Source organism: Misgurnus anguillicaudatus, chromosome 18 (genome assembly GCF_027580225.2).
Source record: "Misgurnus anguillicaudatus chromosome 18, ASM2758022v2, whole genome shotgun sequence".
Classification (NCBI taxonomy): Eukaryota; Metazoa; Chordata; class Actinopteri; order Cypriniformes; family Cobitidae; genus Misgurnus; species Misgurnus anguillicaudatus.
This window is the reverse complement of record NC_073354.2, coordinates 27,593,919-27,650,557: the sequence shown is the minus strand read 5'-3', so window position 1 is coordinate 27,650,557 and position 56,639 is coordinate 27,593,919. Positions and strand designations below refer to the sequence as shown.

Genomic DNA, 56,639 nt, shown 5'->3' with positions numbered 1-56,639 from the left:
GACCACCCCAGCCCCCCTCAGCTCGAATACTGGGTAATGTCTAATCAAAGAGTTGGACAAAAAGCTATATTTTTTTCTTTGCACATTCCAGCGTGGATCCACTTAAGTTAGCCGAGCTCATCTAACCCACTTAGAAGATTTCCCGCAGCAAAAAAGCTAAGTGGCACGTGAGTGCATTTCCCCGTTTTATCCTTTCGGACAGAGATGCACGTGTAGGCCTGTGCCAGATGGTGTGTCCTTTATCTGCTTTCATCTGCCAGTAGGCTCTGAGCTTTGTCTGGAAGATGCTTTCTCACAAGATGCTATATCTTACAGCGACAAGGATGGTGGTAGCTTTTATTGGCAAAGGACCGCCCAAGAGACCTTCTGACTGACATATAAATCAACCAATCACAGCTCGGCTTTGTTTCCAGGTGGATCCTCCAAAATACTTGTTTCCAGTTTTGTGTGCCTTTTGCATCAGATGTTCAGCCAATGGTTCGTGACGTGTGAGGTTAAGACTATTGTTTGCATATGTCTGAGGAATCTTTTTGCAAATCATAATGAAAATTTTATTAGGAAGCATCTGCAACATGCGTGCATGGAACCACATTTTTAATAATTGTTAGTGCTCCTGTCCTGTATAGCTCATTGGTAGAGTATAGCGTTAAGAGCACAAAAGGTCATGGGTTTGAACCCAGGCAACAAAAAAACTTTTTAATGCCCTATAAGTTGCTTTGGATAAAAGTGTCTGCAAAATACATAAATGTAAATCATATGTGTCCAGGAAATTCCCATATTTCCAATACTAGAGCATCAATAGCAGCTCGATGGTTATTCGAACCCCAGGTCTGAAGTGTCAGGAGAACGTATTAAGTTTAAGGGAGTTGTAATTGCTAGTTTTGTTGTTTATTACTTTTAGTAAACTATCAAATGTTTGATATGAGCTTTAAACCAAAGTGACTGCCTGAAGTATTTAAGACACACATGTTATCATTATATTCCCTGAGACTCGATCCCATGACCTTTTGCGTAGAGCAACTTACAATGCTCTACTAATTGACAAACACTTATTAGACTGTAGATAAATGACAAATATACTTTTTTGTCCATAAAAATCCTACCCAGCTCAGAACTACTGCATAATATCAGCCCCTTTATCTACCCGGAAACGATCCAGAGGTGCGGTGGACTTCACGAGGCGCTTCACAAACCCATCGACGTATGACATCAACATCCAGCGAGCGCAATTCAAAAGCTGTGCTTTAAAAACGCTCTCGCGGTACTTTAATATCAAACGCCGCTTAATCTTGCGCAGAGCTGCATCAAGTCCAATACACCTTTGGTGGTGATGAGCGGCGCCCACACACAGCCAGTGGCGAGTTTCGGTTGTATGGCAAGCCAGAAAGTCCACATTTACGCAATAAACGAATCGCGTTTGCATGCAAACGCCGTATTTAACGGCGTTTAAAACAGAATTTGCGCCGCTAAATACGCCGTCGGGATTACAAACGCCGTAAAAAACGCGCGAAAATCGCCAACAACGCCGTTATTTACGGCGTTTTATAATCCGATCAATGACGCCGTTTTGTGACGCCGTTTGTCTTGCCATATGACGCCGTAAATAACGGCGTTATCTCCTCCGAAAGACGGCGTTAAAAGCGGCGTTTGCTAGTGGTATAATGAGCCCCTCCCATCAATTTCCACAGCCAGTAGGTTTGAACCGTTCTCACCCAATCAATGATGAACTGAGTCAGGCAAGAGCAATTAATTACTGATCATTCATGATGAAATAAGTGTTTAAAGATTACATGCATGCGCAGCAAATCATAAATGGGCAGTAAATTATAGTTTTTCTCTAACGTTGCTACTAAGATTAAATATATGACTACAGTAGCTTAAGGAAAATACTGCATCTCTGTATCATGTTAAAATAGCAGCGGTAATAACACACTAACCCCATTGTACGTTAGGTGTCCCAATTATTAAGTAAATACCTCGACAATAAGTAAGGGGTTGAAATATTTCACAGCTTTGAGTAAACATGAAATCCCACCTGGTGTAACAGAGGCCAGATCAACTGTATAAGTCGAATTGTCTTGAACTGTCTCAGTTAGCCTGGTGGTTAGAGCGTTCGGTTCAAAAGTCGAAACTGCTGCGGTTCAAATCCGGTATGGGGTGGATTGAAGTTTTTATAATTTTGTTTTGTTTATCAACATCGCTTATTTTTAATGAGACTTTCAATAAGAAAGGAATGCATAGAATAAGTGTAATATATTTCGTATAAGTGATATTTCAAAAATATGTTATTTATCCTCACAAAATTTAAGGCTACTGTCCACCGACATATGCTGTTTGAAGACAATGGAATGAAATACTTTTGTTGGTATTGCTTATTTCTTATGGATCTCAATCTCCATACATAACGCCGTAAGCCGTGTGAAAGAGAGAAAGAAAGATGAAGAGCAAGCTGTGTTTACATGTGTTTGTAAGAGGCTACAAACTTTGTGTAGGAGCCTAATATAAATTCCATGTTGAACCAGTAGGGGGCAATCTCTTTTAATCAATAAAGGAGTGCACCAGGGATAAAGGGACAGGTGTTTTTGTGTACCGGGGGAAGCTTCGTTTTTTGACCGTGAAACAGGACTTGATCTTTACCACAAATATGTGAGATTTATTGTGTGAGCATATACTTTCACTGTTTTGGATTTTTGTTTAGCTACAATTGTATATTATGTCCAGGATTGGCGTGGACTATAAACTGTGAATGAATGAACAATGGAAATATGGTGACTGTAGCCTATGCTTGTTCCAATAAAATACACACAATTTCAGCATATAAAGAACATTTGCCTTTATTGACACGAGTCAGTTAATCACTCCCCGGAGACGATTCGCCTCTGACTTTAGTGGTAAGTCATTACACTTTATATTATAATATAATGAGAATATTTATAATATTTATCTGCGGCAATAAAGAATCCATTTGAAATATATCAACATTTATTTATTCATTTGCTGGATTGTATCAGCACTAAGCGAAAACTAGGCCTAACACTGAATTGCAATAAGTAAATGAACTAGTGGGCTATATATCAGTGGTTAATTCGGTCTCTTTTTCTATTAAATTATTTTATTAATTCACTGTATTTATTTCTATATTTGTTTTGGAAATGCTTTATTTTATCAAATTAATCTGCATGTTTTTATTGATTGTAAAGTTTGCCATTAAAATGGAACGGGCGGACTCGCAGTATTTCTTTCATGTCAGTTAAACTTGATGGAAATATGCGGTCCAGCAAAAAAACTAAATATTTTTAGTTCATGTAGGCTAACATTTTAATTATTAAGTGTATTTGTTAAATCCATGCATAATCTGACAATCAGCATTTGTGATGGGACGCATCTTGAACAGGTTACTTTAATCATTTCCGTAAGTACAAATTATTGCTACAACGTGATATTTCACACACCGTATGTGCTGCTTATTTTATAACAACAATATATGGCCCTTTTCTATTCTAACACGAAAGGTTCTATTATACAACCAAGATTTTAAAAAATGATTGTTCGAGTCTGTGAAGAACTGACATTTATAAAAACCTGGGCCGGGTTTCCCAAAAGCATCGTAGGCTAAGTAGATCGTAAAAAAGATCATACGAATCATCTTTAAATTACGGGCCGTTTCCCAAAAGCTTCGTAGCTTAAGTACACTTAAAAATCATCGTAGATCTACGAGTGGTCAGGAGTAATCGTTAATTCATTGTGCATCGTAAGACAACAGTGTTACAAGGTCACCTGCAGGACAACCAGCAAATTACACTCCTTCAATGACGATAATGTAATGTTTTAAATGTAGGCTATATTTATTTATTGTCGGTTTCTATGCTTATTTGTTTAAATTACTTTAATATAATTATATTTAAAATTCAAATGGAAAATAAAATTTAAATGACTAAACATAAATTAACAAAGAAGGAAAACGTATTTGGTACAATTTTGGTAAAAGTTTGAACTAGCAAATTGATAATTGTTCCAACCAATTTCTGCTATAATTCATCTGGCTACAGTAAAGGGTATGAAGGGTATGGCATCTGATTAAAGAAACCAAATAAATATTTACGGTACAATGCAATAATCCATATAATAATAAATAAACATAATAAACAACAACACATAATAATAATCTAAACTGTAATATAAACTGCAGAAGGCATTTCGCAGTGGGACGAGTTATAAATAAATATGGAAAAGAATATTTCATTATGAACCATTTTAAAACATTTAAAAAACCATTGAACAATAATGGAAAATATTATAAAAATATTCGTGCACATCAGCTGAAGATCATTAGCCTAAACAAGCTTTGCGCTCCAAATTTGAGTCATTCTATTGGTGACATTTCAGCACTTGCCAAACGGATAGCGACTCCTATAGCACTTAAAACCCAGCTGCGAGCGATCGTTATACGTGCATCTTTGGGAAACACAGGTAAATTAACAACAAATGTTCGTTAGCTCGTAGAAAGCGCTCTTAAGTGCTAAGTTCAATCGTTATCGGGGAAACCCAGTCCTGAGCTGAAGTTTAATCGATCAGCGCTGCGGATTTTTATACACAGTTGAGATTTTCCAAAGAATAGCCATTTGTGTAATAGTTATAAATATAATTGCATAGAGCATTTTGTATTATTTAGCAATTGGATGGAAATGTGAAAATGCAGATATTACTCGTGTATTACTCTGAGAGCATTAGAATATAACAAAATATGTTTGCAGTTACATATTAACAATGTCATAGTCATGTATATTGATTTACACACTTGTGAGTTATTGACAACAGCACAAATATTCTCTGTCTAAAACATTTTCTTTTAAAATCACGTTTTTTTTCTGAAAAATAATTCGCCACTGCTCTCCCCTAAATAAAATCCAAACTTCATTGAACTATTTAAAAAAACACAGTAGACTGCTAACAATATGGATAATTTTTGGAGTCCACCTGTTTAAATACTGTTAAAATACATGGGTTATTATTGTACAATAAAGTTATACTTTTGGTCCACATATCTTTGGTCTTTCCGGGCAGCTTACTCGCTTACTTTACTTGTAAAGTACGTGTAGCCGAGAGCGACGGGTTTTACAGCAAAATTTAGGCTATTAGAGAGATCATTAAAAAATAATTTGTGTAGTCTTATTTATTACCGTAGATTTACGTTTATGTTATTTACTAGCAAGAGTTTGTTTAAAGTTAAATACATTTTAAATATTTACAAAATAAAACTATGCAATAACAGCCTGATGCAAAGCATTCTGGGAACCAGAAATCATCATCAACCTTTTTCTGTTTTTGCTTCAGATTTTGTTTTCCAGAATGTTTAGCTTGATGCTGTTTTTTTAGTTTTACTCTGTAAAGACAAAGACTTGTAAATGTTAATTTTAATGTTCATTTAACTTTGAACAAAATGTTGCCAGTAAAAAACATAAATTTAAATCTACGGTAAATTACCGTCAACCCAGGTGCAATTTCTACGGAATTTTTTACAGTGTACGACTCTGCATTTTCATATTTCCAACTAATTGCTAAATAATACAAAATGCTATATGAAAATTTATATATTTTAAATCCGCGTTTATATTGAAAACTACACGGTAAAACATTATTCAGTGGCTTTGTAAATATAACTAAAGTAAATGATTAAAGTAACTTAATAGAATCTTTTAATGCCAGATGATTTTTTTACACGGACAAACCAAAATAAATGACAAAAAATTAAACAGATTTTTTTGTGTAAAATGTACAAATATTATTTAGGTGTATACATCAAATAAAACAAAGATTTAACTATAAAAATTATTTGTAATATTCTTAATATTTCTTGTATTTTAATCAATATATTTGAGAATGTCACACTTAGCCTATTTAAGTTTTAAAAACTGTAATAATTGCTTATTTCAAATTAATATTTTAAGTATTTAACATATTTATAAAAAATTAAAAAAGCTACAAACACACACACGCACACACACACACACACACACACATTAGTTTTAAAAACTATAATTCTTACTTATTTAAAATCAATATTATTTGTATTTAAAATCAACTTAAAAAAAACTTTAACTATGATTTTTTTTAAATATTTTTGTTTAAACATGTTAACATTTTATTATTTGAGTAAATGAAGGCAGCAAAGTAGATCATATGTTAATTTAAAAATCACATCAGGGGCAACGCCTCTTGCTGGACAACAAACACCGCAGGAAAGTAATTTACACTTACAATATGTAGTCTACTTTGTTAATGAAACATTGGCTGTTGCCTTGCGTATACAACATAAGGTGCATTTATCTTAATACTTTCGGAGCCATACTGTAATATTAACTGTACAGTAACAGGCAGCTTTTTGCACATACTGCTAGAATAATCGTTTTATTTTACGTATTTATTCAGGTCACCAAATTGTTAATACAGCTGTGCTACTTAAAATGTGTGTCAAATAATCCATCGTTTTATTACTGCACAATCAATGCAGCTCAAGGATTTTGGACAAATATGTTATTTAATGTTAAACGGTGAGAGTGGCGCTCTGTGGCGCTACAGGGATTTGCAACCTCCAGAATCACAACAGACAACCGCCGTTGCGCTTTTCGTCTGGTGTGCCATTCAGACGCGTTTCACTCCTGCTTTGCGCTCGCCTCTCTCGCGCCGCCTTTGCGACAAGCTTTGATCTCAACCGTCTCTTCATGACTCTCCATTGACTGTATTTAAAACATGTTAATATAAATAACGTTACCTTTTCAATGTGTGCAGGTGCATGTGTTTTACTTGTCAAATTTGACAAATAAATGTTCAATTAAATAACCTGTCGCTTTGTTTATCATTGATAATTGATGGTTCAGTATGAAATTAATACGCTTCACATTAAGTAAATACAATTTTTTTTTTGTTAAATAATACTCACAAAAATGTTTTTTTTTTAGGATTTTTGATTACATCTACTCAAATTTTTTGTGATAGAAAATACTAGTGCTGGGCAACGATTAATCGCGATTAATCGCATACAAAATAAAAGTGATTTTTGCATAATATATTTGCGTGTACTGTGTCTAATTATTGTGTATATTTAACCACACACACATGCATATATTCATTTCAGAATTGTTTAACTTATATATCATTTATTTTTATTTTTTTTAATATAGAATATATAAAAATATAAATCTTTGCCCAGCACTAGAAAATACATTTAATTATTGAAATATACTAAATGTACAGATTTCAAATTTACTCCACATTTTTAAGTGTATTAATGAAAAGTTTTTAAAAGTTTATGACACAAATGGCTATTGGTTAAAAATTCTTAAAACTGTGATCACTTTTAGTAATAATCTGCAGTGCTGATCGAAAACCTTAGCTCAGGTCTATTTTATGCAGACCAGTTCTTCAAAGACTCAATCATTACTTTTTTAAACCTTGGTTGTAATAGAACCTTCCATGTTGGAGTAGAAAAAGGCCATACAGTGTTGTTATAAAATAAGAAGCACATGTGTGTGAAATGTTGTAGCATTAATTTGTACTCACGGAAATTATTAAAGTATAGTCTGTTCATTAAGGAGCGTCCCAACAATTTGTCATGACAAAATTATAAGACTTTTTCTGCGTATCACAAAAGTGCTGAGTGAGATAAAATGCATCGTTTTAACGAATGTGTAACCCACACAAGGTTAGTGAAATTCTCTTTATCGCCTGCGGCTGGCGCAGGGAAATCACTCTGCCTGCAGGTTGCAACCTACTAGTAAACAAACACACTTTTCTCCGGTGAAGACGTTGCTTGAAGGTATCAAGAACTGTTTGAAAGCTGTGAGAGAGAAAGTTAAGCTGCAGGATATTGAGTTTTTCAAGTTTTCGCAGAAGTGAATGGACCAAGAGCCTGGTGTGACCAGCCGTGGCATCTTTGGACCTATCATCATCCTTTGCCTTCATTTTAAAAACAGATAAGACCACGTCAACCTACCCGGGTAGTGAAGAGAACAAGAAACACTGTGAACTTCCATGGACTCATTCTTCATTTCAGTTATTTATTTTGAGTTTATTGTGCACTGTGCACTCAGGAAGCCGACTTAGGTAGGCAGGGAATGTAAATAATTAATTTATTTTTTATAATACACTTTATAATACATTTTCAAATGTACCTGTTTTGTGTTGTCTGTTTTCTGCTAAGCTTTTATATTTCAGGCTCCGTCCCAGCTAACAGGGAACGTTCCCACAACATTCGCTAACGTTTTTTAAAAGTTTTTTAAAGGTTAGGGCAAAACGTTTTTAACACAACGTTTATGCAACGTTCTTATAACGTTATTAAAGGTTGAATAACGTTCTTATGATGTTAATGAACAAACGTTCTTAGAACAACGTTCTCAGAACGTTCTCTTGAGGTTATTTCTAAACGATGAAGGTTGTCATAATGTTACGGGAAAACGTTCTTAGAACAACGTTCTCAGAGACGTTCTCTTGAGGTTATTTCTAAACGATGAAGGTTGTCATAATGTTACGGAAAAACGTTCTTAGAACAACGTTCTCAGAACGTTCTCTTGAGGTTATTTCTAAACGATGAAGGTTGTCATAATGTTACGGAAAAACGTTCTTAGAACAACGTTCTCAGAACGTTCTCTTGAGGTTATTTCTAAACGATGAAGGTTGTCATAATGTTACGGAAAAACATTCTTAGAACAACGTTCTCAGAACGTTCTCTTGAGGTTATTTCTAAACGATGAAGGTTGTCATAATGTTACGGAAAAACGTTCTTAGAACAACGTTCTCAGAACGTTCTCTTGAGGTTATTTCTAAACGATGAAGGTTGTCATAATGTTACGGAAAAACGTTCTTAGACCAACGTTCTCTGAACGTCCTTTTGAGGTAATTTCTACACAATGAAAGTTCTCTTAATGTTACGGAAAAACGTTCTGAGAACAACGTTCTCTGAACGTCCTTTTGAGGTTATTTCTACACATTAAAAGTTCTCTTAATGTTACGGGAAAACGTTCTTAGAACAATGTCCTCGGAACGTCCTTTTGAGGTTATTTCTACACAATGAAAGTTCTCTTAATGTTACGGAAAAACGTTCTTAGAACAACGTTCTTGGAACGTCCTCTTGAGGTTATTTCTAAACAATGAAGGTTGTCATAATGTTGTGAGAAAACATTCTTAGAACAACGTTCTCGGAACGTCCTTTTGAGGTTATTTCCTCACATTGAAAGTTCTCTTAATGTTACTGGAAAACGTTCTTAGAACAACGTTCTCGGAACGTCCTTTTGAGGTTATTTCCTCACATTGAAAGTTCTCTTAATGTTACTGGAAAACGTTCTTAGAACAACGTTCTCGGAACGTCCTTTTGAGGTTATTTCCTCACATTGAAAGTTCTCTTAATGTTACTGGAAAACGTTCTTAGAACAATGTTCTCGGAACGTCCTTTTGAGGTTATTTCTACACAATAAAAGTTCTCTTAATGTCACGGGAAAACGTTCTTAGAACAACGTTCTCGGAACGTCCTTTTGAGGTTATTTCCTCACATTGAAAGTTCTCTTAATGTTACTGGAAAACGTTCTTAGAACAATATTCTCGGAACGTCCTTTTGAGGTTATTTTTAAACGATAAAGGTTGTCATAATGTCACGGGAAAACGTTCTTAGAACAATGTTCTCGAAACGTCCTTTTGAGGTTATTTCTACACATTGAAAGTTCTCTTAATGTTATGGGAAAACGTTCTTAGAACAACGTTCTCGGAACGTCCTTTTGAGGTTATTTCTACACAATGAAAGTTCTCTTAATGTTACGGAAAAACGTTCTTAGAACAACGTTCTCGGAACATCCTCTTGAGGTTATTTTTAAACGATGAAGGTTGTCATAATGTTACGGGAAAACGTTCTTAGAACAATGTTCTCGGAACGTCCTTTTGAGGTTATTTTTAAACGATAAAGGTTGTCATAATGTCACGGGAAAACGTTCTTAGAACAATGTTCTCGAAACGTCCTTTTGAGGTTATTTCTACACATTGAAAGTTCTCTTAATGTTATGGGAAAACGTTCTTAGAACAACGTTCTCGGAACGTCCTTTTGAGGTTATTTCTACACAATGAAAGTTCTCTTAATGTTACGGAAAAACGTTCTTAGAACAACGTTCTCGGAACATCCTCTTGAGGTTATTTTTAAACGATGAAGGTTGTCATAATGTTACGGGAAAACGTTCTTAGAACAATGTTCTCGGAACGTCCTTTTGAGGTTATTTTTAAACGATGAATGTTGTCATAATGTTACGGGAAAACGTTCTTAGAACAACGTTCTCGGAACGTCCTTTTGAGGTTATTTCTACACATTAAAAGTTCTCTTAATGTTACGAAAAAACGTTCTTAGAACAATGTTCTCGGAACGTCCTTTTGAGGTTATTTCCTCACATTGAAAGTTCTCTTAATGTTACTGGAAAACGTTCTTAGAACAACGTTCTCGGAACGTCCTTTTGAGGTTATTTCTACACAGTAAAAGTTCTCTTAATGTTACGAAAAAACGTTCTTAGAACAATGTTCTCAGAACGTCCTTTTGAGGTTATTTCCTCACATTGAAAGTTCTCTTAATGTTACGGGAAAACGTTCTTAGAACAACGTTCTTGGAACGTCCTCTTGAGGTTAATTCTAAACGATGAAGGTTGTCATAATGTTACGAGAAAACGTTCTTAGAACAATGTTCTCGGAACGTCCTTTTGAGGTTATTTCCTCACATTGAAAGTTCTCTTAATGTTACTGGAAAACGTTCTTAGAACGACGTTCTCGGAACGTCCTTTTGAGGTTATTTCTACACATTGAAAGTTCTCTTAATGTTACGGGAAAACGTTCTTAGAACGACGTTCCAAGAACGTCCTCTTGAGGTTATTTCTAAACGAAGAAGGTTGTCATAATATTACGGAAAAACGTTCTTAGAACAACATTCTCGGAACGTCCCCTTGAGGTTATTTCTACATGACGAAAGTTGTCATAATGTTACGGGAAACGTTCTTAGAACAACGTTTTTGGAATGTCCTCTTGAGGTTATTTCTAAACGATGAAGGTTGTCATAATGTTACAGGAAAACATTCTAAGAACAATGTTCTTGGAATGTCCTCTTGAGGTTATTTCTAAACCATAAAGGTTGTCATAATGTTACGGGAAAACGTTCTTAAATCAACGTTCTCGAAACGTCATGTTGAGTTTATTTCTACACGATGAAGGTTATCATAATGTTAGGAGAAAACTTTCTTAGAACAACGTTCTCAAAACGTCCTGTTGATTTTATTTTTACTTGATGAAGGTTGTCAAAATGTTAAGAAAATTTTTTAGTAGAAAACGTTCTTAGAACAACGTTCTTGAAACATCCTTTTGATGTTATTTTTTACAGTACTTGATGAAGGTTCTCGTTTTGTTAAGAGAAAACATTCCTAGATCCAGCATTTTCTAAACTTCCTTTTGATGATATTTGTACTTGATGAAGGTTCTTGTAATCTTAAGAGAAAACGCTCTTGTTAAATAAAATAAAAAAAAAACAAGATTATTGCACATCATTTATCATTAATCCAAGTAATAAGAACAATGACAGACTCTAAAATTTACCCCCAGGTAAGCCCCTATATAAATGTACCAGGCCAAGAGCTTAACATTAAATAATAGCTGCAACTACATGCGTTAGCCTAGTGCTAACTAGACATTCAGAACACTCTGAGATGTTTGTTGGTCCAAATAAAGTAGGTACTGAACCATCTTTCAGGGTCAAACGTTTCGCAAATCCTGCCTTGAACTCACCTAGATTGGAGAAGCAATCGTCAGTAAAATAACAAAAAAGGGGTTTTTATCCTCTGAATTTGATTTTATCTTCATGGTAGTGAAAACAACACAAACTTGCCCTTACAGCTTAAAACACAGTGTCTTAGACATGATGTTAACACACCAACTAGTGTAAGGGTCTGTGGGCAGATCAGGGTTTTCGTTTCTCCCGTGCAAGACTGTAGTCTTATGCAAAGTATTGCCTTTATATGTAAATAGACAACAGGTCAGAGATTCAAAAAGAAAATGTATGTAACATGGTTCAACTCCCTACTTTAGAAACTTGTGTGTTTGCACACCATAGATGGACAGCTACATGACACACTGCAATAAAGGTAATTTTCGATATTGAAACTGCCTGGCACTTTAATATCAATGTGTTGAAAATGACAACAAGACAAAAAATGTGGCATGGCTTTACATTTGGAAGATTATTTCACCAAGTTGAGCCCCCTGTGTTTGTATAACCCATGCAGGTTATTGCCTACAGTTGTGCAAACTAAGTCCTGTTGTCCTGTACACTATGAACCAGGAAGGGTTTTTTTAGGGAACTGTGTACATGACATGTACAAAAGCTTTGACAATCAGAGAGACATTGTGTGATTGAAATGGTACAGAAAAAAACAAGAAAGTAAGTTGGAATGGAAGATGCTCCAATCATTCATATACATTACATGGTCAGATGATGCTAGAAAGAATCAAGCCACAGAGGAGAAAACCAATAAGTGCATAAGAATTTTAATGAAATTTATGTGATGGATAGGTTGCCCTTAAATTAAGGTGACCAGCTTTTTCAAATGACAAGTACGGACATGTCCTAATGATTAAAATATCCTTGAAATCTTATTTGTTATTGTCTAGAAATTTTTAAAACAGGGTCAAAACCTTTTTAAATGTTTTCATCTTTTATGTGGGTTATGGAGAACACACCAAAAACGGGGACATCCTTAAATTACATTTTTTTTTAATTTTTGGGAAAAGTGGATCACTGTTTTGAATCTTGACTTAATTATAAAAAGAAATTATAAACACTTACAGGAACAAAGTAAATGAAATAAAAAATTACAAATATTAAAGTAGTATCTAAAAAATAACGAAAATGTGCAGCATCTTGTTTATGTAATCTATCTATATAATCTGAAATTTAAAATATTTAATGTTCCCAGATGCTTTCTTAAATAGGTTATAAATTAGTAGAGTAATATAAACGTCTAATAACGCTTATATGTATCACTACTGTCCGTTTTCAGCACTGGATATATTTATTTTGATATATTTATATAATCTAATATTTTATATTGTGATGTATATTTTTAAAAACAAATTGGCGCGCAAGACGAACCGCGCATGCGCATGAAGAAACGTTCCAGATACATTCCACGCGGTGAGATCCAAACGGCGTTAGGTAAGTGTGAAGAGTATATTCATCTTTCTTTATTTTCTTTGAAAAGTATGAGCTAATATGGCATAAAGTGAGTAACGTTAAATGTTTTAGCATCGATTGATCAGTCACTCTTTTCTCCATCATACGTGTCGGATTGTGTTTGTTTATGGGTCTGGCTAGTGGCTAACTGTGAAGTTAACTGACTCAATACCTGGTCTGAAATAAAAATATTTTGTTTTCCCAAAGACGAGGGCAGACGACAAGCATGAATAACCGCTGTGTGGACGTTATTTGTAAATGTGGTAACTTAGTTGACACGCTTTTGCAATGATTAGGACTTGCAAGTCAATTTTACTTGCATGTTATAACGTTATTTTGCTTGTCTTCGAAAATAATCTACACTACAGGGACTTTGATAATGTTACTTTTATTTATTCTTTGTGGAAGTTAGTACAGTACTACTGTGCAGTACTTATAACAGAAACAGTATTGCTGTTTCTGTATGTTTGTGAATAGTAAACAATGTTTGCAGTATATCTGTAAACCATACTGTATAAGCAGTAACTTATACATGTAAGTTAACAATGCACAGTAGGCTAAACACAATACTGCAGCAGCAGCAGTATAAGGCAAGTTACTGCTTATATAATAGATATTGTTAGTATAAAATACAGCATGGCATGTGGCTCTTGAATATATTTGTAATATTACTTTTCTCCCCCAGTAACATCTTTGAAGGTTTCATGAAATTCAGTCTGGCTCGGTATGTTGAGAATAATTCTTAAAAAAATGTAAAATAACTAGTTAAATCTGTTAAAGATGTATTTACCTGTTGTCTGCATAATTTTTCATAAGTCCAAGATTGAACACATTGTGTACCATTTTAGAGGTCTGCTATAAGTGATGTGGGATTAAGATGGGAATAATGCAGCCTGCAAAGTGCTAAATTATAATTTATTTTGTTTCAGATCCGCTTGGTAGCAATGGTCCAGGTGATGCTGTAAGGAAGGTTTTGCAAGTTGCCACATACAATGGATCGAAAGGGAAAGAAATACCTTTGGCACTGTGATTATTCGTAAGTGTTTCAAAAGTTTCTGTAACTCAACTGATATTGCTTCTACAGGGAGTGCAGAATTATTAGCCAAGATGTATTTTTGAGGATTACTTTTGTTATTGTACAACTACAGTGCTCTTGGTCAATTCAAAATGTTAACAAACCCTCAAACCTGAACATTTAAGTAGTAAAAGTGAAATTTTGCCTTTCTTAAGAGAATATTTCTATGTACACCATTATTAGGCAACTATTAGTGTGCAGAATTATTAGGCAACTCAGGGCTCCAAACTGCGACTAAAATGGTCGCATTTGCGACCAAATATATTTATTTGCGAGTGAAATTTCTGTCAAGGTCGCCATTGGCGACAATACAAATTTACTCCCTTTGATTGTAAAATTTGCATTATATGTGCGTGTTTTATAACCAGTAGCCTATCGCTTCATTTGTTTTTTTAACTTCATGAAATGAGATGCGTTGTGTGAACGTCACCCCTCGTTCAGACAGCCAGCGACGTTATCGCTGTGTGTCGCTTGTCTCTTTCAATGAGGCGTTTCTAAATCTGCTTGTCATAAACAAATGAGTACCATCCACGCCAATAACTGACGAGAGAAGGATGACGTGAACTCCACTGCTGCGTTCTCATTGGTAGTCGCTCCCGAAAGTCGCTCGACATTTGCATAAAGTAAAAGTTTTCTTAACTTTCTCATGTCGCTGGACACGCCCATACGGTTGCCAACGGTCACTTTCACTCGTGTCGCCGGAAGTCGCCAGGTTTCCATTGAAATGAATAAGATTGCGTCGCTCTGCTACTGCTAACAAAAAGCAGGCTCCAGCAGCTGTGCCAAAACGAGCACGGGAGAGAACGCCAGAGACACAGGGATTCATCTTTCCGCATCAGTCAATGAACACCGTGCCGAAAGACATTTTAAAACGTCCTGGATTTTAGACTATTTGAACGACAAAGATGCTAAACGGAGCGTTTTTTTGTGCGCATACGTGCACACAATCAAGCCCAATGCGCGTTTTAAAAATCACGCAAACACATGATTTCTTTGGGCTTGACAGGAGATATACGCACAAATGATCTTGTAATGCCACAGTCTCTGCAAGTATACTCATAAAAACAGACATTTATAAGTGAGCAGTTGATCAGATGTGTCAGTAGCTACGTTTACATGGACACATTTTGCCTCCATCGGATTAAAATCCTTCCGATTAATAAATCCTATCATAGCGTTAACATGAACACTTAATAATGTGATCGGATTGATGTGCGTGTTTATATGACACAAGATTTACATCAGATTTGATCATTTGACATGCGCACATTGCACAAATATAGTTTCACGCTGTTTCAAGATTGCTTTGTGCCTCAGCTGATTATAAAGCAGCAGCAAAAACACCCATTCACGTGTGCCCAAAAAGCGTATTTTACTTCACGCAGTGCTGCAGAGACCGTTCACGAGAGCGAGTCCAAACACACGCGTTTGTGGATCAGAGAATAAACCATGGACTGACCGGACAACGCTGTCTTGTATCACTTTATGGGGAATTGGAAGGATAATAGGAACAAGATTAACAAGACAAATCACTTCTTGTGACTTCCTTCAACAAAACAAACTCAAATATTTGCGTCACATGTCATTACGGCAATTCTACGTCATTGCACGTGTGAATATGCTCAACACTCCCGTTCTGCAGGTGGCGGAAATGCGCCTTTCAGTGGGTTTACCAACGTCATTAAAAAAAGAAAAGATGGCACATGCGCAGAGCGTCCCAGTTTCAGTTATCCATCCGATCAAGTGTATACATGTCCTTTTGAGCGGATTACAAAAGGTATAAACCACCCCTAACAAGCGGATTAGATTTTTAATCAGATTGCCACTTTTTAGTCCGATTGAGGTGTTTACATGGAGCATTTTTATTCAGATTGATCATTTAAACGGATTACAAATGTCCATGTAAACGCAGCTAGTGTAAAGATCAGTGCTTCTCCGTTCTTAAAGGGACAGTTCATCTTATAAGAAAAGCTTATGTTTGAGTCGTTATGTAAATCAGACTACAGAAGACAAAAGGAAAATCGCTTTTATAGCTTTAAAAAGATCAATTATATTTAATTTATAGAATGAAAACAGTGCTATATTAATTTAATACTGTTTCTCTACCTAATCAATACTGTTAGATGTTACTTTATTTGTAAATTTGTTCTTTTCTATTTTATATGTTTGTAATTTCTTGATTTGTTCTTATTTAATTTTCCAACATCACTTTTTTGCTTATCTGAAAATTATTCAACTCATGACTCAAAAACCATAATGCAATTCATTTAACCAGTACTATATTGTAAAATTAAGTAATTTTAAAATACACGTACTGTAGGCATTCAGGTCCACCCTATTCCAAGGCCAACTTAAAATTGTATGGCCTTGTGACTGATGGTCAGATTATGGCAAAATAAAATTATTGCAGATGTCAAATGGTAAGGGAATGCTACTTGTTACAGCTTTCCACATGTATTAACCCATTTAATTAAACATGGTTTTGGATAACCTACTAGTCAAATGTTTGCATTTTAAATTTACAACCTAAATTGTCCGTCAGAATTAAATAATTGAAATAATGGTCATAATGTATTTTTTGCATTTGTTATGGTGTGCATTTTGTTTCTGCGTGTGCAGGGGTGTGGGGGGATGTTGGGTTCCTTCCTCATTTTTTGTCCTTGGCCAATCACATGCCTTAAGAATAAACAAGTTAAGTTACCCCTTATGAGGCCATAATATTTATTCTGGGAGAGTCCCCCACCTCCCGGCCCCATCAGAGGCCACGTCGCCCCTCGAGCACCCTTTTCACCCCTGACCATTTTCATGCCTGCTAAAAGTAAGTGCATTGTTATGTGGCTCTTAAAAAAATTATTTGGCGCCTGTTTTTTCCCCTATAGACCGTTTCAGCAGTAACAACATAAACAAGCGGCTGCACGCAACTTCCGGTAAACTCCGCTAAGAATAAATAACAACAAAGTCCTTTAAACGTAGTTTACTTATATAGGCTAACAAGCAAAAAAACAACACATAGATTACCTAGGAAACCAAAACATTTGTTATTTTGCAACGAGGCATTTGTTCAAGAGATCCGTTTAGCAACTAGTCAGACCTTAAAAAAAAGCGAAACCGGAAGTAAGGTTAGGATCCAGACGTGTATCACGTGCGTCCGATGAAACCGTCTATAGGAGCCAATGGCTCCTTAATTGATTTTTTTTTGTTTGGAGCCCTGCAACTAAATGAAAAACAAAGATTTTACCGTCTCACTTGTTTTTTTTCACCTGTTAAAGTGAGAATAATAAACAAACTCTACATTTACAAAAAATATAATAATAAAACAATAAAAAATAAATATATAAACTCAGTGACCAATATAGGCACCCTTCTTTTCGATAACAGTCACAAGCCTTCCATTCACGGATTCAGTCAGTTTCTTGATCTGGTCTGAACCAACATTTTGTGCAGCCACAACCACAGCCTCCCAGACACTGTTCAGAGAGGTGTACTGTTTACCTTCACTGTAAATGGCCTGCTTAAGAAGGGATCAAAAGATCTCAATAGGGTTTAAGTCAGGTGAAGAAGGGGGCCATGGCATTAGTTTTTCATCTTTAAAGCCTTTACTGGCCAGCCATGCGGTGGAGTGCTTTGGTGTATGTGATGGAGCGTTGTCTTCTTGAGGGATGCAGACTTTTTCCTGTGCCACTGCTTGAAGAAAGTGTCTTCTACATTACAGGCAGGCAGGCACAGACCAGTATTATTAAAGATGAGCTTGTTGGACCTTTTTGGGTTGAAAATGGAAATAAAAAACAACTCTCAGACCTACTGCCAATTTTTAGAAGAAACTTTCTTCAAGCAGTGGTACAGGAAAAAATCTGCATCTTTCAAGAAGACTTTTTTATGCAAGACAACGCTTCATCACATGCATCAAAGTACTCCACTGCATGGCCGGCCAGTAAAGGCCTTAAAGGTGAAAAACTAATTACATGGCCCCTTCTTCACCTGACTTAAACCCGATTGAGAACTTTTGATCCCTTCTTAAGCAGGACATTTACAGTGAAGGTAAACAGTACACCTCTCTGAACAGTGTCTGGGAGGCTGTGGTTGTGGCTGCACAAAATGTTGGTTCAGACCAGATCAAGAAACTGACTGACTCCGTGAATGGAAGCCTTGTGACTGTTATCGAAAAGAAGGGTGGCTATATTGGACACTGAGTTTATATATTTTTTATTGTTTTATTAAATTTTTTTGTAAATGTAGAGTTTGTTTATTATTCTCAGTTTAACAGGTGAAAAAAAACAAGTGATATGGTAAAATCTTTGTTTCTCATTTAGTTGCCTAATAATTCTGCACACTAATAGTTGCCTAATAATGATGTACATAGAAATATTCTCTTAAGAAAGCCAAAATTTCACTTTTACTACTTAAAGGGACACTTCACTCATTTGCATTAATCTTTGTATAGTTAGAACCCTAGTCATGTTTTTGAATGGTCGTGCATAATTTCCTCAGTTGCTGCTGAAACAGGAGAAATATATATTTCAGTGTTGCACTTCCTTCTTTCAATGATGTAAAAATCATCATTTTGCATCATTGAAAGAAGGAAGTCCAATATCTTTGTTGAGCAGGTGAGACTACAAACAGCCCTTTTCTCAGTCAAATTGGCACCAAATTCGAAATGTATGTTACATTTCGACTACAAATATGAGACACTTTCAATGAAGATTAATGTTTCTATGGGTGAAATGCTCCTTTAAATGTTCCGGTTTGAGGGTTTGTTAACATTTTGAATTGACCAAGAGCACTGTAGTTGTACAATAACAAAAGTAATCCTCAAAAATACAACTTGCCTAATAATTCTGCACTCCCTGTATAGGGCTTATTCGCAAACACTGGAAGTAGCTAACCGCGGCCATCTTGTTGACATGACATCTGTCCTGCCCCTAGCCGCACGTAGATTTGAGTTGAGGGGAGCAGTAGCCTAAATGGCATCATCTCGTCAGTATTAAGAGAAGATAAGCTTGATTGGTGTGGAACCATATCAAATAGACCCAATAGCCTTAAGTAAAGATCCGTCCTTATTGCCAGGCGTAATTTATCTGGATATTTATAACTATATCGTTCATACAGTATCCGCATACATCATACAAGCACTGAAGGGCCGTTCACATTATAACGATAACTATATTATCGTCCACATCACCAAACAATTAGTTTATGCTAATTCGCTCACGTAACTTGCGCAAATTACTTGCCTTTAATATTGCTTGTATGTCCTCTACACACTGCGTTTCTAGTAACTCTTAACAGTGAATATAATAGTTTGTGTAATCTCTTACCTTTTGGCATAACAGTTAGTTAATGTAATAGATTAAAAAACATTACGTCAATTTTCACAGCAACTGCAGGTAATCTTATGTTATAGACCTCAATGAGCTTCACTGTCATTTTAAGTGCTCGTGCAGTTGAAGTTCAATTCATTGTATCTGCATCGTTATAGTTTTGGTGGGAGCTCCGCTAATCTCTTTAATATAAAACGATTTTCAAAACTATATTTTTTATAGTTATCGTTATAATGTGAACGGCCCTTAATTCCCTACCTAGTATCAATGCCAGACCTATAATTATGTTCATAAAGTTATTAATCCTAATTTAATAACTGTCTCAATGTATGGCAGCTTATTTGAAAGAGCAGTTTCAGCCACTGCTTACAGCTAACCATATGTGATCAAATTATGGGGACAGACTTTGCTGTGAGCATATATCCCTAACATTACCTGTGGTAAAATAATGGGGACAGACTTTGCTGTTGGGAGTCTCTCCTTCGCTGGTTCAACTCCTCTGTCTCCTTCCTTTCATGTTTTCTGACAGTCGGTATCGCTTAAAAACTAATTCCGGGGTTCTTTTTGCTGTTGTTAGAACAGTCGTGTATTACACGCGCGGTTTAAAAAAAATTACATCGATAATACCATGCATAATACTCACGCTGCCTCGCTTGTCAATTGACAGACTGACAGTATGGCCGCCGCGAACATTGATGACGTAGATCGAATAACTCCTATACAAGTTCATTTAACAAACAATTTTTTTTATGTTTCTGTAAAGCATTATTTTGAATAATCCAGCTGCCCGTCATCAATTATTTCTTACTTATGCAACCATTATTTCTGTTTCTGATCGGCTTTTAGAATTAGTAGGAAAGGCTAATCTAATGATTTGAGCAGTCAATCAAATATTTGTGACAGGAAAAATCTGGCACAACATTCACCTGCAGAAACACTATTTAAACACTTTGGGGCAGTTTCCTGGACAGGGTTTAGATTAATCCAGTTATATTAGGATATTATATTAGGCCTTAGTTATATTAGGATTAGAGCTGGGCATAGATTAATCTAGATTAATCTCATACAAAATAAAAGTAATTTTTTGCAAAATATATGAGTTTGTGCTGTGTGTAAATATTATGTATATGTAAACACATACACATACATATATGTACATTTAAGAAATGTTTTATTTATATATAATTTTTTTATTTATATATAATATAGAATATATAAAAATATAAATAAATATATATACACATGTAAATGTTTCTTAAATACATACATGAATGTGTGTGTATTTATTTAAACATAATTATTACACACAGCACAAACTCATATATTATGCAAAAAATAACTTTTATTTTGCATGTGATTGATCTGGATTAATCTATGCCCAGCTCTAATTAGGATATTAGTAGTTTTTTACAAACATACCTTACAAAAACCAGTATTGGGGTGAATCTTAAGACAAAACATGTTAAAATATATCAGTGCAAGATGTTTTTAAATTAAAGGTATTGCGGAGGATTTTCTTTTTCCGGGTGGATCATCAAGACTATTGGTCCTCCTAGTTGTCAATCAGGAGTGTTTCGCAATTGCATTTTTTTAAAAAGTGAAGATGTCGGTTCTTTTCAAACATTTGAGAAAATCCTCCGCTACACCTTTAAGGCAGCTCAAACATGCATTTTAGTCTGGGACTTATTTGGTCTGGGAATATTCTGGATAAGCCCTGTCTGTGAAACTGTGTATTTATACATGTCAAAGACAATTAAAAAGCAAGCATAAGTACTAAAGTAAACGATAACAAACATATCATCATTAGTAAACGCCAACCCCATTCTCTTCTATTGTTACAGTTGTACAAATGACAGCGCATCATTTTATATCATTCTATACCAGATTGTTTTTACAAACTATATCAGCACGCTGATATAAAGCCAAATCACACAACTACTAGAGCAATATTAAACATTAGTTTGACTCATTAGTGCCAAACTACTTGCTTCTGCTATGGATTCCTGATACGGATGAGTTTTTATTGCATGTGACAAGAAAGAGGGAAGAGCGTGACACAAAAAAATTACATACTATTCTGTATGCACTTGTTTATCCTAGTACTTTCGCACTTGTTTTAGGTGTCTGACATGAATTTACACACAAACCCTGTTTTCACAGACAAGACTTAAGGCTAGTCCTAGACCAGTGTTTCCCAACCCTGGTCCTCGGGCACCCCCTCCCAGAAAGTTTTAGATGTCTCCTTATTTAACACACCTGATTTAACTCATCAGCTTGTTAGGGGCACATGTTTACCATTTTAGAAGGAGGCTGATGAGTCGAATCAGGTAAAACCATCCAAAATGTTCATCTTGTCAAAATCCATTGTCCATTAAACATATCCTTTTAGACTGTATTACATTTACCCCTGTGAGAAATCGTTTTTACTCTGTTGATAGTTTTGAAAAGGTTTTTAATCAAGTGAGCCCAAGCATGGTTTTAAGATTTTTAGAGGAAATAAATTTGAAACGTCTATTTTAATCTGCCTTTGATTTAATTATACTGTATTCTCGCCATGAATATAGCCTTTGAAGCTGGTATGCCGTTAAAAAAGAAAGAAAGAAAAGAAAGAAAGTCGAATCAGGTGTTTTAAATAAGGAGACATCTAAAACTTTCTGGGAGGGCGTGCCCGAGGACCAGGGTTGGGAAACTTTGTCCTAGACAGTCTGCACTGGTGGCTGCATTATCCAATCGCAAATATGTAATTGTACGGCTTCAAGCCTCCATTACTAATTTTAAAATGACCAGTGGCAAATGATAGAAATGGTAAAGCAGTTCACGGGATGGTACTGGTGGAATATCTCTGGCGGTTGGGAAAGACTCTCAGCCAGTCAGATTCGAGAAACAGAATAAACATTTTCTATAAAAAGCTATAATCACACTTTTACTCAAGCTATATTGTGTTATTAAATGATCTATTCTGCATTTCACAAAGTCTAACCTGGTTGCAATTATTTACACATTTTAATCATTGTCTACTGAAGCTTAAAGCTATTATTCATGTCTGTATTTATAATGTTCACATCCAGTGTAGACCGTCTCAATCTGATGTTCCAGCTGTGATGCCTTCATTGCAGAAACCTTAAAGTATGTTCCACATCGAGGAACAAGGGTAAGTCATATTCTGACTATACAAAGCTTAATGCAAATGGGTGAAGTGTCCCTTTAATGGCGCGCTCCGATAATTAGCACAGTTTTAAGAAGGTTGTGGTCATGACAGTGTTGCCTTCTAAATCAGCTTCTTTTTTGTCCACAAATCAAGTGACTTTTAATAAATGAGTAAAAAATGAACAAATAAAAGAGTAAACTATTGCCCCGCCTAAGACTTATCTCTTTAACCAAGCATTTACCTAATTCATCTCCTATACATACTTATGCCGCATCTATTATACTGTATGAATGCCTTTAACACTACATGTGATGGGCCTCTTTACTAATTGCACCTTGTTTCTGTTTCCCTGTCTCATCCTCGTTCACCGAGGAAATCTGAGACGGACAGGTCCAATTCCAATTTGGAGGGATGCTCATCCCACCATTCATCCGCCTGATGCCCATCCTCATGCTGCTAAATTGATGACTGCTCACATATACTCACCGGCCACTTTATTAGGTACAGCTTACTAGTACCGGGTTGGACCCCCTTTTGCCTTCAGAACTGCCTTAATCCTTCGTGGCATAGATTCAACGAGGTACTGGAAAAATTCCTCAGAGGTTTTGGTCCATATTCACATGATACCATCATGCAGTTGCTGTAGATACGTTGGCTACACATCCATGAAGCGAATCTCCAGTTCCACCACATCCCAAAGGTGCTCTATTGGGTTGAGATCTGGTGACTCTGGAGGCCATTTAAGTACAGTGAACTCACTGTCATGTTCAAGAAACCAGTCTGAGATTATTTATTCTGCCGGAAGTAGACATCCGAAGATGGGTACACTGTGGTCATAAAGGGATGTACATGGTCAGAATCAATGCTCAGGTAGGCTGTGGCATTGACACGATGCTCAATTGGTACTAATGGGCCCAAAGCGTGCCAAGAGAATATCCCCCACACCATTACACCAGCACCAGCAGCTTGAACATTGATACAAGGCAGGATGGATCCACATTCTCATGTTGTTGACGCCAAATTCTGACCCTACCATCAGAATGTCGCGGCAGAAATCGAGACTCATCAGACCAGGAAACGTTTTTCCAATCTTCTTTTGTCCAATTTTGGTGAGCTTGTGCTAATTGTAGCCTCGTTTTCCTATTCTTTGCTGTCAGGAGTGACACCCGGTGTGGTCTTCTGCTGCTGTAGCCCATCCACCTCAAGGTTCGGCGTGTTGTGGGTTTATAGATGCTCCTCTGCATACCTCACATTTTTATTTTGCTTTTACCTCCATTGTACCGAACTGTGACGCCTGAATATATATATATTCATATATATATACTATTCATATATTTAGCATAGTATATACTAAATTCTATACTACATTACCGTAACATATGTTGTAGCCGAAATTAATAACAGGGTCTCTTTCCTCGGTTACAAACTGCACCACACTACAGCTATAACATGTAAGATGGGAACTGGACCTCCTGGCTAAGCCTGGTTTTCTCACTGGGTTTTTTTTCTGTCTCCCTGAAGAAGTTTCCCCCTTGACCAATGTTTCTGTGTGGCTTGCTTACTAGGAAACTGCTGATATTAACCTTATAACGTCTTTAGAAAATTATGTTAATACTGGTATATAGTTTGGAGTTGGAGTATATTACATACACTGTTCTCTCACTGTTCTATTACTGTATGTTCATAATTTAGCTTGGAATGGAGTAATTCTTATTATATTATTTATATAAGAAATAACTCCATGTAACCTCAAATACTCCATCCTTAACTGTATTTAAAACTTTGAGGTTCTTTGCTTTTCTGTGTCGTCTTATATTCTATTACATGTACAGATGATTTGGTAAGATGAACTATTGTGAAAAGCACTGTATAAATATAATTGAATTGAATTAAATTGATGTTTGTTAAACATTTTTAAAAGGATATTGTACTAAGACATAAAGTTGGTGAAATGCTCAAAAATGTTTTGTAACCCGTAAATAATGGAAAGTAAGAAAGCTGGATATTGTATTGTTTTGGATTATAAAAATTAATGTTTAAAGAATATTATATTTGTGAAAATAAAGTTTTGAAAATATTGTAAGAAACTTTTTATAACCTTTGAACACAAATGTTTAAAATGATAACTATATTGTTGATATAATTTAAAAATAACCATTAAAAGAATGTTATATAGTATGTGAAAGTTAGGTGAATGTTGTGAAAAATGTTTTTGTAACCTTTAAATAACATTCTAATCATGACAAGAAAACTGGACATTTTGACGTTTTAAGAATGTTTAAAATAAATGTTCTAAGAACGATGTATTATGGATGAGAAAAAAGTTAGGAAAACGTTATATGAAACGTTTTTATAACCTTTAAATAACGTTCTAATCACGACAAGAAAACTGGTCAATTTAACGTTTTAAGAATGTTAAAAATAATGTTCTAAGAACGTTGTATTATGGATGAGAATAAAGTTAGGAAAACGTTATATGAAACGTTTTTAGAACCTTTAAATAACGTTCTAATCACGACAAGAAAACTGGACATTTTAACGTTTTAAGAACATTACAAAGAAATGTTGTAAGAACGTTCTATAATGGGTGAAAATAAAGTTAGGAAAACGTTATATGGAACGTTTTTAGAACCTTTAAATAACGTTATAATCACGACAAGAAAACTGGACATTTTAACGTTTTAAGAACGTTATAAATAAATGTTTTAAGAACGTTCTATAATGGGTGAAAATAAAGTTAGGAAAACGTTATATGGAACGTTTTTAGAACCTTTAAATAACGTTATAATCACGACAAGAAAACTGGACATTTTAACGTTTTAAGAACGTTATAAATAAATGTTTTAAGAACGTTGTATAATGGGTGAAAATAAAGTTAGGAAAACGTTATATGGAACGTTTTTAGAACCTTTAAATAACGTTATAATCACGACAAGAAAACTGGACATTTTAATGTTTTAAGAACGTTGTAAATAAATGTTTTAAGAACGTTGTATAATGGGTGAAAATAAAGTTAGGAAAACGTTATATGGAACGTTTTTAGAACCTTTAAATAACGTTCTAATCACGACAAGAAAACTGGACATTTTAACGTTTTAAGAACGTTATAAATAAATGTTCTAAGAACGTTGTATAATGGGTGAAAATATAGTTAGGAAAACGTTATATGGAACGTTTTTAGAACCTTTAAATAACGTTATAATCACGACAAGAAAACTGGACATTTTAACGTTTAAATAACGTTCCAAAACAACGTTCCCACAACCAAAATAGAACGTTTGGAAAACGTTTTTAGAACCTAAATTTGTTAGCTGGGGTAGAGCTTCTGATACTATAGCCCAGATCTCATTTTCTAATACTTAAATTAGTTATTAATTACACTAATTTGAGACAAGGGGTTACTAGTGCACATAATAGTCAAAATATTAGCATACATATAGGCCTACACGTAAACTGAATATATTTAGTTTTGCTGGACCGCATGTTTATATTTCCATCAATTTTCGCTTAGTGCTGAATGCTGATTAGTGCTGATACAATCCAGCAAATGAATAAATACATGTTGATATATAGGCTAGTTCAAATAGGTTCTTTATATATTAATATATAGCCTACCAATATTTGTTTTGTCTCATTATATTATTATACATGTAACACAGCTCTCTTGCGCTCTCTCCGTTTTTCTTTCTCTCTCTCTCGCTCTCCACATGGCTTACTATGGCGTTTGAGATGCATAAAAAGCAATACCAACAAAAGCATTTAATTCCAAAAATCTTACAATTGTCTTGAACCAGCATATGGCGGATATAGCCTAAACGGAACAGCAGTCGATCAAATTATTAGAAACATGCACACCCGCTGGCCGTTCGTCCAATTCCCGTAATTTCGGTGGTTTTAAATATGCATAAATATAACATAAACACATCAAATATGCTTTGCCTAGTGAATTTGCCTAAATTACTTTTCAAGTACAAGGCGCTCAAAATGAACAAAAATGACTCGGATAGAACAAAAAGTTAGTTAAGTCCAGAAGGAATTGTCTGCAAACTTCATGACGAGCACTTAAGAAAGCATGGATTGAAACGTCTGCTCTCTAGTCTGTTTTTTATACACTTTGCACTGTTGTCACTTTTTCACTTTTGCATAAAATATTTTTGAAATATCACTTATAGACTATATACGAAATGTGCTAAATTGCATGAACATTAAAAATCTGTTATTCTATGCGTTCCTTTTTATTAACAGACATTAAAAAATAAGCGATGTTGATAAACAAAACAAAATTATAAGAATGTAAATCCGCTCCAACTGGATTTGAACCGCAGCAGCTTCGGCTTTTGAACCGAACGCTCTAACCACCAGGCTAACTGAGACAGTTCATGACAATTCGACTTATACAGTTGATCTGGCCTCTGTTACACCAGGTGGGATTTCATGTTTACTCAAAGCTGTGAAATATTTCAACCCCTTACTTATTGTCGAGGTATTTACTTAATAATTGGGACACCTAACGTACAATGGGGTTAGTGTGTTATTACCGCTGCTATTTTAACATGATACAGAGATGCAGTATTTTCCTTAAACTACTGTAGTCATATATTTAATCTTAGTAACAACGTTAGAGAAAAACTATAATTTACTGCCCATTTATGATTTGCTGCGCATGCATGTAATCTTTAAACACTTATTTCATCATGAATGATCAGTAATTAATTGCTCTTGCCTGACTCAGTTCATCATTGATTGGGTGAGAACGGTTCAAACCTACTGGCTGTGGAAATTGATGGGAGGGGCTCATTATACCACTAGCAAACGCCGCTTTTAACGCCGTCTTTCGGAGGAGATAACGCCGTTATTTACGGCGTCATATGGCAAGACAAACGGCGTCACAAAACGGCGTCATTGATCGGATTATAAAACGCCGTAAACAACGGCGTTGTTGGCGATTTTCGCGCGTTTTTTACGGCGTTTGTAATCCCGACGGCGTATTTAGCGGCGCAAATTCTGTTTTAAACGCCGTTAAATACGGCGTTTGCATGCAAACGCGATTCGTTTATTGCGTAAATGTGGACTTTCTGGCTTGCCATACGGTTGTGACGCGCGTCACCCGCGCCCGCCCCTTTTCAGTCCGCAGCCGTGTCTTTGCGCCGCGCTGCACAACAAGGATTCAGTAACCTGGATAAGCAGAAGCCAGATCCACACATCCATCCATCATCGCTATGGGAATTATACCGTTCTTCTTCCAAAACGAAGCTCTCATCCCCTACTACTTGAAGCCGGTGCACTCCGCGGCACAGACTATAAAAAGCCGTCAGTGGACGATATTTGTACACTAAAAGGAGATGCGGAGATGGCGATGCTCCACCTATGAAGCCCAAAAGAAACAGATTTGGGCATTTATAAAGGAGACTGTATCCTGTAGGACAACGGCTGGGAAAATGTCTATGACTTTGTCATTGGTGGTAAGTCGAGGATGCGTTTGTATCTTTGTCATCCTCCAGAATATTCTGGCATTTGTTGGATTTAAAGGGACAGGGGGTATCATGGATGTTCTTGTAGTCAGATGGGAAGTACTTTATGTTTTAAAAAATAATTTATACCTTTTAATGTTACGTAGGCTCTTACAATACTTTTTTATGTTTTTTGTTGCACACCTGTTTTTGTTACTCAAGGTTAGATAGCGTTTGGGTGGCAGGCATTCTGATGGTTTTATTTGTGGGACATTTTCAGTAAAATATTAGTTTATAATAAAATAAAATAAAATTTAATTAAATGTGGAAATTTAAATTATGTCCCTCGCCTGAGTAAGATTTTTTTTTAATAGCACAAAATATATTGTAAAGAATGGCACATTATGTTTTTAGGTGCAAGGTCCCTATTATTCTTCAAAGAGTTATTATTATCATTCTTTTTTTTTATATAAAAAAATAGAACAAAACGTTCCATATATGCAAACATCTCCCATCTTTTGGCAGCCAGCATACACAAATACATCATAACGCACACTGCCAACATAGTACATTACATTGCAGTTTAAGATATATTAAATTGGCAAATATGCATTGTTGTTCTTGTACACAAGCTTAAAGGCCCACTAAAGTGCCTTGGAACGCGCAGCACTATTTGATGGTGACATCATTATAACTGAAACAGGAAGTCAGTCCGGAACTATTGGAAAGACCCCTTTTCTATTTTAAATGTCAAACAATAGCATTTTGTTTATTGCACAGTACAGCAAAAGCTTCTGAGTGGCACAGTTGTATTAAAATATGTCTAATAGAGTCCAGATTTATATGTAATATAAATTTGTTATTACAAGATAAAAACAATATGCATTGTGTTTATACAGAAGTGTCTTCTCTTTCTACTCATCATCAGTGCTGGTTATAATGTTAAGGCTGCCTCTAACCATTTGTGATGTTTGATCCCCTCCACACTTTTTTCGGCACAGGTTCGCACACATGATCCGCTCTGTGCTATCGTGCAGGGCCGTAGCACCCTGTATGTGTGTGCGTTGCAGCGGCTCGCATGACACTGATGCGATATCAGACGCCATTTACTCCAATAGAAAGCATATTTACACTGTCTGAATCGTTTTTTATAGTGCACCAAATGCCCATCCCCACAAGAACTAGTAAATGTAAGTGCCTCATTTCAGGCGGCTGTGATTTCAAGCCGAGGTTCCTTGCGATGTGAGACCGGGACACTTTAGCATCTAGAGAGCATTTGATTGGATTTGATGAAAAGCTAAAGTGTAGGATGATGTAGACTTTTTTAGTGCACATTCCAAACTGTAAGCTTTGGGCCATGCCAGTTTATATGATCAAGCATAACGTATTTATACCAAGAGAAAAAGTAAAATTTTGATTTCAAGGGGTCTTTAATATAACAATGCCATTTTAAAAGGATATGCATGACTTATCATATCGATATATCTGTTTAAAATGTTTTTTAAGAGAATTGCATGAGCTAGAAAGCAGTATTGTTTTGTAAGCACCTGTTGTTTATACACTTAAGTAAATATGCATATTTGATCGTCGTTTGAGGTAAATTTATTTTACACATCAAGCTGGCTTATCCATTAGTAAGTATCTACCAAGGGACCATTAGGACCCATAATGCACATCTTGACGTTACATTTGTATTCGATTGTTATAACACAAGCCTGTCAATGTATTTAGTCTCACATTACCACACTCTAAAACAGTTTTCCTGTTAGTGTGAACCATTCATGTGCCAGTTAAAAACATATTCGTTGGCAGTGATGTAATGTTTTTGGCAAGGTTTCTGACATGTGAATGAATATTCCTTAATTCATTTATATGTCTGCAGAGTCATTGGCTGTTGTCCATTATAAAATAGACATGGGTGCCTCTAGACAGGGAGTGTTTATATTGGCATTGCACTATTCAGTCATGATGTATCACAGGTGTAACAGGTGTCCTCTTTGTCTGGCATTCAGAGTCTGGCACACATAGTCCTGATGATATCACATCTGTCCCCATGGCTGTTCCTGCAGATTCGCACGCCATGTTTACTCACAAACCGACAAACAATCAGATATCTTTACAATGTAGTCATGTTTCCTGAAGCATATGCCAGTTTCCATTTACGGCATTTACATCTGGGGTTAATACCTGATGGTGTTCCTAGGAGCTTCTTAAAGGAAAACACCACATCTTTTTTAAATGCGTGCACTTCATCTTTGCACAGCGCGTTGTGAATGTGTAAGCATTAGGCCTAGCCCCATTCATTCCTTAGGATCCAAACAGGCATGAATTTAGAGGCCACCAAACACTTCCATGTTTTCCCTATTTAAAGACTGTTACATGAGTAGTTGCACAAGTAGGTATGGTTGCACAAAATAAAACATGTCGATTTTTAAGCGATTAAAAATGAGAACAATGTTGTGTGATGGAAGAGCACTTAGCTTGCAGCACTTCGACCTCTGGCGCAGTATCATAACCATCCTGTGAATTCCCCCTCCCGCTCAAACTTCTCTCAATATTACTGCGCCGGAGGTGTTTGTGGCTTTTTAATTCATCCCTGTTTGGATCCTAAGGAATTAATGGGGCTAGGCTAAATGCTAACACATTCACGATGCACTGTGCAAAAATGAAGTGTGCGCATTGAAAAGACAGTCCCTCCAGAAAAACGTGATTGTGCGATCGCACGATTTATTGCATAATCAGCCAAAGTCTGCATATTTATGCGGGGCTGCATTTTTTCCAAATACGCACCTCGCCACATTAATTACAGATTTCCGCGCACAAAATATGCGGGGCTTGCTTGATTTCATAATCCCTGCGTTTTCGTAGCAAAAAGTCACATATATATTAGCAGAAAGTTGAAAAATAATGCATTTACTTCACACAAGCGCAGCCGTGTCCTCTGTTGCCATGGGAACGTTATGAAGTGACGTGATTATGTGACGTGAACATCATTGCAGCTTTTGCAAGTTTCCACAGTTTTTGCAAGTTCCGCAATTTTCGCAAATTCCATCGCATAAATATCCCGCATATATATCATCGCATTTTTTAGTAAAGAAAACGTGCCGCAAAATCGAGGATTTTTGCCCGCAACAGTCACAAAAAAACACTGCGTTTTTCTGGAAGGACTGAAAAGAGATATTTATCTATTAATTTGTCTAAGTTGAGGTAAGAGCTAGAAAAAATCGATTCACCAAACTATCAGGATTCTTTATAAAACGATTTTGAAATCGATTTGTTTACCTCAGAATCAATATATATTTGTTATTATTGTAGTTGTACTAAAGAGGTGGTGGGGAGATGTTTACTTACCGCTTTTATTCCAACAAAGGGCAAAATGTATGTTGTTGTCTGTAATAGAGTGAGAAAGCGAAACCATGGCAGCAGAGGAAGGGGAGCAAACCTCTTAGAGAATTTTTTCTTTCACGTGAAAATGACACTCTTGATAATTACATTTTTTGCATGAACACGTTGTGTCTCTGCCGATGAGTTGTGCGTTTGCGTACTCTCTGTTTCTCTATGAATTTGGTTGCAAAAGCGTGTCACATTGTATCCTTCCATGTTTCTAAATTTGAGATGAATTGAATGCATTAAAGGTCTTCACGGTCGGAGGACCCGGGTCTGATTAACAGTGTAAAACCCGATGATCGGAGTCAGTCAGCACTATCGCGTTAATGCGCATGTGCTGTCTCAATTGTGCCTTCGGTTTCTATGTAAGAAATAATTGACGACGGGCCATTGAATTATAAGAAAATAATGCACACCAAGGTGGTAATGCGGCACGCATAGTCAATTATTCCGCTTATACCACGGTTACCACAAACATTGCTCTGATGCCTATTTTTAAGACATTTAAAGACATTTGCCGTTTACAGAAAAATAATCAACACCCATAGAACATTTCTCAGCCAATCAGAATGCAGCATTCAACAGACCCGTGGTATAAGGCGATAATAAACAACTGACTTTCACGACCACGCCCTGCACTTTCTTTCTCAAGCATTAGTTTAGTTGGAAGTTTGTAGCACATATTACTTGTCTAGAGTCTTAAATATGTTGTTCAATTTTAGAAAGATTTTCAGTAGGTTATTTATTTATTGTTAGTTATTGGAACAGTTTAACATAGCACTTTATTTTATTTTAGACATTGTTTCTACTCATTATGTTGCACATTTGAATATTATATACAAGTTCAGGGTTTTGTTTAAGGGTATGATCAAGTATTTTTAATTGTCTAGTCTTTATTAGGCGAACAAAAATCACAAGATTGAAACAACGAGTTGCAAGGCTAACATAATCGCAATATGTATTGAACCGGCAGATAAGTATCGGGATAGTATTGAATCGCCAGATTAGTATCGTCCCAGCCCTTGTAAACATAGTAAAATATTGAAAAAACAATGTGTTTTCAGAGCCCCTAAGGGGACATGGAGCAAAAATTAAATAAAGTTTGGTTTCGCGTGTGCACGTAAAACTATTGCGTGCTCACATGAAACTATCGATTGCGCACGTGAAACTACCGCGTTCTGCGAAAGTTTCGCGTGAGCACATGAAAGTTTCACGTGAGCACATGAAACTAAACTTTAGATTTTTTTGCTCCAATGTCACCTTAGAGGCTCGGTAGTTTTCCTTTCAGCGACACGGTATTCATATTAGCCATATTAGCGATATTATTATTGTTGTTGTTCTATGTTGTTCTTACACTTTTACTTTTGATAGTACTTGGCTACATTCTTGATATTGCTCACTAAATACATATAATTGTAGAGGTTACAGGCTCATGTAATCAGGTTGTAAAATGCCAAATCGGTTTACTAACAGGTTAGTCAGGGAAACCGATGATTTATTTTAAACCCATTATAAATATTCTTTACAAGCTCATAAGAGAAGATGAATCAACACTTACGCTTTGGAAGACGATTTAAGTATTTTAGGTATCTGCCCGAGAAAAGGTCTATACCATTTTCTGCATGTTTGAAATTTCGTATGGCTTCATGGGTAAAATATTTATGCCTTAGGAATAATATTTATACATATGTTTGTATATGCCCAAGGGTATGTTAGTGTCTAAGATGTTAATCAGATTCTGTGGCACTTCAGAACTTTTGGATGGGTGCCCGTAATGCATGTTTATCCAACTTTTGCACCAAACATTTTGTGTTTGCATACAAATACAATGAGAATGAATTAAGCCTTAACAGTATTACAAGGACAATTCAGGTTTCATCACAAAGTTATCTCTAAAAATGTTAAATTATTTTCAACCCGGCGTTGAGTAAAAAAGTGAAAACAAGCATTAACACAGTTTGGGTGGATTGAGGAGGTGGAGTTATAACATATCTGTGTTGAAAGAAATAAGAAGTTTCTCTTTATCTTCAATAGCAAGTTCTTCTTTCAAGAGCTGTTGAAAGAAAACAGACTTCAGAAGCTTATCTTAAAGCAACAGTGTCCTCTCTTATTGATGGGAACTGACTTAGAAACTGTTTTTGTTGCCTGGTTGTCAGACGGCCATTGTTATGTCACCAGTAATGTGTCCACCTCACTGCCCTACTTCAAACCCTTTTCTAGAGCCAAGGCTGATGGGAAAGCACAGCTTTATCTAATTGCTATTCATGAATAGCAGGTTTAGTTTTCTGTTGGCCTGCACCTCACGAAGACCAGCATGTGCAACTCAGACCAAAATGTTTAGCAGGTGGTCTGTCATTAGTCCCTTTCACACATACAGTATTTACTGGTAAATTCATGTGTGAACAAAACCTTCTGGTAAATCAGTGCTGCCAATTTACCAGTAAGAGAGGGGTACGATTACCAGTAATTTACTGGTAAGCGCTGTGTGTGAACGGAGAATAGGGATTAGCGGCATTTAGAAAGGATGACGTCAAAACGCGCTGACTACTCTTGTGAGTACTCATATGCATGTTTCGTCACATGACAAGCGAGAGCCAGCGTATGTTTTTTAAAGCGGTATGGCTCAGTGTCAGCCTCCCATTATTAGCTAAGGAAATTAGTCTTCTGTGCTTTTATTTGAGTTTTCTGTGCGGTCTCTTGTACAGGAACCATAATTAAACTCCAGGGGTTTCATGATCTGCAGTTAATTGAAGTAGGTTTAGAATGTGATGATGCAGCTAGGCGCTCGTGTGCTGGATGTTAGAGCTTATTGCTTTCCGGCATCGTATCTTTAGTGACGACTTTTGCGCCGAGGCCAAGATGCGATACATTACCTGCCTAACGTGGCCAAAGCCCCATTTAGATGCAGAATTACGATGTAGGGTAACATCATAAAGAATATTAGGTGCTGTTATCGTGCTGTGCAGTCAGGAGGAGACTGTTATGATCGGAATTTGCCTTTAAAGGATCACGTTCAGTCTGAAGTAACTTTAGAGCGGCTGTGTTTACTGGCTTCTTGTCATTAAAATACATTTTAGAGGTCATTGGACAGTAAGAGTGCTGTCAACACATTCCAGGAATCCATCGTAATGGACTTGAATGTGTTGGTCGCATGGGTGATTTGTTGGAGACTGTCTAAATGTTATTCAAATGTTTGTCAGGCTGTCTGCTTTTATTATCATGCTTATGAGAGTACCCAGACGAAAATTTCATTTGCAGCAGTTGCTCTTTCATAGTTCAGGAGATTTGATGAGTTCTCATTTGTCAGTCTTAGATTGCTGAAAAGAAATACAAGATTGTTGCAGCATTTTTAAAGCACTTTTAACCACATATCAGTCGAAATCCATTGGCAATGCATTATGATGTCACATTAATGGTCTAGGGCTCTTACCAAAAAAATCGCAAACAGTAATTGTTCTGGTACTTATCTTTTGTTCTGCTGTTATGTAATGTAATGCTCCAAAAGCAATTTATGAACAGTTAAGTTACTAAGTTAATTCAGATGCAACCCTATTATCACCATCTTACATAAACCCGTGACATAGTGGTCATTCATTTATTACATGTTTTGATTGTTTGTACTACCATTGCATAACAGTCGCATTGTTCTTTTTTCCCGCTGTTAGCTGCTGTGCTTTGTGGTCGGTGGCGTCTTAACCCACGTGCTGACCCCCAGCCCGACCACAGAGAAGCCCTTGTCTCCGCGACACTACCACCACATCGACCCCACCACAAGAAAAATGCTAGTGTGCGACAAATGTCCTGCAGGCACCTACGTGTCCTCTCACTGCACAGAGACCAGTGTGCGGGAGTGCAGCCCCTGTCCGGAGGGCAACTTTACCCGGGGCGAGAACGGAGTGCAGCAGTGTCACCATTGTCGGAGTCCCTGCCAAGCACCTTTTATCGAAAAGACCCCCTGTACATCCACCACCGATCGGCTGTGCACCTGCCCGCCTGGTACCTTTTTACGTGGTGTTAAGTGCGAGCGGTACACGGCGTGTCCGCCAGGGTCGGGCGTCAAAAAACGCGGAAGCGAAACGGAAGACGTGCTTTGCAAGCCGTGTCAGCGCGGCACCTATTCTGACGTGCCGTCGGTCATTCTGAAGTGCCGAGCTCACTCGGACTGCCAGTCTCTGGGTTTGACGTTGCTGATCAAGGGTACGAGGAAGACGGATAACGTGTGTGGCCCGACTATAGCAAGTTCTGACTCAGCCATGGTTGGAGAGGACGTTGCAAGCACAGTTTCCAGCAGTGAGTCAGCACATAAAGGTAAGAGTAAAGTGCTCATTTGAACGTTTCCAAAGTGCTTTTCCGTACTTATTAGTCTGTCTATTTACAGTAAGAAATGAGTCATGTTTACAGACAGTTAGGCTATAAATGAGCCGCTTGGCAGCATCACACAGCTTTAAGTGACCCCTGTTTTATATTTATAAGAACAGTTTCTGTTTCATCAGGTTTCATTGACTAGTTTTTGGGTCACATCTGAGCAACCCATGTGAGATTACATAGGGCCGTGCGGTTTGTGGGCTGAGCACCACAGCTTTAGTTTGCTTTCAACACATGCCAGCTTGATGCTGGATTAGCTAAGTTTTAGTTGTTCTCCCTTCTGTTTTGTTGTCTGGGTTAAGCTCATCTTTAGTACTACATTTAATTCTTGCTTTCTTGTTACATGATTTTTCTTGCACACAGAAAGTACTGCAATCTTACCAGCTGTGGAGATCGAACATGTAGCAGGGCTGCCGCTCAATACCACAGAGACTCCCGTCATCAACATTCCCGCAACCACGGCTTCCTCTGAGGACACCGGAAAGGATGAGCGACAACAAATGTCCCTTGCTCAGGAGCTTCCAAGAAAGCTCCACAAGATCTCCTTGTCACCAGATCACCAGCCAGCCATAGACACTGTGGACGAGGGCAAAGCCCAGGGACTGGGATTCCGGCCCACTCGCAAGGGTGCGCCGAAACCGAGCATGCACAAGCACTTTGACATTAATGAGCACCTGCCCTGGATGATAGTCCTGCTGCTTTTGCTGGTCTTGGTGGTCATCGTGGTTTGTAGTGTAAAACGCAGCTCACGGGTGCTGAAGAAGGGTCCCAGACAGGATCCCAGTAGCATCATGGAGAAAGCCATCCAAAAGAAGCCCGCTTCTCCTGCCCACACCAAAGAGAGGTGGATCTACTACTCAAACGGACAGGGTGAGTTATATCTGCTCAATGCAAAGTTTTTGTAGCTCAGTTGGTAGAGCATTGCATCAGCAATGCAAAAGTTGTGGGTTTGATTTCCAGGAAACACAGATGCCGAATACACTATAAGTCGCGTCTGCCAGATACATGAATGAATTCATGGCTTTTCATTCCAAAATGATTTGGATTAAGTCTGATACAGTGTTTTAGTCAAGTATTTCTTATGTTTAGCCAAATACTTGGATTGGTAAGTATTATCGCAGAACACTATTTGGTACTTTGTGTGAGGGAGTGTATTTGGAGAGGAAGGTTTTGTTTATGTTTAATGTTAATGTGACTGCCAATTCAAGTTCAACTTTATTCCAGGCGTAGTTTAAAGGGAGACATAATTTTTTTTGAAAATATGCTCATTTTCCAACTCCCCTAGAGTTACACATTAGAGTTTTGTCATTTTGGAAATCCATTTAGCCGATCTCCGGGTCTGGCAGTACCACTTTTAGCATAGCTTAGCATAATTCATTGAATCTGATTAGACCATTAGCATGAGTTTCGATATTTTTCCTACTAGACTCTTCTGTAGTTACAATGTAAAATGTGAAAAATATCTAAACTCTTTGGTCATTTTTTTAAGCGATGCTAATGGTCTGGTCAGATTCAATGGATTATGCTATGCTAGCAGTGCGACTCTATGGGAGTTGGAAAATGAGCCTATTTAAAAAGGAGTGGAGTGTCCCTTTAACCAAACAGCGTTGTTAAGCATTGCAATATTTTTCATTATTAAAATATTTATATTCATGCATTTGACATTTTATCAGACCCTTTTATCCAAATTGACTTACAATGCATTTGTACTGATTGTTTTCATTAATATGTGCGTTCCCTGCGGGTCAAACAAACCCATGACCTTTGCGCTGCTAACGCACATGCTCTACCAATTGAGCTAAAGGAACGCTACGCCTTATCCTTTCCCCGCTTAATCTGAAAGGGTCAAGGCTGGTCATCAGCAGTGTGTCACTATTGAAATGAACAGTGTGTCACTGTTTGTTTGAGCAGTTTGACATAGCAACAATGTCTTAACCTTTTGCGTAATACTGGGGAAGTCCCCACACAGTTGTTGTTCAATGATATACATACATAACCCCCTTCACCATTACCTAGAATTGGAAGAGATTTATGTATAAAGAAGTGTTAATGACTAAATGCTCCAGCAGATGCCAGACATCATTCCCCGGCACTTTGCAATGTGAATGATGACTGGCAGACATAAAATTCCAATGTAGCAGACCATCTGTGGATCTGTCATCACAACAGCAATGTTGATCCCATTCATTTTCTTTTAAAGTAAACAATACTATAGAGGGAAATCGAAGCAGTGCTCATATGGAACATGATCTCTCTTAGTTTTACTCATCCGGTGCTTCTTATCTTCGTTTATTATTTATTTCACACTCTACACTTCTTGTGGTTACTGTGCAGCAGAGGCTGATCAGATACAGCCATGAGACTGGCATTGGCTTAAAGCTGCATGAGCTACTGTATCCGACTATGTGTGTCACTTTGTTTAACCCTAAGCAGTTGGAACCAGATAATTCCAGTTTTCTGGTTTGAAAGCCGATGGGGTTTATCAGTGCGTATGCCCTGGTGGGAGGTGGGCGAAGGTTTTAAATTATGCATCTTGAGAGGTGTGTGAGTTCATTGTCCCCCCATCTATCCCCATGTAAAGGTCATTTAAAATGTCTAATATGTAGTCTCTCTAAGAAAATGCCTTAGCAACTGCCTAGCAACATTCTGGATAGGCAAAGAAAACTTACATTTTCAGAAAGTGTACAAATATAAGATGAGAAGATATTAGTAGTTTTTTAATATTAATAAAGTTAAAGGGATAGTTTACAGAAAAATGAAAATTCTGTCATCATTTACTTACCTTCATGGTGTTCAAAACTTATATAAATGTATTTATCTATATCTATATATCTATATCTATATATCTATATATCTATATATACTGTATATATCTATTTATATATATATCTATATCTATATCTATATCTATATCTATATCTATATATATATATATATATATATATATATATATATATATATATATATATATATATATATATATATATATTTAACATCTAAATAATTATATTTATACGCATGTTAATGTTTCTTAAATGCATACATGCATGTGTGTGTATATATACACAAAATAATTTCACACAGTGCACACACATATATTATGCAAAAACAAGCTTTTATTTTGTTTGCAATGAATCACAATTAATCTTTTGACAGCTGTAATATAAAATATTATATTTATATAATATTGTAAAAATGTAACTAAGCAGTTCTGGGGCACCATTGACTTCCGTAGTAGGAAAAAACAATACTATAGACGGTTTCAGCAGTAAAAACATAAACACACGGCTTTCATAGTCATCATGTAACTTCCGGTAAACTCTGCGAAGAATAAATAACATCAAAGTCCTTTTAAAGTAGTTTATTTATATAACAAGCAAAATAAACAACACGTAGATTACATAGGAACCCAAAACATTTGTTATTTTCAATGAGATTTGTTTAAGAGTTCAGTTTCAGCAACTAGTCAGATCATTAAACAAACAGAAACCGAAAGTAAAGTTCTGACCAGACGCTTATCGCGTCACCGCATGTGTGCCCGATGAAACGGTCTATAGAAGTCAATGGTCCCAGGTCTGTTTGGTTATTTTTAGGGATGCACCGATACCACTTTTTTGGAGTACGAGTACTTGCATTTTAGTACTTGCCGATACCGAGTACTTAACAAAAAAAAAAAAACATGATTTAAATTTACAGGTAACAGCTTTAGTCATATAAAAAAAACAAAAAAAAAAACAAAACAAGGGACTACTTTTGAATTAAGAACATTTATTTAAAATGAAAAGCATGTTGTATGCAACATATTACAGAATAAATAATTAAAATTTAAACAGTGACAGTGCAACTCAAGTATTTTTTTCAGTTTGTTGTAAACTCTGCCTCTTTGGACAACACAAGAGGCATTAACCCCTTACACGCCGCTCAAACATAGACATTTCTCAGACCGTGGTATCGGTCCCCAGTATCGTGGGACTTTTAACGAGTACTTTAGAAAATGTGGTATCGAGACCGATACCCGATACCAGTATCGGTGCATCCCTAGTTATAACCATTTTTCAAAATATCTTCATTTGTTTTCAGTAAAACAAAGAAATGTATACAGGTTTAGAACAATTGAAGGGTTAGTAAATGATAACAAAAAATTTAAATTTTAATAGCTCTTAATTAGTTACATATCGTTATAATAGTTGCAAGGCGAAAGCAACTGCCTTACAATTCAAACATGTAAAATTGTTAAACACTTCCACCAGGTGGAAAAACAAAAAGTTCACTGTGGTGTTTTTCTCCTTAGTGCTGGGAAGCATCCTATTTCAAAGTTTATTAACTTTAAAGAATTTATTTGAGGCCTTTTAAATCATGTGTAATAGAAAAGCACAGGTAAACTTTACACAGCATCCATGAACACAACACAAACTATTTCCCTAATTCATTCAAGGTGCGTTATTGGGCGGCCTGAAGGCATGTGCATTTACTACATTAGTTAAATAATGGCCATAAAGGACCGCATGGGAAACATATATAAAGATGAAGGAGCGATCGCACAAATAATGAATTCTTTCATTGGAGGCCAGGATGTGCCTCGTACGGTATAACCAAGCACGCATGCCGGAGAACAGAGAAACAGAACCACCCGCGTGTAAACCCCACAAAACAGCCTCTGCAATAGGTGTTATCTATAAAAGCCCACTGCCCAGAATCAGGGTGGGCTTGGGGTTTTATTACAGACGATTAGGAACTTCATGGGTGAGCTCAGCTCTGCCAGTATTTTGTGTAAGAGTCAGGGAAACTCGGGGAAAGCTTGTAGGATCCCCCGCTCGTAAGCATGTCCTGGTCTGTGTTTAATACTTCAGGAGAAGACTTTCATTGTTTTGATGTGGAAGTGGTAATTACTGCGGGCGGTAAGAGGCATGAGGTGTCAGGGATTTATGGGATGGCTGTGTTGCAGACATTCTTGCGGAGCCACAGCGGTCACTTTCCTGGAAGGGGAATTCCTCGTTCGCTTTCGGGGTTTCTTTGTTATGTGGCCAACCCAGACCTGTTGTATCTGGTTACTGCTTTGTTTGAATTTGATAAGTAGATGTTAAGGCTTTTTGGAGTCAAAGAGATCTGATATTGTCTTTACATGTGCTAATTGTCCATAATATGTTTTTGCACTTTTACCAAAAGGCTTTTGTATGCTTGGAGACTGTATGCCAACAGCAAGAGCTTTCACACCATTTAAAACAGATAGATGACATCATGACGTAATGACAACAGTACAAATGCAGTCTGTATAATAATGCAAATTACTGTCTAGCAGTCAAACAGTTCAGTTTCAAAGAGCAAAATAAACCCAGCACCCTTTATAAATTTGTATGCATGACAATGGGAAGTGTGGCTTAATAAACATGCAACTTAAAGCATTGCATTTTATTTATGTATTACATTGGGGGGGGGGTAAAGCTATTTCATGCATTCTGACTATTGTTCAATTCACGTTTTTAAATTTCCTTTGGTGTGTAAGTGTGTATTAGTACATGTTAACAATATGCAAAAGATACATACCCCAAAGTCTCCAACATAAATCTCTTTTCTTGGACTACAACAAACACACGGATTGTAGGCAACAGTTTACTTCCTGGGATTGGTGACATTGACAAAACCTGCCATTATCATAATTCCTCCCGCTTCGGACTCACAGCCTGTAAGTTACTGTAGTTTCAGGACTATAAGACGCACTGGAGTATAAGCCGCATCATTCAAAAAATTCGTCCTTAAGGCGAAATAACATATTTAAGTCACAATGGACTATACGTCACGTTTTTTTTTGAAAATTATTTCACAAAATCAAAGCCAAAGAACAGACATTTAATCTGGAAAGGCAAGTTATTTAACTAAACAATAGCAGACAGAACAGAAGGCTGAATAGATGTCTGTACGTTTAAGTAATATTATCAGTTATTTAAACGATAAACCAAAGCATACAGAACTCACCTGGGAGGTTGAATAGGCTAAATTAACCGAACAAGCCAACTAGCGTGAAGTTTGCATACTCGTCATTCCACATGACAGAATTTATTGAATTATATAAATACAGGAGCAGCATATGGCGGACTCTCGCGGCTGTAGACGGTAATGTTGTCTCTTGCCTCAGAAATGTCAAAATTAATTCATACTGACTTACAAGGCGCACCTGACTATAAGACGCAGCACCAGCCAAGTTACGAAAAAAGTGGCTTATAGACCGAAAAATACGGTAACTTTTGTTAGCATTGCATTGTAATTGAATCTTTAAAACATGGTAAGAAGCGTCACATTTCTGGCTAACGTCAGAGGTATTCACGCTAATCACAACGTACAGATTAGCTAGCCAATCAGGGACACAGAGCATTTCAAATCTGTGCGTATTTTAACCATAAACCACGCGAACACATTGTACTATACTAAATACACAAAATAACGTTTTTTTAGCAATAAAATACTTGCTCTTTAACACTGTTAAAGAGTTGGTTTCCTCATTCGGACTTATTTGGAGTATTTTTTTCAAACATAAAAGATTCTTTATTTCTTTTATGGCCAATTTCAGTGCAGGAAGTACAGTCCTTATATGGGCGCTTTAACCGGAATAGCGCATAAACACACACAACAGAGCTGACCCGAAATCAACATCACCAAAAAGTGTGTTGTTGTTGTTGTTTGTGAGGGAAATTAAAGCTTGTTTAGCTTGCCAAAGAACCAAGCCTTATGGAAACAACGGATATAGTTTGTTTATCCGGGGTAGCAGTGGAGTTGTGCTTGTGTTTGTTTAAAGGACAAGTACGGTATTTTACACTTAAAGCCCTGTTTTCAGAATGTTTATGAAGAAATACAACGGTTTTGACTGAAATTTGGATATATAATGCTGGCCCGAGAATTTTCGGGTGTTCATTGTATCACCTCCCACCTCTACAATGGCTTTATAGGTGCCCAGGAACAATCCTTCCTAAAATCCACAAAAATCGCTGCAAAAGATGCTTTCCAACAGGTGTTTTAGCCTGTTGGAAAGCATCTTTTTAGCTATTTTTGTGTGAGCATATCAGTGAACACCCCTGACCACTCGGTGAGTTTCACATCTTTGTAAACTTAAGTTTAATGCATTTTAGGAAGGATTGTTCCTTTGCACCTCTACAACCATTATAGAGGTGGGAGGTGATACAATAAACACCCAAAAAATCTCGGGCCCACATCATATGTCCAAATTTCAGTCAAAACCGTTCTATTTCATCATAAACAATTTGAAAACAGGGCTTTAAGTGTAAAATACCGAACTTGTCCGTTAACACTGGATTTTGTGTAAATGGGACAGTCCCAACCGGTCATGAGTGGCAGGCGGTAAGTAAAACTGCATCAAATGTCTATGTTTTGTTATCAATCGGCATGTAATATAATGTAAACAACAAACATGTAGTGAATCATAAGTTATCCAGAGATATTGGAATAATGTTTTGTGTGTGTTGCTTGCTTGTGACTCGCTCCTTCCGTGGTACGCCTCCAGGAGCGCCAGCTTATTCGGAAAGAACCGGTAAAGCTGATCTGTCTTTTATAAATCTGATCAAACTAAAGAATCTTTGGAAATACAAAGGATGCAATACTATGGATGTTCTATAGGTACTCCAGATTAACATAAGATAAGCAAAAACAGCATGTGTTATGTGAGCTTTAATGCATTGATAAATTTAGTCTATGTATTGTTTTTATCATGTATGCAGGCTCAAACCCATGTCTTTTGCGCTGCTAATGCAATGCTCTACCAGTTGAGTAACAGGAACATCTGAAACATAAAACATGAATGAAATATGGGTGATTATTATGCACTATTTCTAGGTCTATCTAATAAGGAAGCTTGTGAAATAGATCATGTTTACTTCTACTGAAGCAAACAAGATGTTCTTTGGAACGTTTTCAAATCGTGCTGGGATAACATGAATCATCAGGTTTTGTCTGTGCCAGATCAAACTGTCATTAAGGCAAAAGTAGGACATTGCCAAATACTAAAGATCTAAAATTCAGGTTCATGTTTAAAATCTTTTAACTTTTAAAATATGTATAAAATATTTTAGACCACTTTTGGAAGCAGTGTGTAAAACATTTTTTTTTTAAAGTCACTTAGGGGTGGTTTCCCAGACAGGGATTATCTTAAGACAGGACTAGGTCTTAGTTAAATTTGAAAATACTTACATAACATTACTGCATTTTGAGGCAAAACAAAGGACACTGATGTATTTTAAGATATGTCAGTGCAAGTTGTTTTCAGTTTGGACAGCTCTTACATTTATTTTAGTTTAGGACTAGTCTAATCCCTGTCTGGGAAACTGCCCATAGAGTTTAAGATACCATTGTTGTACCAAAACAAGGTCTTTAAACATTTGTAAACACTCTGTCTGTGTTCATGTAGTAGCTGCACGTGTTTTCCCAGCATTTCACAAAAGTTGCCTTCAGGACTATAGGGCAACCAAGTCCATCAGTTAACACAGTTATAGAGGAGAAAAACAACATCACGCGACCTGTCAAATTCATCCTAAATCATTTAGACAGAGACTGTCACTTAGACACAGTCGAGTGGATGGGCACCCTGCAGGCCTTGGCATTTTTCGATCCATGGCACGCTATCCTCCAGAGAACTCCAGTGAATTTGCTACAGATGGATCACAAACAAAACAGATCTGGCTTTCAGATAGATTCTCTAATACCTTCCAGCAGCCGTTATCCTATAAAATCATCCTGTTACCCTGGACTCCATTAGGTTTATGTTCAGTAAAGAGAAATAAAACATGGATTACGTTAATCCAGGTTGTTATTTATTATAGGTGGGTGTCATTTAAAATAATGTTATGAGATTAGTATTATTATTATTATCTGGTGGTTATTGACATGTTGAAGGAGTTTTGTTGTTTTATTTTATAGTTTTAACAGTTTATATATGAAAAACCCTCTAATTTGTGCATCTGACATGTTTTCTTGTAAATGAGCATTTTTATCAGACTCTTAATGGAGTCTGCCAACAAACCAGGATTTCTGAATGGCCTGAAGCTGGAATTGAGCAGATTTTAAAGTATTTGATGAACGTATAATACGTCCAGAGAGCATTCGGTTAAAGGAATAGTCTACTCATTTTCAATATTAAAATATGTTATTACCTTAACTAAGAATTGTTGATACATCCCTCTATCATCTGGGTGCGTGCACGTAAGCGCTTGAGCGCGCTGCGACGCTTCAATAGCATTTAGCTTAGCCCCATTCATTCAATTGTACCATTTAGAGATAAAGTTAGAAGTGACCAAACACATCAACGTTTTTCCTATTTAAGACGAGTAGTTATACGAGCAAGTTTGGTGGTACAAAATAAAACGTAGCGCTTTTCTAAGCGGATTTAAAAGAGGAACTATATTTTATGGCGTAATAGCACTTTTGGGAGTACTTCGACTCAGCGCAGTAACACCCTCCCTCTCCCATTATGAGCGGACTTTTCAGGCAAGTCGAAGTACTCCCAAAAGTGCTATTACGGCATAAAATATAGTTCCTCTTTTAAATCCGCTTAGAAAAGCGCTACGTTTTATTTTGTACCACCAAACTTGCTCGTATAACTACTCGTCTTAAATAGGAAAAACGTTGATGTGTTTGGCTTCTAACTTTATCTTTAAATGGTACCATTGAATGAATGGGGCTAAGCTAAATGCTATCGAAGCGTCGCAGCGCGCTCCAGCGCTTACGTGCACGCACACAGATGATAGAGGGATGTATCAACAATTCTTAGTTAAGGTAATAACCTATTTTAATATTGAAAATGAGTAGACTATTCCTGTAATAACATTATCAAATTTTTGACAGAGGTGTTGTTTAGTGGCTTTTGCATCTAAGCCCTTCCCATAGTAATGTAGCCTCACCATTCACAAGCAATTATAAATAGCAGGAGAGCATTTTTCACATTTTATAACATGTTTTGTAACAGATACAGTCAAATGCAAGTATATTTGTGCTTTCTGGATATGAAAAGAAATGTGAATAGTGCTTGGCCATGCAGAAATTGCTTCCCTGATGCTGGGAATTTATGGGTGGATGCCAGGGTGTTGATATGCACAGAATATGTTGCATAATAATCTTGAAGTATTATAGGGGCAGTTTCCCAGACAGGGTTTAGATTAATCCAGGTCTAGGCCTTAGTTATATTAAAAGGACACTCCACTTTTTTAAAAACATGCTCATTTTCCAGCTCCCCTAAAGTTAAACATTTCTTATTGTTTTGGAATCCATTCAGCTGATCTTCGGGTCTGGCGCTAGCACTTTATGCTATTGCTTAGCATAATCCATAGAATCTGATTAGTCCATTAGCATCGTGCCTAAAAATAACCAAAGAGTTTCAATATTTTTCCTATTTAAAACTTTAAGACTGTTCTGTGGTTACATTGTGTACTAAGACAGACAGAAATTAAAAGTTGCAATTTTTCTAGTCAGATCAGAGTACAAGGCAGCTCAAACATGCATTTTAGTCTGGAAATAGGATAAGCCCGGCTGGAAAACTGAGATAAAGGTGCCAGATATGTAATGCACTATACTTGATGATGAACTCCCCAACATGCTTCAGCTAAGTCTATCAAAACATGTATCAGTTTGGGTCATTACTATGAACCTAACCAAAGGACAGCATGTCTCGCGGTAGACACTGGTGTGCGTAACCCTAGAGCCCTTTTGAACTTTATACCTCTATCCCTTGTGTAGATGCACATACTGCGCCAACTGTATGGGGTTACCAAGAACACACAAAAGCTTTTATATACAGAAAGTATATATTTATCAATTTACAGCTTGCTTTCCTATAATAAGGCATGTTGAGCTTACTTGAAAGTGCTGTGCTTGTGTACAAGGTTGAAATGTAACTACAGTGTGCAGTAGATAAACATAGGATTGACCTTTGCTCTCATTTCCCAGGTGTTGACATCCTGAAGCTGGTAGCAGCACAGATTGGCAGCCAGTGGATTGATATGTACAAATCCCTGGCCAGCGCCACAGAGCACGAGGTGGCTGCCTTTTCCAACGGCTACTCGGCTGATCACGAGAGGGCGTACGCTACTCTCCAGCACTGGACCATTCGAGACAGCGATGCCAACCTGGCTAAGCTGATCAATGCCCTCCACCACCAACGCCGCATTGACGTGGTGGACAAGATACGTAGTGTAATGGAAGACAATCCTCAGGTGAGCTTCAACTACTTAGTCCCTAAACCAACTGGTCTGTTTTGATGGTTGAGCAGTTGGCCAAGATGTCCAGTTAGGCCATCTGAACAACAGCTTAGCCAAGCTGGGAAACCTGCTAAAAGTTAAAGCCAGCTAACAACATTAGCCAGTTAAAGCTTTCTCCAGTCTTCCATTGTTTGGATAAACAGATCTACCAATTATTAAGCTCAAACTTACACCATTGGTTGAGCCAGGAGTTGTCATTTTGAAAGTGTTTCAATTTTCAACATGTCATGCTTGCACATTAAGCTTGTTACACATTAAGCTAGTATAGTTTAAGTGTTTAAACAACAGAAATGTACACGACACACCCTATATATGCCACGTGCCATTAATGTACCAAACGTTTGAGTGATTACACATACATCAAAGTTTGTACATTACTCAAGCCACGCTAGCCAAGTTTCTGCATTATTACATAACTCGCACACCTCTGGTCTAGAACACCGTTTGGATAACAGGGTGAACGAAACACATGAGTGCCTCAGGACTCCTGGCTGCATCCCATTGAGTTGCGTTGCTCGGATAAGAACTGACACACAACCAGAGACAGAGGATCAATCATCAGAATTAATTTGAAAGGTACAAGACCTTCCTGTGTCCAGTCCATAAAGGCCACTTTTATGCACCCTGACCTTGTCCCAAGGTCACAATAGATGGTGAACCTATATCACCGCTGATGTAATCAAGATAAAAAACTTCTTACGACTGTTTTGTGTATCTGCCCGTCAACACCATCTAATAATCACATGCCGTAATTGCCGGTGCAAATGTTGACTTTCACTAAACCTTTATCTGGGCAGGAAGGGCAAAGGTAGTCCTGTTGTAACAGGGCTGCATTCTTTACCCCGCACATTTGGCACAACGCTACACAGCACTTTTTTGTTTATTCCCCCACCTGACATCATTTCGTCATGTTTTGTTTCAAACTTGCACAGGTTGGAGCGCAGTCAGCGCACATGAGTGGTAAATTATGGAACGAGGGATTTACATGCATCCAGTACAGAAACATTTTCAGTCAAAGGCGGAGTGCACGATTTCTGAAAAACAATTTGGGAAAGAGAGTCAGACCGACTACCAAAACACACTTGTAGCCAATCAGCAGTAAGGTGCTTTTCTACTTAACGACATTGTTGGGTTGCATATGCGTGGGGCGGGTCTATCAAAAGAAGGTCTAGATTCTATTGGGGTAGGGGCATGTTTGTTTAAGTGATTTCAAAGTTCAACATTTGCATTCAGAACTCATGGATCCTGCCTTTAAGTTGGTCAAATCTATTTTAAATTATAAAATTTATTTAAAAATAAAAAATTATATAATCAGCATTTTTCACATTCTATCTGGAAAAAGAAAACATCACTCTCTCTATCTCGCCAGTCTCTAAAACATTAAATTACCTTGAGAGGAATTTTAGCTCATAATGCCCACCCCTACCGCACGCATAACAGGTGAATGAATTACACATGGCAAGACAAGAGGCAAACATTAGGATCAGATGAAGACATTTTCGACTTCCATTTAACATTTGTGTAAAGCTCATCTGTACAGATATACTATTGTGTATCCAATCGCTAGCAGTGTATAATCATTAGAATTTAAACATTAGGTGTATGGGGTATTAAAGTGTTAAAACATTAAAGACTGTGAAGTCCGATATTAGAAGTGTTCTCAGTTTGTCACACCACAGAAAAATGTGATATTAACCACCCAGACAAATTCGGAAAAACACCAATTTTTTTTTTTTTGAAATTCTCTTTTTTCAAATGCTAGAGGCGCTGAAACCACTCAACACTCGTGGGAAATTTGCCAGTCTCTCTCAACTTTCAAATACAGCTAGAACATGAATGCGTGCTCGTGATTCTGTTAGGGGCGTGGCCGTGCTCGGGGCTTCAGTGTGTCATCATCAAGCCACCGTTTTAACCCCGCCCAAATAATCCTGAACACTGAAATGTGGAAAAACTGTTTAACGGTGTAACCCCACAGTTCAGTACTACACAGAGCCGGCGCCAGACCATAACTAACAGGGGGGCACTCGGCTTCCAACGGGGGGCACGCAATAGCAACAATAATTAGCAAAAACAAGACATTAAAACAACAAATACAGCAAGACAACCTCATACAACTGGTACAGACTTTCAGCTCATTTCCCGTATAAAGTGCAAAAGACCACAAACTATGCGCAAAACTATTAAACTTCGACCGCGGCGTGAGCGCAAGCTGAGCTCCGCTGTGCTCGCGCTTTGCTCGACGCAACAACAAACCGTCCTCGTGCGCCGCAAGCCATTGAAATGAATGGGTTTCATAGCGCAGCGCACACCGCGCCCTAGCTTTAAAAAAGCCGCTTTACCATAATCACGTCGTAATGCTGTTAATGGTCTATAGCCACACTTCACATTTAAGCTTACGTAATTTAAAACAACGTTAACTTACCTTTAAAATAGCTGAAGACGGCGTGTAATAACATTAAACTTCCTTAAAACAGTGTCCTGTAGATTTGTGAATTCCACCTCGACCTCTAATCTCTGAGTTTGAGCCAGTCTTTGTTTGCATGAAGATGAAGCAGGCGGTGCTGGTTCGTTCTAAATGATCTAATATCCATATTTTACACGATCCATAAAATGCCGCGAAAAAACACGTTGCTAGTATCAAGTCACAAATATGCTAAAGACGTAAGACGGGTGAGACGCGGCAATACATCCAATCAGAGAAACTGGTCTATTTTAATTAAAGAAAACATATATCAACTATATTTTCCTCATTTGATTACATTACAAGTCATGAAACATTCAATGTTTAATTTATTTTAATTATTCTTGATATATATTAAAGTAATAAAAAACTTTGTAGGGGGGGCACAACAACCTGTTCGGGGGGGCACTGCCGGCAAATGCCCCCCCTTGACGCCGGCCCTGGTACTACATAATTCACATAGTTCTTTGCAACATGTTTCATCAATACATTTCTAACATTTTTGTGTTTAGAAACAATTCTCTGACGGACTTTAAAGGAATAGTTTATCCAAAAATAGAAATTGTTCACTTACCCTCCTGTAAATGATAAGAACATGAGTAAATGATGACAATATTTATTTAGTATATCTTAAAAAACATACTGATTAGATACAGTTAAAGGAAAACACCACCGTTTCTCAATATTTCACTATCTTCTTATCTCAACTTAGATAAATTGATACATACCTATCTTTTATCAATGCATGCACTTTTAATCTTTGTACAGTGCTTCTTGAATGTGTTAGAATTTAGCCTAGCCCCATTCATTTCTATGGCTCCAAACTAAAGTTTTATGCTGTGCCACAATACTTACTCGTGTAACTACTCGTGTAACAGTCTTTAAATAGGGAAAACATGGAAGTGTTTGGTGGCTTCTAAATGTATTCCTGTTTGGATCCTAAGGAATGAATGGGGCTTGGCTAAATGCTATTATATAACACATTCACGAGACGCTGTACAAAGATTAAAAGTACACTCATTGAAAAAAGATAGGTATGTACTAATTCATCTAAGTTGAGTTAAGAACATAGTAAAATATTGAAAAACCCTTTCGCAGTGTGACCCTAAAAGGTGCATTTGCGCTTACATGAAGTCTCTCAGACAGTGAAAAATTCTTATGTGCATATCTATCTTAACTCGACTGGCCTTAGTGTTGCATTTTACTAGTGGTGTTCATGCAGTTCAGTGTTGTTTGTCTCTGTGTGGGGTGTATAATAAATGACCAATGTGATCGCTCACTGTGCCACTAACAGTGCTCTTGCTTTTCTTTATCCCATTGATTATTCACTGCTGAGTCAATAACAAAACATTTACAGGAAACAAATGTGTGGGTGTTTGGGGGGAGCTCTGTTCTTCCTATAATTTGTACTGCATGTGCCAAATTTCAAAGTTTGGATGTTTGGGTACCTTCCGGATACAAAAATACAACTAGGCATAAAAATGACAATGACTAAGCCTATAGTAGAACTTTAGGAAATGATGGGTGTCATTTTTGTCACTTCCAGTGGCTTTTTTTGTCCCAAAGCCCTAGTTAATATCTGAACCCTGGTTTATATGCTTCCTTGAATAGATTGCATAATAAGAGCATATGTGTCACTCAGTCTGCATATTGTTAAGACTATGTTTAGCATATTTATTCACTACTTTGTATTAATGATTAAATTCAGTACTAGAATATGACTCACATTTCCGGAAATACATCATTAATATACCAAGTATGATTTGTGTAGTGTGACTGTATCACAGGCCATGTGTTCTGTGGGCAGCAAATTTCTGGCTGGACAGAATCTTTTTCATCTGCCTCCCCAAGTAACCATCCCCTGATGCAAAGGGCACCATGGACGGGACTCTTGTGGGTGGTCCAAGGCCACGAAGTCTGAACCCTTTGTGCTAACTATGCAATGGGCAAATAGTGACACACTTGTAGTCCCCGGACATTGTGCGCTTAATACAGTCTTCCCAGTCTCTCAGCAAAAAGCCCTTCTTTCAAGTCCGTTACTTGCATAATTGTTCCAAGAATCGTGTTTGTCCAAACATGATAATGCTTTATTCTTATGGGTTCATAACAATAAAATAAACATTTTGTTACATGTGGAATTGATAACATACATCAAATATGGATACAGCGGCCTCCACAGGTTATAATGAGTATTACATGTTAGGATTTTTTGAGGTAATGAAAATATTTAATGTGTTTTTCTATTAATGCATGTTAGTAGTACCCTTTAATGAATGGTAGTGGTACCCTTAAATAAATGTCTTGGCAAATTTGAGTTTTGTACAGATTTTTTCCCATCCCTGTCTTAATGATATATTAGAAAATTCATTAAAATTTTCTATCACTTTTGCCGTAGGTCGACCTGAACAAGCTAATGACGGCTGTGAATGTTACCCCATGCCTGAGCCCCAACCATAAGCCTTTAGAGTCGCCGGGCATTGTGGTGGAGCAGTCGCCAATGGAGCGAACCAAGGGATTCTTTCCCGACGAATCAGAGCCGCTGCTGCGATGTGACTCCACTTCCAGCAAGGACTCTGCCCTCAGCCGGACAGGCTCTTTCATAACCAAAGGTAAGAGTACGTAAATAAACACAAAAACACAGCTGGTAACATTTATGCTTGTGGTTACACATCTGCATCTGGACAGCAGGAATGTATTTAGTAAGCATCATTCTTTATTAAGTTATTCACGTGTCCTTCCTAATTAAGTTTGGGAAAACTTTTGTTTGATCATGAAGCACAAATGATCCACTAAAACTGTATTAAAGCTCTTGTAGTCCCTCTGGTGGTTGCTCTATGTTATTGCATCAAACCCAGTTTGAAACACATTTATTTTTGTGTCATATTTCACTGATATAAAATATGCCAATAATAATCACTAATAATATTTGTGTTAACGTCTCTACGCTTCTCTGTCCCTCAGAAAAAAAGGACACAGTGCTACGGCAGGTGCGTCTGGACCCCTGTGACCTGCAGCCCATCTTTGATGACATGTTGCACATTCTCAACCCCGATGAGCTTCACGTCATTGAGGAAATCCCCATGGCAGAGGACAGGCTAGATCGCTTGTTCGAGATTGCCGGGACGAAGAGTCAAGAAGCAAGCCAAACTCTGCTCGACTCGGTCTATAGCCACTTGCCTGACCTCCTTTAGACCCCGTAACCATTTCATTACTGTCAGCTAAAAAACAAAGGGACGGACATCTATATGTGCACTTACAATCTTATGTCTCGTTCAATTCAACATGCACGCAGCTAGGGAATGCTCCAACAGAAGTCTGTTTGCACATTAAAGTACTCCTTGCATTTAAACTGGGTCGATGAGGCGTTCTCTTCATAATTTGGAGCTTTCTTGTATGTGTGCTGCTGGACTATAAACGCTGGTGTCAATGCTATAATCTCTTTAACATGTAGCATATTATTGCACACACATTGGCATGATGTCTAACGCAGAAGCTATGTAATGTAATTTATGAACCATTTGTTTAAGTCCTTTGATATTATGTTAAACTAAGTTTTGTATTACTACTAACATGTTACCAAAACACCAAGGTATTTTTTATGTTTTTGTACATTCGCAAGTATTACCACTGTAGCTTTTTAGATTTTCATTTGTTATCGTAATTTAATTTGTGTGCTATGTGATTTCAAGGGCATTGAATGAAAACCATTCCTGTTGTGTATGATGCAGATCATGACTGTGGATAGTGTGCATTCATTATACTCTACTTAAACAAACTTATCCCCCCACGATCAGTCTCTCTGGAGTGTTACCACTAAACGTTTTTGATTTTGCCATTTCAAACAGGTTGGAGTACAACCAAAAAATAAATTTCACGACACAAAATGAAGCATTTCAGAATATTTTAGATGCTTAAACAGAGAGAATGTCTCTCCTAAACTCTGTGCAAGTTAATCAAGCCACTGGTGCTAGATTGTGGACAATTTTACCCCAGTAACAGGGTGTGTATGGCCATTTGACCTCTGAACTTGTGGGCCAAAAGTATAGCTGGTCATGTGGATCTTAAATAAAAGCGTTGGATAAGCTGTTCGAAAACACAAGAACAACATACGCAGTGACAGAAGTATGGAAATTACAAATATGTTTTTTCTTATGGCTGTTTTGAGATGTAACAAATGTAACCAAAACATTTATTGTTGTTTTAATTATAATATAACCTGAAAAATCAACGAGTTTTGTCATAATTTGTAAAGTTGTGTAACATTCATGAATCGTAACTTAATGGACTAAAGTTTAATATTGGTACGTTTCAACTACAGGCATACATTATTTCTCACATTTCAGTGTCTGTCTTACTCATTTCTGAATGGGGGAGAAAAAAAACAGTAATATACCTTATTTTATGCAAAACACAAAGCAGGTTATTTTAAGATTTTTTTTATTGCCAGCCAGCTGAATAAAACAAATTGCATCAGCTTATGAACAATCAGCTGTTGTATACCATTAAAACCATTACAAAAATCCTTAATGTAGTGTGATTTGGGTCTCATTCCAGTAGGATTGTGTTCTACTGGTTTCCACTCACCAGATAACAGATCCATTTTCAGTAACCCAAAGACCATTTTAACCAATATAGGCCTACAACTAATACCACTTTTTTATATTGTTTCCCAGCATGAATCTATTTTACATTCAACGACAGTTACCACGTGAAGTAACTCTAGATTGTCGGCCTGTCACGTGACGCTCACATGGCTTTATAGTTCGAGTATTTCACTTGCCTAAAAATAGTTATGCGCGAACTTTGTAAAATAATTTAGGAGCACAGTGCGCGAGTGACGGGCTGCTCTACGTAGAGCCCTGCCTATGGGGGGCCACGTGGCTATTAAATCATACTTCACTTATGAATACATATAAAAAGCATGCATGCACACATATAAACTGTGAAACTCATAACAAAACATCTTATACCTATACACTTGTGAATAACTTGCATATACATGTAAATTTGAAGCACACATGTCACAGGTCGGAGCGGACCACAGACTTTGTGAGTCACGCCCCTTCCCAGAGATGTTCACAAGTCTCTGAGCTCGAGTCCTAGTCAAGTCTGAAGTCTTTGACCTCGAGTCCAAGTCAAGTCTGAAGTCTCTGGGCTCGAGTCCAAGTCAAGTCTCAAGTCTCGTACTTAAAGTTGCACATTAAGTAAGGTCTAAAATTAGCATTAGGTACAGAAATTAAATGGATAATAACACTGTCTTTATTGTACAAATTAAATATTATTATTATTATTTTTGAACAATAGAAGTGATTTTCTGTTTGTCTTGGGTTTGATTAACATAAATGACACAGACTTAAGTAGGTTAATTGAGGTTACTGTCTCTTTATTAAGAACAAATAAGCCGAGACTGGTTTCTTAAGACAAAAAAAAAATTTTATTAGAAAAAGAATACTGTGAGATAATTTTGCGTGTATGTGCCTTGTCAAGAAAAGAAAGATTTTATGTTGGCTTAACTTTTGAAACACTTCTCTCTGTATGTGCACTACTGAGGGCACTTAAACACGTGCTCAAACACAGGCAGAGGGCGAATTCCAAACAGCGCTTCAGGAAGAAGATGCAGCAGTCGCTTCACATAAAAACATTACGTTGTTTTTCATTGCTCTATTCACCAAATGTATGTTAATGGACTACACTACAGTATGACACAAAGTAGCGCAACTCTGGACCTGACTGGAGCTGGACCGGATACACTTAACCGCATGTGCGTACAGAAATCTGCTCACTTGAGCGCCTTTTTGCGGTTAAATTGTTTAACCATTTAAACAATTGCAAGCCTTAGAAACACGTTAATGACAAACTTACCCTATTTAAATTGCATATTAATCCACAATTCGCATGCGAGCCGAACCGCGGATCCGTCACAGCACTACCCAAAGCTTCAGAGGAATGCCACAGCAGCAGCTGCCTGCAAGTACAGTCGACATGTATGTTCGCGGCCGCGTGCGCGGAGCAGATACGTCACGTGTTACGTCGTGGGCAGGTTGTAGGTAACGGAGGGAGCTTTGACAGCGAGCTCATCCGACGTTTCCTAAAAATAAACATTGTTCACGAGTCGCGCGGCTCGAGTCCGAGTCTAGTCTGAAGTCTTTAAGGGCCGAGTCTCAAACTCGAGTCCCCATCTCTGCCCCTTCCTAGGTTCCACCTCGAGGAGGTCCCAAAGGCACCCCAATGACCAGACACACGAGAGAGATAAGTAAAATATGAAACAACTTTATTAAATTATTTAAAATCAGTTTGGGAATGGGGAAAGGGAGTCTAAAATAATTCTCTCTCTCCTCCAGGAGAAGACGGGGGTCCAGAGAATGGGGGGGGAGGCCAGCCAAGTTGGTAAGGGTCTGCAGGGAGAGGACAGGATGGAGCTCCTTCCCCTTATGAAAATTAACCACGGTTTTACTACAGTTAAAATCAAAAAACCATGGTTACTGTAGTAAAACCACGGTAACCACAAAATAACCATGGTTTTGACAACCATGGTTTTCAAAAACCATAGTTATACCATGGTTAGTAGGGGTGTGACGAGACACTTAATCCACGAGACGAGACGAGACACGAGATTGGGTTCACGAGAACGAGACGAGACGATATTTTTACACTTTTTAAGAAACCCTCGATGATAAAATAAATGAATAAGAAACTGAAATCATGTTATTTTTAAATGTTTTAACTAATCAAGGACTGCCCCTAACAATTATTTTACTAACTGATAATGAATTATCAGTAATTTGTTATTTTTGGGTAATAAAAACAGACCCAAGTGAGCAGTAGCCTTTAAAATTACATAATAACGAAGATGCAATAATAATTGGTTCAAATAAAGTATTAAAACCAAGTTACATTAAACAACATTACATTAACAAACACATTACATTTGTGGTCT

At 37.1% G+C, this 56,639-nt stretch overlaps 1 protein-coding gene and 1 long non-coding RNA gene across 2 annotated transcripts; both read left to right on the top strand.

Annotated features, from left to right (window-relative positions):
* Positions 1-12,895: 12,895 nt before the first annotated feature.
* On the top strand, positions 12,896-24,859 carry LOC129436363 (uncharacterized). Its single transcript, XR_012358702.1, has 4 exons — positions 12,896-13,225; positions 13,929-13,967; positions 14,173-14,279; positions 22,705-24,859. It is a non-coding gene; the product is annotated as an uncharacterized lncRNA (long non-coding RNA).
* Positions 24,860-27,924: 3,065 nt separating this feature from the next.
* On the top strand, positions 27,925-53,930 carry tnfrsf21 (tumor necrosis factor receptor superfamily, member 21). The gene is made up of 6 exons (XM_055185932.2): positions 27,925-28,246; positions 35,287-35,929; positions 36,350-36,856; positions 46,931-47,196; positions 52,098-52,311; positions 52,664-53,930. The coding sequence occupies exons 1-6, from the start codon at positions 28,127-28,129 to the stop codon at positions 52,891-52,893; spliced, it is 1,980 nt and encodes a 659-aa protein (XP_055041907.2). The 5' UTR covers positions 27,925-28,126; the 3' UTR covers positions 52,894-53,930.
* The last annotated feature ends 2,709 nt before the right edge of the window (positions 53,931-56,639 follow it).

What these genes read in the sequence shown, in the direction of transcription:
- tnfrsf21 (XM_055185932.2), top strand. Translation starts at nt 28,127, where the DNA reads ATGCGGAGATGGCGATGCTCCACCTATGAAGCCCAAAAGAAACAGATT. An exon ending in CTATGACTTTGTCATTGGTG is followed by an intron (nt 28,247 to 35,286) that starts GTAAGTCGAGGA and finishes TCCCGCTGTTAG; the next exon opens with CTGCTGTGCTTTGTGGTCGG. An exon ending in CAGTGAGTCAGCACATAAAG is followed by an intron (nt 35,930 to 36,349) that starts GTAAGAGTAAAG and finishes TCTTGCACACAG; the next exon opens with AAAGTACTGCAATCTTACCA.